This window comes from Primulina eburnea, unplaced genomic scaffold (assembly GCF_022965805.1).
Source record: "Primulina eburnea isolate SZY01 unplaced genomic scaffold, ASM2296580v1 ctg652, whole genome shotgun sequence".
NCBI lineage: Eukaryota > Viridiplantae > Streptophyta > Magnoliopsida > Lamiales > Gesneriaceae > Primulina > Primulina eburnea.
In genome coordinates this window covers 921-73009 of record NW_027331430.1, presented here as the reverse complement: position 1 = coordinate 73009, position 72089 = coordinate 921, and the positions used below count along the sequence as shown (strand labels likewise).

Sequence of the window (72089 nt, the reverse complement as noted above, 5' to 3'; positions counted from 1 at the left end):
TCCAGGCTCATCTCACCTTGTCAGGCCAGGTCACCTCGGCTCATCCCATCAGATCAGACCAAGCCTATCCCACCAGGTCAGGTCAAGCCAACAAGGCCCATCTCACCAGGCCAAGCCAGGCAACGTCACCCAAGCTCATCCCATCAGCCTAAGCCAAATCCATCCTACAGGCCACTCGAGATCATCTCACCATGCCAAACACCCGGTCTCATCCCATTTGGCCAGGTCAGGCCCATTCCACAAAGCCAGGCTACTCGGACTCATCCTATCAGGCTAGGCTAGACTGATCTCACAAAGTCAAAAATCTTCACATGGAAAGTACACTTATCTGCTCGTTAGATTGCTCAACTAGCTTACCCAATCTACCCGAGAATCATCATGGGCATCTTATGTGGGAAATCCGATCTATAGACATAGATATGATTTCATTGAAATATATGCCCGCAGACATGAGGTCCCGACACCTTATTCTAAGCCTGGGAGACATGAGGCATGGACACTTTATCTAAACCCCGGAGAAATGAGGACACATTACCTTATTCTAATCCCAAGAGATATTGATGCAAACGTGGACGTCCCAAGGAAAGCATGGGATCCTTTGCAGTTGCCGGAGGGACCAATCACGAGGGGTTGACTAAAGAGATTCAAGGAGGCGCTACAAGGAGTCATGAGCAAGCCTGAAGAGGTCGTGATGCATGGGAGTACGTTTGGAGGCCAACGGAAAGTCATTCAAATATTGATGTTGCTGACCGAGTCTGGACGGACCAGTACACGGACCTGCACACGGGGTCCGTGTCCTTTACAAGCTGGGATGAGTTTTTACAGTGGCTCCACGGACCTGGAGACGGACCCAGGCACGGGGTCCGTGCCCTTTGAAGTTGGCGAATACAGTGCCTACACGGACCCGTACACGGACGTGAGCACGGGGTCCGTGTCCCTTGATCCCGACTGAAGAGTTTTACAGTATGTACACGGACCCGGACACGGAGGTCTGCACGGGGTCCGTGTCAAGTGTTTTCTGCGCGATTTTGTTTCCTTCTTTAGAGTTTTACTTTGCTAGGAAACTAGATTTTTGTTATCTTTTGATATAAGAAATATCTTGGACGAATTTTGAAGACAATTACACATAATATTTTGAGTTTTTATCAACTTTGAGAATTTTCTCTCAACTTTTCAAAGCCAAGCTTTGTTAAATCAAAATCAAACTTATCAAAGTTTTTAACTTTGTGGCGTTTGTCGATCGTTCTTGTGCGGATTGTCGTAGGCATCGTTCTTCGAAGGTTCGTTCTAATTTTCGATTGTTATTCTCGTGTTTATTTGTTGCTAAACTCTTGCTAGTTTAGAGGTGAATATCACACCATACTTGAATCAAAAGATCGGGAAAAACACATGAATCTTAATATCGTAATTGAATAGAGGGTGCGATTTATTTTTAATCGTGTTTGCTATTTATTCGTGTCAAGGTTCATATCAGATATGAGTCCCCGACACCTTATCTAAGCCGAGAGCAATGAGGTCCTAACACCTTAGTCTAAGTCCGGAAGCATGAGGCCCTGACTTTTTATCTAAGCTCGGGAGACATGTGGCCCAAGAATCTTTCTAAGTTCGAGAGGCATGAGATCCCAACACTTTATCTAAGCCTGAGAGATATGACGCCCTGGCACGTTATCTAAGACCAAAAGACATGAAGCTCCGACACTTTATTCTAAGCCCGAGAGACATGAGTCACGACACCTTATCTAAAGCCCGGGAGATATAAGGCTCCGGCACAATATTCTAAGCACGGGAGCCATGAGGCCTGAGTACGTTATCGAAATCCGAGAGTAATGAGCCTTCGACACCTTATTCTAAGCCCATGAGGCATGATGCTCCAACACTTTATCTAAGACCGAGATACATGAGGCCCCGACACTTTATCTCAGCCTGGGTGACATGATACCCCAGGATTCTAAGCCTTGGAGGCATGAGACCCGACATTTTATCTAAGCCCAGGGGACATGAGGCCCCGACGCCTTAGCTTAAGCCTTAGAGACATGAGGCTCCGACATTTTATCTAAGCTTGAGATACATGAGGCCTCAACACATTATCTAAGCTCAGAAGAAATAATGCCCCGAAACATTATTTCAAGTCCGCGATACATGAGGACCCGACACTTTTTCTAAGCCCGAGAGACATGAGGCCTCGTCACCTTATTAATAAATCCCGAGAGGCATCAAGGCCATGCTACGTTTCAACTCTTAGAAAATTTTACAAATTGTTGGGGTAACTAATCTTCGATCAGTGATCAAGACCGCCCTGCTAGACCTATTAACTAGCGAAATTCAAGAAAGAAATGATTGAGCCAGAAAATGAATATTTTCATAAATAGCTGAACAAGTACAGTGGAGGGGCTAAGACCAAGAGCCGCATCATAATCAAAGAAAGAGTCAATGGTCTTGTCTAGATTGGAGAAGTCTTCCATGTATGCAGAGAGAACACCATCCTCTTCAAATTGCTCTTTTTTATTTGTAAGAACCGATCGTAAAACAAGAATTAACTATCTTCTCGACGGAGTCCAATCACGACTAATCGGACAGTGAGTAAGATTCTAACCCCACTATTTAAAGAGATTGTAGTGATGCCATGAAAATTTCTGGGTCATCCTTGGACTCGATCTAGAAGAAAGGAGCAAAGCATGATCAGATTCCAAGCTGCTCCCTAAAAAACTGAGTAGAGCACATCTTGAAGTTATCCAAGGTTCATATCACTTGACCAGGGTCATCTTGCCTCACTAGGGTTAATCTTCTTCAACCAAGATTCAGATCACCCGACCAAGGTCCATATCGTCCGACCAGGGTTCATCTCGGTCGACCAAGGTTCATCTACCTCGGTCAGTGTTCAGGTCATCGATCAGGGTTCATCTCATCTGAACAGGGTCCAGGTCACCCGACCAAGGTCATCTCACCTAACTAGGGTTCATTTTGGCCAACCAAGGTTCGGGTCACCCCATCAGGGTCATCTCGCCCAGTCAGAGTTCATCTTCCTCGACCAAGTTCATGTCACCCGATCAGGGTTCAGGTCACTAGACCAGGGTCATCTCGCTTGACCAGGGTAGGTCATCATGCTCGACCAAGGTTCATCTTCCTTGGCCAGGATTTAGGTCACCCGACCAGAGTCCATCTCTCTCAACCAAGTTTCATCTCGCCCAAGATTCAGATCACCCGACCAGGGTACAGGTCACCCAACCAGGGTTGATCACCCGGCTAGGGTTCACCTTCCCTGACTAGGGTTCATGTCAACTAGGGTTTATCTCTCTTAATCATCAGCAAATATCGTTCCAGATCGGGGTCATTACCGCTAGGCCGATGGCAAGGAGATGGGCCCGCCAGATGGGTCACCATGCCTCAAAATCATTAGCTTGACAATCAGTGTCCATGACAAGACCAAACAGTATGGATCGTCATGTTTACTGACAAAGCACGAGGCATGGGCAGTTGTCAGATGAGAAGGCATGGGCATCCGTCAAGGGACAAGGAGTGGGTAGATATCTGATTAGGAACAATGTCCATGCATCATAATCGAGGTCATCTTCTCTCCTATTAATACTCAGATTTTTTCGTTCATTTTTGACACGCTATACTGCATTATATTGCATTCAATAAATTCTCTCTACTTATTGAACCCTGTATCGACTTGAGCGTCAGAGTGACCACGTCGAAAACCTTTCTAGCACCTCACTTACATTTTCTTGTAGAGTGTGTGCAGATTGTCTGACCCAACTCACCTCATCAGGCCAGATCCATCCCATCAGGCCAGACCAAGCCACCTGTGCTCATCCCATCAGGCCAGGTCATTCAAACTCATTTCACCCAGCCACCGCAGCTCATCCCATCAGGCAAGGCCAAGCCATCTGGGCTCTTCTCATTGGGCCAGACCCATCCCATCAGGCCACCTGAACTCATTCGAGTCAGGACTTGCAAGTTAGAAGTTTTAGGAAAAACGGGAGTCCCCGTCGTATCTCACTAGGCCATGCACCTGGGCTCATTCCATCAGGCCAAGCTAGACCAATCCCACTAGGCAAGGCCACTCAGACTCATCCTATCAGGCCAAACTCATCTCATCAAGTCAAAAATATTCACAGGAAAAGTACACATCTCTGCTTGGTAGATTGTCTACCCAGCACACCCAATTTACTCGGACATCATCAGTGTAGAAGATTTTGATCTCTCGAAGCAAAAGCAAGAATGCGAAAGTCGTTACTCGCCCCATTCGATCATAGTATTTTAGATAACTTCTAATTTAGTAATGGTTGTGTATTGAGGTTATGTTTTCAAGTATTTAAATTTGGTTAAGTTTTTGGTGTCAAAAGAGATTTGTTAAGTTTTATGATCTTTACATTGTGGTTTAAATTAAAATTAATTTTACACTCAAGGTTTTCGTTTTTAAAATATTTTACAAAGAAGTTGATACAATTATATGAAAATGATTAATATTCAAGATGTCCACATGCATCTTTGTCAAACTCTCTATAATCACTACAAAAAAAATGGCAAAAGACAACGGTGAAAAACCATTGTCGTAGATCAAAAAAACTGCTGTTAAAGCTCATGTGGTTAAAGGGTGCACTCAAAGACAACGTTGAAAAACCGTTGCCATAGGTCTTGTAAACCCGTTGTTAAAGGCCTTGTGGTTAAAAGGTGTGCTCAAAGACAACGGTGAAAAATCGTCGTCGTAGACGTCTAAAGACGACGATATGACAACGGTTAAAACGGCATTGAAAAATCGTTGTAAAACTAAATTTTGCAATGGTTTTTCTAAAAAAAACCGTTGCTGTTAGCCACGGTTTGCAATATGAATTCCGTCGCTAATTAGCGCTGGTTTCTGGTTTTCCTCGCTAATTAGCGACGGTTTTTAATATGATTTCTTTCGCTAATTAGCGACGGTTTTTCATATGATTTCCGTCGCTATAGTTTTTCCTAAAAAAAAATTAATGTTATAATTTAATAAACCTAACAAAAAACCTTACAATCTTACTAAATTATTAATATTTATAATCTTTAACACTTAAAATTGAAGTGAAATGAAAATCATAGAAGAGAGAAGAATTTGGTAACTGAAATGAAAATCGTGGAAGAGAGAAGACTTTGGTGTGAGAAGAAAAAGACTAAGGATGCGGATATTCATAGACAATTTGCTACGATTTTTTTATAAACTGTCGCTATTAGCGACTGTTTTTTTATTAAACCGTCGCTAGTAGCGACGACTATAATAAAACAGTCGCTATTAGCGACGGTTAGTCTAAACCATCGCTATTTAAAACGTAACAAATTTAACAATGCAACGGTTTTATGCACCGTCGCTAATTTAAATTTGCGAAGGTTTTTGTTACGACGGTTTTATAAAACCGTCGCGAAATTTAGTGACGGTTTAAGAAAAAACGTCGCTAAATATTAACGGATTTTTTAAAAAAAAATTAGAAACTACGACAACGTTTTTTTCAAACACCGTCGTTGTTAACCAAATAAAACACTAAAGAACGACAACGTTTTAACAAACCATTGTCGTCGTTAAAAAACAATCCGAAAGACAACGGTTTACACAAACCGTTGCTTTTGACCCATGACAGAATCTTATATAGAGAACGGTTTTTGAAAAAACATTGTTGTTGCCCAAAAATACCATCCGAAAGACAACGGTTTTTAAAAAATCGTTGTTGTAGCCTAAAAAAACGCTCATAGACAACGGTTGTTAAAACCGTTGTTGTAGCCAAAAACAAAACTCTTAGACAATAGTTTTTAAAAACCGTTGTAGCCCAAAAAAAACGCTCATAGACAACAATGTTTAAAAACCGTTGTCGTAGACACATCAAAGACGACGGTTTTTAAAACACCGTTGTCTATAAGTGGGTTTTTTAGGCTACGACAACGGTTTTTGTTAAAACCGATGTTAAAAGAAAAAAGATAACGGTTTTGAGTGTTGTTGATTTGTATTTTTCTTGTAATGAATAAATGTCATTTAGTATCAGCAACTCGATGAAATACGAGCAACTCGATGAAATACGATAAATGTTGCATACTTAAGGCATGATTGACATGAATGAATAAAATAAGACATGAATGGAATCAATATAAGAATGTAACGAAGATGAGAATGAAATGATAATTATATTTCATTCCAATAACTGGTATTGAATGAAACGTAAAATGAATAAAATGAAATTATTTGTAATAATCAAATATTTTTAATTAAAAATTCAAAATAATTGTTGGGTTTAGAAACTCTAGAAATCTTGATTTTAATGACAACAAAACTTTTTATTGTGTTTCGACCATATTTACTCAAGTATGAAGTTGTTAACTCAAAAAAAAAAATCCGAAACTTTAATTTAGCCAAACTGAAAATCTAGCGAGCTGTAGTCTTTTAATGATATCTCACAGCTCGATGATGCAAATGACCAGTCAGCAAAACTAATGAACAAATCCCAGATTTGGGACAAATAGTATTTCAAAATAGTTGGGCTAAATCAAGTGATATTTAAGCAAACTAATGTCAGCAACGTTCATCAATTTGGTTGACCAGCGAGGATGTGTTGGGAATGAGCAATTGCGATATTTTGGTCAGTATGATCTGTTCGATTATCCGAATGAAACAATTCAGTATACATTATGAAGCTAAGACGATGGTATACAAATCATATCCACAATTAAAATCTAAATCGAATTTTAAGATGACGATAAATAATAATGAAATTACTAGTTCTGTAAAGGCTGAAATCAGCAAGATTGATTTCAACATACCTCATTAATTTGGTTCAATCTAGCTGACGACACCAACTGAATGACCAGTCTATCCAACAAACCCAACTGACAGCAAACCTCAAAATCAGTTAGGTTCGGGAAAACTGACCATCAAGGAGGAAATGACAATTTCAATATAAAAAACAATACAAAAACTTTTCCAACGGTCATATTATTGTGTATGAAGTATATATCATTCTTAGAGCTTATAAATACAGCATCTTAAAGATCACATGCAAGATTTTGAAAAGGGATTCAAAGCATACACAAATACATGAAAAAATTAGCTAGAATACTAGTTATAAATCCAAGTGTGATGATACATTTTGATATATACAAATACTGTAAAAATCCTCAAACACGATCACACACACATATACATGAGAGTTGAGTTTCAAAGTTTAGACGAGTGAGTCTTCACATAAAGACATTAAATATTGTGTTTGTAATCTTGGCATAAGATACGTTAAACATTATGCAGATTGTGATGTTGCGACCTACGATCGAGAGTGTGCTAGGAGTTTCAATTAAGAAATAGATAAGTTATAAGTCGAAATGGGTTTGTACAAGGATTTGTATAAATCAAAGTTTTCTAATGTATCATTCTCAAGAAGAAGAGATGGCGTATGAGTTGCTCATCTCCGAATATCTATAAACAAATTCGTATCTATTTATTTATCGTATTTACTTATTATTACTATTGTTTTTAAGACGCATTGTTGAAGTATTTTATGTGTATTTCAAATACCAAAATATTGCATGTCAAATGTTTGATTAAATACTTCAACCAAATTTTTTTACGCATTCAACTTGCATATATTTTAAATGATTTAATAAAATATTTAATTGATTTCTACGAATGATTATTTTGAGTATCATCTGCTTGATTTGAAATCCAAATTCAATTTAATTCATCAGTATTCAATATGTCAAAAATTGACCTATTGTTTTTATAGCTCAATGATTATCCTTCATCGATCATAATAATAGTAATTTACTCAAGAAATATTATTATCATTGTTGTTATTATTATTAAATAATAAAAATAATAACAGTTGATATTCTATTATTATAAAAATAAAAATATGTGAAATATTAACGGTAAATTGTAGAAAAATGCATCTGTCTTTGATTTAGTTAGGATTCAGTACCCACTAGTTATTTCTTATATTTTAGTACCTGACCAAAATCAAACTTTCTTTTTACTACATGGGTCACCTAATTTTACATATTTACCCTTTTCTAATGAATAAAAAATTGTAAGATCCCTATTATTGTGATGTTCATCTTCAGCGTTCATCTTCAGCTCTCCTTCCCGCTTCCCACCCTCTTGTCTTCTGTGCGATCAACCACTTTATTTTCCTTTGATTTTCTACTAGCCATTATGTATGAAACTCTATCCCATTCTCCATTGGCAGATTTTACCGTATTTCCGCTCGTCTAATTAACCCACTCTGCCAACAAACCCGTTGACTAAAATCGTGAATCTGCGCAATCGAGCGAGAAATTTCCCAACAAAGCCGATTCCCAACCAGGGCAAACCAGCTTCCATTGCCCTCCTGTTGCTGCAAACATTTCCAAAACCAGAGTTTCTGGGTGGAAGCAATTTTTGGGTTGAAGCAGCGTTCATTTTCGGATTTGCGTTCATTTTTCTGTGAGGAGCAGAAAACAGGCGTTCATTTTCGGATTTGCGTGGAACTACCACCCTATAAAACTAATAAAGGGTGATTAAAGGGTACACATTTCAATTGTAGTTTATTTGTGATCATTTATGTGGGTGCAATTGTTTTTGTGCGTAAAAACTTTTATTTTTCTTCAATCGCATTTCAGATACACAAATGTGTTTATGACGTTGTATGTTCGTAATAGGATTGTCATTTGCGGAATGAACAATCGACCCCCTAAAAGATAGCGTAATTGAAATAGTTGAAGATGGCATGGAGCAAAGTTTAGGACTGTGATTTGCGGACAGAATCTTGAATTTAGGGCAGAGAATTCCTCAGACAAACACCATTTAGACGAATAAGGTTGAACAAAATAATATGCTTGAATAAATCCAATTTAGGTTTTTTCTATTAATTAATATTGGTGTCTTATCTTGAAATTGAATTTTATCCCAGTGTTGTGAAATTGAATTTTATTTTTTTACTGAATACGGACATTAATTTTATCCCTGTATTTCTGAAATGAGACCAAAATTTTTGGATGATTTTGCTGAAATATGATGTGAGTAGATAAATTTATGATTCAATATTGTTTAAGCACAAAGGCAATTTTGGTTTGGTTATGATTTTATTTTATATAATTCATTTATCCCCATTATTTGAGTTCTTATTTAAAGTAAGAAATGGTAGGACTGATTTTTTTTTTTTGGTCCATTTTATCTGACGCCTAAATCGGCATAATCAAATTTTAATATTTTAGATATTCCACAATCGATATATTGATGGAAGTCGGTTCTGGGAGCGCAATATTTTCGTTTCTTGGAAGTTGCCGCTATGTCAATGGTCTTTATTTGATTTCAATTCCTAATAGCGCAACTCTGATAGAGATATTCGAGAGTTTAGGACGAAAATGTGCGGCTATTAATTCAGAATTAACGATATTGCAATACATGGCACCCCATGAGCAGATTGGAGTAACCTTGAATGAAGATGATGATGTCCGAAATATGATAAACCTTCACAGTTGTTTGAAATTAAATATAATCAAATTGATAGCAGTTGATAAAGATTATCAGAGCCCGGTCAACATAAATGTTGCGAGGTAACTTGTGACGTCCCGAAATTTGAGATCCACATTAACCACGTGCGTGCAAGTTATTAAATTCCTTATGCGTTTTTCTAAATGGTTTTAATGCATGTTTATTTCATTAAATTGGGTTTTAATTCATGATTTATGAATTTGCATTATTTCAAATTATAATATGTTTAGTTGATTCATGTTTAAACGTTTTTCTTGAGCTTTATGTTCAGGCGATTATTCGAGGCGGGATCGAGGATAAGACCGGTGACGATTTTCAGTAATTTGAAGTGTGGTATTTTATTTGAAGTTAAGAATGGGGCATTTTAAATAATTTATTAAGTTTTTAATATTTTAAAAGCCTTATTTATGTATTTAGTAATTTAGGAGTTTAGAACTTTTAAAATTAGTGTGTGTTTTATTTCAATTAAGGAAATTGAGTGAGTTAGTGTTTGATTTAATTTAAATTAGTGGTTAATTCATGATTAAGCAAATTATTTTCCCTAACTTCACCACTAACTCACGTTAACCTCACACCCACACACACTTACACCTTTTTCACACACACAAAGCCGTAACGCACACACACTATCAAAATTCATTCTAGTTTTATATTTTTGAGAATAGAAAACCTAGGGCCTCCCTCCCTACAGCAGCCGCCTACCCCCTTTATAATTTCCAGCAATATTTTGTGGAGTTTATTTCAAGAAAATCGAGCCACGTTCGTCCCGGATCAAGCCTCGCTCCGTTCCCGCATCGGTATCGCCGTTTCGGTAAAGTTTATCATCAAAAGGCACGTATCTTCTGTTCTTGCTGTGTCGATCAAGTCATATTATGCGTTGCGTTGATTTTTATGCATAAAAGTTATGTATCATGTTAGTAGTTTGAGCGGATTATAGATCGGATCAATTTCGAGGGTAAAATTTTAGATCTAAAACTAGTTTTTGCTGTCTTTTCAAATACTGCGATTTTTCTGTTCATATTTTGAGAAAACTTTCAACGGCAAAAACGTAGAACTTTTCGATACCTTCGATTTGATATATGATTCGAAATTTTTGGACGAAAATTGAGTGAGTTATGGCGTTTTTCGTGGGACTGCTCAAACTGCGACTTTTATGAAAATATGTGTTCTCGAGTTTATTTGTTGCAGGCTTCGTTGGAGATCGACGGGCGATCGTTGTTGCACCTAGGTATGATTATTATGACGTTGGGTTGTTATTTGACACGTCGTTTCGTGTCGATAGGTACTCGTACACTCTAGAAGTCATAGGTAACGTTTTAATGTCAAATGCCACGTTTTGAATGGTATGTGTCGTAGGGCGAGTGTCGTCACTTTGGGAACCGATACGATAATGTTTTGATGTCATAGCGTGCTAGGATGGGTCTCGGGGTGTCGTTTCATTGTCCGTGTAATCGAGTCTATAAAGTTAAGCGAAGCACGTACAAAATTTTCGTTGGTCCGCGTTCACAGTGGGTACACGGACCCGTACCCGGACCTCTACACGGGGTCCGTGCCTGTTGTTCTTCCGGAGTGTCTTTTTACAGTGTCTACACGGACCCCTACACGGACCTCAGCACGGGGTCCGTGTCTCCCCTTTTCTGCACACACATTTTTACAGTACCTACACAGACCCGGAGCCGGACCTGGGCACGGGGTCCGTGTCCTTCATATTTTGGGAAAAATATTATAACACGTTTGAGGTTTGATGTTATGGTTTAGTGCAAGGATTATCCAGGGTCGTGTCATGGGAAATGTTAGAACGTCCTATGTATCGATTGAACTTGAGAGTAAGTATGATATTTACGTCTAAGTTATGCAAGTTACGTGTGTGAATTCATGTTGGTATGCGCAGCAACGACCCCGATCGAAGTCCAATGAATCCCTCAACGCCAAGTAAGTATGTTGACGTGCAAAGAAAATATTTTAAGTTTTGAGGTATGCTAAATGTCTTGTGACCAAATTATGTTAGGATTGGAAAGCGTTAAATTATGAACGGGGACCAATCCGCCCGTTAAATTATGAACGGGTTAGATCATGGTTGGAAAGCGTTAAATTATGAACGGGGACCAACCAGCCCGTTAAATTATGAACGGGGATTTTATGTATGTGGCAGTGGATACGTCCCTGTCAGCCCAGTACTGTGGTGTGTCTGATCAGGCGTTTATTATGTTATGGGTCACTTGCTTTGAAACATGCCTCTACGCAAAATGATGAAGTTATGTATGTTCAAGTATGCAGTATGTTTATGAAAGTTTATGTTGATGGCACGTCTAGTTATGTACGTATGTATGTTCAAGTTTATTATGCAAGCTCAAGTTTCAAGTTATGTATGTCCTATTTTAAAGTTGCATGCGATTTTATTACGTAGTACTCGTTATTCCAGTTTATACGTGTTGAGTCTTTAGACTCACTAGACTTGATCGATGCAGGTGAGTACGATGAGCAGGAAACAGGAGGTGGCGACCAAGGGGCAGACTTGGGCTGAGCGGCAGGCTAAACCCGAGGACCGCAATTTTATGTTTATGCAAATTTTTTAAAGTACTCTGATGTTTTGATCTGAATGTGAGACGTTTTGAGACAGCAAACTTTTAATTGGTGATGGATTATTTTAAAGATATTTTATGTATGTTGGATGACGACCGTACGGATATTTTAAAAAATTAAAATTTTTAATTTCCCGAAAATTTCAAGTAGTAAAAGTACGGTTCGTTACAGTTGGTATCAGAGCGGTGTTCTTGTAAAGGGTTATGCCTACTGCCAGTCGCAAGAAGCTCTCGAAGTCACACCTCAAGTCTGTAAGTTTTACAGTTTTAAAGTCTTTTAAGTAGTAAGCATGAAGTCATGATTTCGGCATGTGCATGTTTTAATTCTATCACCTGTATGTTTATATGACATACGTTTTGGAGTACGGGTTTGCATGTCGTTATGAGTTGAGAATGGATCTTTAAAATTTTTATGCATGTTACGACATGAAATGAAAAACTATTTAATTTTCTTGCACGCTGGTGTGGTGGAATTGGACATGAGTAAGAATTTCGCTTTTGGGCGTTAGAAAAAGTTGTAAATGATTTTTCTATATTAATTTTTGGATAGTAGTACTGATGTTAGACTAGTGAGTCATAAGTTAAATTTGACAATTACGAATGCTTTTGGGACTTGTAGATTTTCTAAGAAATTACAAATGGTTCGCGGTTGCTAGCTTAATTAATTTTTGAAGATTTCATGTAAGGATTAATGATTCGAAGACTACGACGATCTTTGGAAGTATAAGACGAAGAATTTATTTAAAGTGTATGTTCTATCTAGATATATTTAATGATTGAATTTCATGAATTGAGAATTTTAAGGACCTAAGTGTAAAGCAATACTCTAAGGGATTATTTTCAAATTTACCAAATTTTGGGGATTTAATTTTGAGTGCAAAGAATTTTAAGGTTAATGAGGTTAAGTCGAAAAAATTTATGGGTACGAAGATGCAAATTTCAAAGAGTTGTAGGGCCAAAAATATAAATTGTGGGAACTTTAAGGACCAAATTGCAAATTTCGAAATTTTTGAGGATTTAGTTCGAACTTTTAAGGAACACTTGAGTAAGATCAGTAGCTTTTCGAGGTTATGGAATTGATTTTGGGTTTAATAAGCCTAAAATTATTGAACTTTGTGTTACGAGAAATCTATAAGATGGAATTAGGAACGCCAACAACTTATGGGTAAATGTGGAATTTCCGAAATTTAAGACAAACTGGATAATTTTGAGGAAATAATGAATTAATGCTACAATTTTAAGGAATTTGGGGAACTAGTTTAGCAGTAAGTGAGAATTGAATGGTTTAAATGATAAGAATTTTCGATGATTTAAGCTCGAAGGGATCATTAGAACCTTGAAGTATCTGGGTTATAATATTATAAGAAATGGTAATCAAGGGGATTGTAAGATGAATCGACATTTGGCTCGAAAAGTTAAGCGCCATTGAATTAATGTTGCTGCAAATTTAAAATTCAGGGTGATAACGATTTGAGGTAAAGTTGATCGTTTAGCTAAGTTATAAGAGTAGACATTGAGTTAGCGAAATTTTTTTTTTGGGAAATTAAGTCGATGTGTCATAAGTTTTAGTCATGATTGTAACAGTTAAGCTTGTACGTTTGTTGGAATTTGATTTTTCTAGAAGGTTGGGTATGGTTGATGATTAGGTTATTTAATAGACGAAGCATGTAAGAATTGAGGTAGACATCTTGTCTTGGGAATTTTTGTAGGTTATTAAGAAACTTGAGAATAAGTGAATTGTGTGTTGGAATTATGTTATCCAAAACTATTTGGACTGCGTAAGGTTGAATTTCAAATTTATGGGATATTTGCTCATACGGAATTTTTGGGTGAAATAAAAACAAAGGGAATTATTGGTGTTCAACATAAGTTATCAATAAATGAATATTAAGATTTTTATTGAGTAAGAAATCTACAAGCTTGATATGAGGATTCTAGAATTCTATGGGTTATAAGTGGAGTTGATTCATTAGAGTTAGTCCATTATTAATAAAGGAAGCTTATTAAGTTTTATACGCTAGAATTAATTGGGTATTGAGGATACGTCTAAGTTGGACATTCGTTCCAATGAGGAAGGCTCAAGTGTCTTGGGCTTTAATTATATTATAATCGTGAAGAAAATAGTTTAAGCTTGTGATTAATGCTAGAAATTTTTTCCTATTTAAGGAGATGATCGATATTATATATTTTGGGGTTTTACGGATTTATGTTACTCGAAATTAAAGGTTGGCAACAATTTTATATTTGGGATGTACTCGTAAATAGCTAAGTTATGTAAGTTCGTATCGTAAGGTAAAGAATCGATTCAAGAGTTGTAGGCCAATATTATTATGAGGTAAGATAATGTTTAACTTTTAAGTGTATTGTCGAGGATGGAAGTTGATCAGTAACCGTTGGTGCTAAGACCTCTTAGGTTGGACTGCATAAATGCGTATGTAATAGTTCGATGATCATTAGGGGTATGGTATGAGAAAGTAAAATACGATAAGTTTGAACCTCTATTCCTAATATTGGGAATTGGGAGAAAAGTCAGAATTCGAGTTCATAGTGAAGTAAAACTAAGACACCATAAGTCGCTCTTTAAGTTGTGACTCGCAAACGAGGTTTTGATAGGTGATTTAAAGGGGGATTGAAGAGACGTAGGGACAGACTACGACTTAAGTTTATATCAGAGTAGCGCAGCGGTAGCGTGGATCGTTGGGATACTAGAATTAAGAATCTTAAAATTTTGGATTATCAAGGATAAGCGAATTTCGGGGACGAAATTCAAATTAAGGGGGATAGATTGTGACGTCCCGAAATTTGAGATCCACATTAACCACGTGCGTGCAAGTTATTAAATTCCTTATGCGTTTTTCTAAATGGTTTTAATGCATGTTTATTTCATTAAATTGGGTTTTAATTCATGATTTATGAATTTGCATTATTTCAAATTATAATATGTTTAGTTGATTCATGTTTAAACGTTTTTCTTGAGCTTTATGTTCAGGCGATTATTCGAGGCGGGATCGAGGATAAGACCGGTGACGATTTTCAGTAATTTGAAGTGTGGTATTTTATTTGAAGTTAAGAATGGGGCATTTTAAATAATTTATTAAGTTTTTAATATTTTAAAAGCCTTATTTATGTATTTAGTAATTTAGGAGTTTAGAACTTTTAAAATTAGTGTGTGTTTTATTTCAATTAAGGAAATTGAGTGAGTTAGTGTTTGATTTAATTTAAATTAGTGGTTAATTCATGATTAAGCAAATTATTTTCCCTAACTTCACCACTAACTCACGTTAACCTCACACCCACACACACTTACACCTTTTTCACACACACAAAGCCGTAACGCACACACACTATCAAAATTCATTCTAGTTTTATATTTTTGAGAATAGAAAACCTAGGGCCTCCCACCCTACAGCAGCCGCCTACCCCCTTTATAATTTCCAGCAATATTTTGTGGAGTTTATTTCAAGAAAATCGAGCCACGTTCGTCCCGGATCAAGCCTCGCTCCGTTCCCGCATCGGTATCGCCGTTTCGGTAAAGTTTATCATCAAAAGGCACGTATATTCTGTTCTTGCTGTGTCGATCAAGTCATATTATGCGTTGCGTTGATTTTTATGCGTAAAGGTTATGTATCATGTTAGTAGTTTGAGCGGATTATAGATCGGATCAATTTCGAGGGTAAAATTTTAGATCTAAAACTCGTTTTTGCTGTCTTTTCAAATACTGCGATTTTTCTGTTCATATTTTGAGAAAACTTTCAACGGCATAAACGTAGAACCTTTCGATACCTTCGATTTGATATATGATTCGAAATTTTTGGACGAAAATTGAGTGAGTTATGGCATTTTTCGTGGGACTGCTCAAACTGCGAATTTTATGAAAATATGTGTTCTCGAGTTTATTTGTTGCAGGCTTCGTTGGAGATCGACGGGCGATCGTTGTTGCACCTAGGTATGATTATTATGACGTTGGGTTGTTATTTGACACGTCGTTTCGTGTCGATAGGTACTCGTACACTCTAGAAGTCGTAGGTAACGTTTTAATGTCAAATGCCACGTTTTGAATGGTATGTGTCGTAGGGCGAGCGTCGTCGCTTTGGGAACCGATACGATAATGTTTTGATGTCATAGCGTGCTAGAATGGGTCTCGGGGTGTCGTTTCATTGTCCGTGTAATCGAGTCTATAAAGTTAAGCGAAGCACGTACAAAATTTTCGTTGGTCCGCGTTCACAGTGGGTACACGGACCCGTACCCGGACCTCTACACGGGGTCCGTGCCTGTTGTTCTTCCGGAGTGTCTTTTTACAGTGTCTACACGGACCCCTACACGGACCTCAGCACGGGGTCCGTGTCTCCCCTTTTCTGCACACACATTTTTACAGTACCTACACGGACCCGGAGCCGGACATGGGCACGGGGTCCGTGTCCTTCATATTTTGGGAAAAATATTATAACACATTTGAGGTTTGATGTTATGGTTTAGTGCAAGGATTATCCAGGGTCGTGTCATGGGAAATGTTAGAACGTCCTAAGTATCGATTGAACTTGAGAGTAAATATGATATTTACGTCTAAGTTATGCAAGTTACGTGTGTGAATTCATGTTGGTATGCGCAGCAACGACCCCGATCGAAGTCCAATGAATCCCTCAACGCCAAGTAAGTATGTTGACGTGCAAAGAAAATATTTTAAGTTTTGAGGTATGCTAAATGTCTTGTGACCAAATTATGTTAGGATTGGAAAGCGTTAAATTATGAACGGGGACCAATCCGCCCGTTAAATTATGAACGGGGATCTTATGTATGTGGCAGTGGATACGTCCCTGTCAGCCCAGTACTGTGGTGTGTCTGATCAGGCGTTTATTATGTTATGGGTCACTTGCTTTGAAACATGCCTCTACGCAAAATGATGAAGTTATGTATGTTCAAGTATGCAGTATGTTTATGAAAGTTTATGTTGATGGCACGTCTAGTTATGTACGTATGTATGTTCAAGTTTATTATGCAAGCTCAAGTTTCAAGTTATGTATGTCCTATTTTAAAGTTGCATGCGATTTTATTACGTAGTACTCGTTATTCCAGTTTATACGTGTTGAGTCTTTAGACTCACTAGACTTGATCGATGCAGGTGAGTACGATGAGCAGGAGACAGGAGGTGGCGACCAAGGGGCAGACTTGGGCTGAGCGGCAGGCTAAACCCGAGGACCGCAAGTTTATGTTTATGCAAATTTTTTAAAGTACTCTGATGTTTTGATCTGAATGTGAGACGTTTTGAGACAGCGTTCTTTTAGCAAACTTTTAATTGGTGATGGATTATTTTAAAGATATTTTATGTATGTTGGGTGACGACCGTACGGATGTTTTAAAAAATTAAAATTTTTAATTTCCCAAAAATTTCAAGTAGTAAAAGTACGGTTCGTTACATAACTTCCTTATTTTTTTGTTTTCATTTTTTTATTTTTTGTTTGCAAATTTCAGAAATTGCAAAGTTGATAAATGAGTTATTGCTTTTCTTTTTTTTTTTACTACTGTGCAATAATAGAGAATTATTTGCTATATTTTATAGTTCAATTTAAATTAGGTAAAAGAATATTGATGTGTTTACTCATGTATTTTATTGATTTGTATTAAAATGGTTAGGTTTGATTTTGGTGATGAAGTTTGTTCTGACGGAGTTGACGATCTTGACGTTGGCACTTTAACCAATTCTATTGATGCTTGGATTCATTGCATACGTGGTGTTGGGCAAAAATTTAAAGATGCAGCCGAATTCAGGATTTGTCTTAAAAATTATGTTATTGCCAGTAGAAGATCTTTTAGATACAAGAGAAATGAAAGTGGTAAGATCTCAGTTGTTTGCAGCAAAGACAATTGTCGGTGGAAAATTTATGCCTCCAATCATAAAGCGGACAATTCATTCGGCATAAGAAAGTGCAACCTAAGCCATAGTTGTGGGGATGACAATTTGCGGAGTAGAGGTCACCCTAAAGCTGATTCATCCTGGGTAGCTAATGTTGTGAAGGAGAAGTTAAGGGGAGAGCCATCATATCGCCCATGTACAATGTTGAAAGACATTGAAAGAGATTATGGAGTAGAACTTGAGTATCATACAGTTTGGGCGGGTAAAGAGATGGCAATGCATGATATTCACGGAACTGATAAGGGGTCGTATGATAAATTACGATGGTATTGTCATGCTGTTAAAGAAACAAATCCTGGGAGTTTTGTTGAATGTGAAATTGATTCGATGACAAACAAATTTAGACGTGTATTCATTTGTTTTCACGCATGTCTTGTTGGTTTTGTTACTGGTTGTCGGCCATTAATATTTTTGGATGGAACTCACATTAAGAATAAGTACAAAGGATGTTTATTAGGCGCTGTGGCGAAGGATGCGAATGATGATATTTTTACACTTGCGTATGCAGTTGTTGATGCAGAAAATGATTCTAATTGGGAATGGTTTTGCTACCAGTTAAAACATGTCTTGGCATCTCAATACGTAATGATATTCCATAGCTACATTTTTTTCTCTGACCGACATCCTGGACTTATCAAAGCTATTCAGTCTGTGTTCCCTTGTAGTCACCATTCTTATTGTTTAAGACATATGGTCGATAACTTTGTCAAGCAGGTTTGGCTTATTTTGATTTTTCAATATTTTTGCCATGTTTTTTATTATTATTTTTTAGTTGGTTATTATCTTTAATGTTTTTAAATTTAAATTTTGTAGGTATTGCGGAGGTATCCTCTCCATAACAAGAAACATTGGTCTTCTGTTTTGAAGAAAGCTACGTACACCCCATCAAGACATGAGTTCTCGCAACATATCAAAAGCATAATCGATTCGATGCCGCTCGCCCAGGATTTTCTTGTGAATGTGTCCCCAGAAAATTGGGCCAATTCTATGTTTGTGGGTGAGCGATGGGGTTTCATTAATAATAATATTGTGGAAAGCTGGAACAACTGGGTAAAAACAGCGCGATATCTACCTATTGTGGGTATGATAGATAATATTCGAATTCAAATAATGACCACGATGCACAAAAGACGAGAAAAAACATTGGAGATGACCGGAGAACTAAGTCCAAGAAAGGTGAAAGATGTGTCAATTGCATACAAACAATCTCGAACCTTAAAGGTGCACAAGTCATGTGGAGCTCTGTTTGAGGTGATAGATGGAGACAAAAGTTTTTCCGTGGATTTGAATGCATGCTGTTGTTCATGTCGATATTGGCAGATCTATAAGCTACCATGCAAGCATGCTTGCTCGTGCATAGAATCGAAGTCTCTGTCGGTTTATCAATTTTGTGATGGATATTTTAAGATCAACATGTACCGCCAAGCTTATAAAGGAATCATAAATCCAATTCCAACATATGACATGAGTGAGGGATATCTGAATGATGGACCTACAATCTATGCTCCTACAACCCGTAGCCAGCCAGGACGTAGAAGAACTAAACGGATACCTTCTCAAGTTGAACAACGTGTGACAACGTGTGGGAGATGTCATGGGCGAGGGCATAATAGACGAACTTGCAAAGAACCAGTGCCATAATTGGTTTGATTGACATAGACATTAATACTATATCGTTTACTTCAATTATCTTTATTTTATTTTAATGTTATTTATTTTTAAAATTCCAAATCGCTATCTTAATTATTTTAATTTATTGCATGCATGTAGTAGAGTAAGAAAGCTGCTGGGAAGGTTGTTCAAAAAAACTACAAGATGTGGTGGCATTTTCTGAATATATTTGTTTTTTTTCCTTGAATTAATCGACCTTTTGGAGCATTATGTTTATGATATCCATTTTTTGTTTGCTGTTTTGAGACGTTATTTGAATTTATTGCAGGCATGTAGTAGAGTAAAAAAGCTGCAGGTAAGGTTGTTCAAAAAAACTACAAGATGTGGTGGCATTTTGTGAATATATTTGTTTTTGTTACTTGAATTAATCGACCTTTTGGAGCATTACGTTTATGGTATCTATTTTTTGTTTGCTGTTTTTTCGTGATGGTAAGACGTTATTTGAATTTATTGCAGGCATGTAGTAGAGTAAGAAAGCTGCAGGTAAGGTTGTTGAAAAAAACTACAAGATGTGGTGGAATTTTGTGAATATATTTGTTTTTGTTACTTAAATTAATCGACCTTTTGGAGCATTACGTTTATGGTATCCATTTTTTTTTGTTTGATGTTTTGACGTGATGGTAAGACGTTATTTGAATTTATTGTTTTTCAGGCATGTAGTAGAGTAAGAAAGCTGCTGGGAAGGTTGTTCAAAAAAACTACAAGATGTGGTGGCATTTTCTGAATATATTTGTTTTTGATCCTTCAATTAATCGACCTTTTGGAGCATTATGTTTATGATATCCATTTTTTGTTTGCTGTTTTGAGACGTTATTTGAATTTATTGCAGGCATGTAGTAGAGTAAAAAAGCTGCAGGTAAGGTTGTTCAAAAAAACTATAAGATGTGGTGGCATTTTGTGAATATATTTGTTTTTGTTACTTGAATTAATCGACCTTTTGGAGCATTACGTTTATGGTATCTATTTTTTGTTTGCTATTTTTTCGTGATGGTAAGACGTTATTTGAATTTATTGCAGGCATGTAGTAGAGTAAGAAAGCTGCAGGTAAGGTTGTTGAAAAAAACTACAAGATGTGGTGGAATTTTGTGAATATATTTGTTTTTGTTACTTGAATTAATCGACCTTTTGGAGCATTACGTTTATGGTATCCATTTTTTTTTTGTTTGATGTTTTGACGTGATGGTAAGACGTTATTTGAATTTATTGTTTTGCAGGCATGTAGTAGAGTAAGAAAGCTGCTGGGAATGTTGGTCAAAAAAACTACAAGATGTGGTGGCATTTTCTGAATATATTTGTTTTTGATCCTTCAATTAATCGACCTTTTGGATCATTACGTTTATGGTATCCATTTTGTTTGTTGTTTTGACATGATGGTAAGACGTTATCGTGCGTTAATGGCATGACAATTTTTTTGTAAACCAACAATGAATTTGTTCAATTGCTTCAGTGAGATTGAGTTTGTATATACTGGATTTGCTTATGTGAGATTGGAAAAGTGTATGAAGTTGAACAAAATACATGAGGATTGCTTTTGTGAATAAATTGCTTTGTTCACTGTTAGTTTCATATTTGTTGTGAGTTGTGGTGGTATCTTATCATTACAAATATTTCCTTGCAAATTTTTTCCAGGACTTTTAAGCTTTAGTACAAATATTTTCTTTCAAATTTTTTCCAGGACTTTTAAGGTTCAGTGCTCTTTTACCCAAATTTGTTGTTAGTTAATATATTATAAATGAAAATATCATTTTTATGCATTCTCCAAATTTTCAGTTACTATAGTTGTTTCAATGGAACGTTTGGAAGAAAAACAAATTAACAACTGCACATACAACATTTAGAAGAAAACAGTACTTAGTTAAGTAAACAAAATTTTTTACAGTGTTCTAAAAAACATTTTTACAACATAATGGAAACAATACTTGTTGAAACAAATTTACAGCATTCTAAAAAAAATATTCACAACTGAACTATTTGAATTACATAGTTTTACTTTTAAAATACCTAATTTTACTTTTTAAATACTTGCTTTGGTAAATTTTATTTACTTTAGTTTTTGTTTTCCAAATTGTTTTAAATAAATTTGGCAACTAAGCATTGCACTTTTTGACGCACACTTAGTTTTACTTTCAAAATACCAAAATGTAGCTTTTAAATACTTGATTTTGTAAGTAAAATACTATGAATGGGTATGCAAATACTGAATATTGTAGTAGACAATGTAAGTTCACCAAGTCCTCGCATTTGTATCCAAGATGCATTTGGATGACTGGTAAATTTTATTTACTTTAGTTTTTGTTTTTCCAAATTGTTTTAAATAAATTTGGCAAATAAGCATTGTACTTTTTGACGCACACTTAGTTTTACTTTCAAAATACCAAAATGTAACTTTTAAATACTTGATTTTGTAAGTAAAATACTATGAATGGGTATGCAAATACTGAATATTGTAGTAGACAATGTAAGTTCACCAAGTCCTCGCATTTGTATCCAAGATGCATTTGGATGACATGTAAATTTTATTTACTTTAGTTTTTGTTTTCCAAATTGTTTTAAATAAATTTGGCAACTAAGCATTGCACTTTTTGACGCACACTTAGTTTTACTTTCAAAATACCAAAATTTAAGTTTTAAATACTTGATTTTGTAAGTAAAATACTATGAATGGGTATGCAAATACTGAATATTGTAGTAGACAATGTAAGTTCACCAAGTCCTCGCATTTGTATCCAAGATGCATTTGGATGACATGTTGATTTTATTTACTTTAGTTTTTGTTTTCCAAATTGTTTTAAATAAATTTGGCAACTAAGCATTGCACTTTTTGACGCACACTTAGTTTTACTTTCAAAATACCAAAATGTAACTTTTAAATACTTGATTTTGTAAGTAAAATACTATGAATGGGTATGCAAATACTGAATATTGTAGTAGACAATGTAAGTTCACCAAGTCCTCGCATTTGTATCCAAGATGCATTTGGATGACATGTAAATTTTATTTACTTTAGTTTTTGTTTTCCAAATTGTTTTAAATAAATTTGGCAACTAAGCATTGCACTTTTTGACGCACACTTAGTTTTACTTTCAAAATACCAAAATTTAAGTTTTAAATACTTGATTTTGTAAGTAAAATACTATGAATGGGTATGCAAATACTGAATATTGTAGTAGACAATGTAAGTTCACCAAGTCCTCGCATTTGTATCCAAGATGCATTTGGATGACATGTTGATTTTATTTACTTTAGTTTTTGTTTTCCAAATTGTTTTAAATAAATTTGGCAACTAAGCATTGCACTTTTTGACGCACACTTAGTTTTACTTTCAAAATACCAAAATGTAACTTTTAAATACTTGATTTTGTAAGTAAAATACTATGAATGGGTATGCAAATACTGAATATTGTAGTAGACAATGTAAGTTCACCAAGTCTTCGCATTTGTATCCAAGATGCATTTGGATGACATGTTCATCTCACATGTTATAATTTTTTGTGAAAAAATAAATTCAAAGGAAACTTAAGTCGGAGTGTTTGTGGACGAAGTGCTTATTATGATCTACAAACAACTTAAAAAGTTTGATACTAATACCCTTTGATTTTTTTTTTTTTACAACATAAGATAACACGTGATACGAATATGTCACCCAAATGAAAATCCGAAGGAAAGACGAACATTTGGTGAACTTATGTTGCCTACTATAATATCCAGTATTTTATTAAACATTTTAAGTATTTAGTTTGGGAAATCACGTATTTTAAATATGATATCAAGTATTTGACAAGTAAAACTAAGTACTTAAAATAGTTTGGCAACTTAGAAGGGATTGTAAAATTCTTTCCTTCGAAGAAATTAAAACACGTGCGACGAATATAACATACAAATACATCTTTGAAGGAAAGACCAACATTTGGTGAACTTACGTTGCCTACTAGAATATCCAGTATTTTATTAAATATTTTACGTATTTTGTGTGGGTAATCACGTATTTTAAATATTATATTAAGTATTTCGTATGGGCAATCCGAATGCATCTTGGATGGAAATGCGATGACTTGGTGAACTTACATTGTCTATTAGAATATCCAGTATTTTAATACCCATTACGAGTATTTTATTTACAAAATCAAGTGTTTAAAATTTAAAATTAGGTATTTAGGAAATAAAACTAAGTACTTGAAAATGTTCAATGCTTAGTTGTGAATTTTTTAAAAACAAATTTAGAAAACAATTTAAATGAAATGTAGATGTCATCCAAACAAATTTTTTAAAAACAAATTAAGAAAACAATTTCGAATATCCAGTATATAAATATTCATTCTCTGTATTTTGTCTAGCAAATCAAGTACTTTAAAAGTAAACGTTGGTATTTAGCTAAGAACACCAAGTACTTCAAAAATTTCAGTTGCGAAATTGTTTTTTTAAAAAACAAAAAAAAATGAATGAAATGTAGATCTCATCCAAATGTGTCTTGGATGCAAATGTGAGGATATTTAGAAGTGAAAGCCATATTCGTATATCCAGTATTTAAAAATTCATTGTCTGTATTTCGTCTAGAAAATCAAGTACTTTAAAAGTAAAAGTTGGTATTTAGCTAAGAAAACCAAGTACTTCAAAAATTTCAGTTGCGAAATTGTTTTTTTAAAAAGCAAAAAAAAATTAATGAAATGTAGATCTCATCCAAATGTATCTTGGTGCAAATGTGAGGATATTTAGAAGTGAAAGCCATATTCGAATATCCAGTATTTAAAAATTCATTTTCTGTATTTCGTCTAGAAAATAAAGTACTTTAAAAGTAAAAGTTGGTATTTAGCTAAGAAAACCAAGTACTTCAAAAATTTCAGTTGCGAAATTGTTTTTTTAAAAAGCAAAAAAAAATGAATGAAATGTAGATCTCATCCAAATGTATCTTGGTGCAAATGTGAGGATATTTAGAAGTGAAAGCCATATTCGTATATCCAGTATTTAAAAATTCATTGTCTGTATTTCGTCTAGAAAATCAAGTACTTTAAAAGTAAAAGTTGGTATTTAGCTAAGAAAACCAAGTACTTCAAAAATTTCAGTTGCGAAATTGTTTTTTTAAAAAGCAAAAAAAAATTAATGAAATGTAGATCTCATCCAAATGTATCTTGGTGCAAATGTGAGGATATTTAGAAGTGAAAGCCATATTCGAATATCCAGTATTTAAAAATTCATTTTCTGTATTTCGTCTAGAAAATAAAGTACTTTAAAAGTAAAAGTTGGTATTTAGCTAAGAAAACCAAGTACTTCAAAAATTTCAGTTGCGAAATTGTTTTTTTAAAAAGCAAAAAAAAATGAATGAAATGTAGATCTCATCCAAATGTATCTTGGTGCAAATGTGAGGATATTTAGAAGTGAAAGCCATATTCGAATATCCAGTATTTAAATATTCATTTTCTGTATTTCGTCTAGAAAATCAAGTACTTTAAAAGTAAAAGTTGGTATTTAGCTAAGAAAACCAAGTAGTTCAAAAATTTCAGTTGCGAAATTGTTTTTTTAAAAAGCAAAAAAAAAAATGAATGAAATGTAGATCTCATCCAAATGCATCTTGGTGCAAATGTGAGGATATTTAGAAGTGAAAGCCATATTCGAATATCCAGTATTTAAATATTCATTTTTAGTATTTCGTCTAGCAAATCAAGTACTTTAAAAGTAAACGTTGGTATTTAGCAAGTAAAACTAAGTGTTTCAAAAATATTAGTTGCGAAATTGTTTTTTTAAATAACAAAAAAAAATTTAAATGAAATGTACATGTCCTCCGAATACATCTTGGATGGAAATGCGATGACTTGGTGAACTTACATTGCCTACTAAAATACCCACTATTTTAATTTTTTTGACTATCACGTTTACCAAATCAGGTATTCTAAAATGGAAATTAAGTATTTCGAAAGTAAATATAAGTCTTCAAAATGTTGTGTGCGTAGTTGCAAATTTTTTTTTCTCCAAAACGTTTTATTGAAACACCTACAGTAACCGAATAAAATGAGAATGCATTTAAATGATAGTTCCATTTATAATATATTAAGTAACATCAAATTTGGGTATCATATACGGAAAAAGAGTACTGAAGCTTAAAAATCTTGGAAAAAATTTGCAAGGAAATATTTGTAATCATAACAAACCACAACAACAAGCAACAAATATGAAACTATCAGTGACATATATAACTTGTAATCTTCTTCATTTCAAACCTTAAATACTACCTAATACTTCTGAGCACATTCAGTGTTGGTTTACAAAATATTGGCATGCCATCAAACCCCTATAAGTCTTACCATCATGTCAAAACAGCAAACAAAAAATGGCTACCATAAATGTAATGCTCCAAAAGGTGCAGGAACAACAACTTAAAAAACCAACATTGTTATCCTCATCACTCATCATTCACCTCATGGACAAATCATTTTAAACCTTTGAACAAGCCTCGTTCATCAGACAAAATCGCCAAAGCAATACGAGCTCTATACCCTTCCATTGAAGTACTCCATTCTTCATTCCAAAATGTCGGGTTATCTCTAGCAAAACATTCACCCCATAGACAAACATAAACACCACAATTCAAATCATTTCCTTGTTGCCTACATTTTATCGCAATCACGTCACCTTTGCCAACATCACAATTTTTCACATTCCAAAGATATCCAGACATAAATTTGGCCTGAAAAAGCATTTCAATCAATATTAGTTTTCCAACAAATCATAAAAGACGTGTGTTGTGCACTTTCGTTTAAAACAAATTTTTTTTTGTAGCCGACTTACAATTTTCTTGGCTGCACCTTTGTAAACTGGACCACTAAGAGAATCCCTTAGTGTGAAATGCTTATCGCCTTGAGTATACCCGAGCAAGATCCAATGTGCTCTGTAACTGATCGGGAAAATTATGTGCTTACAGCGTTCTAGAACCTCTTTGTTTAGTTCAGACAACTTGCTCAATGTACTCCCATCCAACTGTGCTGTAAATTCAGAAAAATCTTTATCTTTGACCCTCTTCTGCTTCTTTTTCTCGAGCATCCGAATCACGTTAATCTATGCAAATATTAAAAAAATAATGTTAACTATCATTTTCATAAAAATATTCTTTAATTAACATCAAAAAATTTTACCTGCACATTGGGAGACATGCAGTATATGTCATGCCCATTTTTATTTTTTCTACTGTTCAAAGTATTGAAATAGGCATGAATAAGGTCAGATCGTATGTAACGCCCCAGATTTAACGACTGTCCTCACTGTATCAAGACGGGTCTTTCCAGCGTACTTATGTCCTCACTCACACGCACTCTGAGAAACTTCTCAGGAGGTCACCCATCCCAAAATTGCCCCAAGTCAAGCACGCTTAACTTTAGAATTCTTATGTGATGAGCTACCGAAAAGAAGATGCACCTTCGTGATATGAGTAGTACCAATCAAATCTTTTAAGCCCTCTTCAACTGTTCAGTCCATTACATTGCTCAGTCTCGGAATCCCTCTCATTCCCATGTGGGTCGGTTCATTCATGTTCCCTTCACCTAGAAGCCTGCCAGTAGCCGCTCATTGTCCGTGCAACTGATGGCACCGGCGTTCACCCCCGGCCCTCTTCAGCCCCGGGCATCACATGCCCACCAGCTTCCGCTTGGTTCGTCCCCGAACCACACCGTACTAAGAGAGGTCGGCTCTGATACCACTTGTAACGCCCCAGATTTGACGACTGTCCTCACTGTACCAAGACGAGTCTTTCCAGCGTGCTTATGTCCTCACTCACACGCATCCTAGGAAACTTCCCAGGAGGTCACTCGTCCCAAAAATTTACTAACTCAATGTTTATTCTTATAACTTAACTAACCGATCAAATTTACCTTAAATCGTCATCACTTTAAATTTCTTAATTTGCCACAACATTATTCACTAACGCTTAAATTTTTACGCCTAAGATTGATTCATCCTACAATGTTCTTGATTACCATTCATTATAACAGTATAACTAAAATATCTAAATATTCTATATTTCCTTCGAGCCTAAATAACCGAAAATTCCTATCATCCAATTTTTCATTAAATCTCGAAATTCCACAATTACCCATGAGTCCTCAGTATTCCCAATTTCATTTTATAGATTTCCTGTATCATAAGGCTCAGTAGCCTTAAGTTTATTAAACCCAAAATTAATTCCCATAACACGTCTTACATTTCTATAAATACTTAAAATCCCAAGTGTTCCTCAAAAGTTCGCATTTACTCCTTAAAATTTTTGAAAATTGCAATCTGACCCTTACAGTTCTCCAAATTGTACATTTATTATCCTAAAGATTGTCGTAGTCTTCAAATTGCTATTGCTTATATAAAAATCCTCAAAAATTTACTCGACTAGCAACCAAGAACCATCGATAATTTCTTTTCTCAAAAGCATTCATAATTTTCAAGATTAACTTATGACTCACAAGGGGGGCATCAGTACTACTGAATATAGTCAAATCATTTTCAATTTCTCCTAAAGCCCAACATTCGGATTCTTAGATATGTCCAATTCCAAACGTAACCAACGTGCATAATTCCATAATTTATTTTCAAACGAACACTGAAATACTGAAAATCTAATCGTAAACTATTTCATGGAAGCATGCTGTCAAAATAATTCATGCTTTAAATAAAATGCTGAAATATAAAACTTACAGACCGAAGACGTGACTTCGTGAGCTTCTCGTGGTCAGTAGTAGTGTAACCCTTTACAAGAACATAGGCTCTGATACCAACTGTGAAGGCCCGAAAATACTTGCTTGAAAATTTGCGGAAAACTTCTTGCTTTAAAATTTGCGGAAAATTTAAAGCAAGAAGTTTTCCGCAAATTTTCAAGCAAGTATTTTCGGGCCTTCACATCGTAGTTCGCTGCCAAACAAACAAAGCAGCAACTCGTGCCCATGCAATATCACGTCATCATCTTGCCAAACTATACCTCTACAAAGACAACATAACAAACATAACAACTCAAACAAACAAAAACTGACAAATTATGATTTCGCCATAATTTAAAAAAAAAATATCTTTTTACCCCAAAATATCCCCGCATAAGTACTTTTCAATTATGTCTCTCTCTTCCTTTGATATCTGATCATGACCATCATAGTCATGTCTTCCTCGGAACTCTTGCAAATATTCCTCTACGGCACTTTCAGCTATACCTTTAACATCAATATCATCCTATATAAAAACAATAAATATGCAAACACAAAATTCATTAACAAAATTTAATGCTTAACAAATCATACAAAATATAAATTATTTTTAGCTATTGCCAAAAAAATTAAATTTAAATTACCAGCTCCAAGACGAGTGATGATTCTTGTTTTTTCTTACGCTTTGGGGTCGTACTAGGCGGTGTCAAATAGTCAGGATGTTTTCTCTTTTTCAACCGATCTGTTCTTTTTTGAACCGTCTTCACAATAGAAGATTTTGGATTAAAAATAATCATTTCTTTCCCTTCTCCAATGTCATTACCTACGTGCACGTTGTCTCCAGAATTTGTGTTCTTTTCCAATTCGTCCACAAACACTCTCACATAACTCTCCACTTTAACGTTGTCTTCTGTGTCTGTTTTCACTTTGTTCTCAACCACTTCATTCAAACTTTCGACTACAGCATCAACATGTGCATCCACATCTTGCTCGATATGACCTTCATCATACATATGTGTCGCATCCTTGAAGACAAATTGGGTTGTATCATCTTCAACCACTTCATTTTTTTCCTTCAACAATTTAATCTCATTTTCAAGTCTTTTTATATGCTCCAACAATTCTGAATCATTGTATCGAGACTGAACCTGAAAATATAAGTGCTCTTTAAATATGAAAATTCATTAAATAGCATACTATTAAAATATTGACTATCATCAAATACTAATGTTTACCTCAAAAATCCTCTATGTATCATCAACGAGTTTTTTTTCCTCCTCGAATGGTTTGATCGGCACTATCTAACAACAATAAAGAAAAACTTTTAGTTATATTAATACATGTACGCAAAACTATAGGATGATGTAGATTAAATTGCACAAACCTTGTTCGATCTCACAGCCATTAAAGCAGCCTCTGCCTTTATAGGATTCACGGGAATCTTGCTCTCTACCCACTTGAATAAGCGAGGAAAGCAATGTAAAACACGCGGTTCACCAAGCATAGGAACTCTTTCATACACCCAAGCCTACACAAATAAAATGAATAGCATTTACTACAACCAACAAAAACATATATAAGCTTCAAAAATAAAAAAAAAATACCATCAATCCAACTATGCAACCTCCCATTTACTTTTTATCCTTTTTTTTCACTTTAGAGAATCCAAGATGGTCTTCAATTTCATCACGCAAAAACCTAAAGGCTGCGTCTCCCCAACCATATCCAAAAAAAGTTTCCAAATTGTCCAAATATGGGAAAATAAACTTTGGTGTTCCAAAATTACTAATAGGAAATATAACACAATTAAAAAGCAGCAAAATAAAAAATCTGAAAAAATCATCAATCTCTAGATCATTCCCGACCAACTCAAACAACTTATCTGTTATGACATTTCTCTGCACACAGTGCACCCCCTTGAAATGACGCTCAAGGAAGTTTGAACCCAACTTTAAATCCAGGTTAACGGGTTGACCAACGCTCGCCAACCCTATAACGATAGAGAATTCCCTCGAAGTAAATGGCACTTTGATATTGCTTCCAAAACAAAAGCTGCATGTCTCTACTTCAAAGCGTTTAAGCATTGAGTAGACTCTTGATGTGCTTATAGAAAGCTTTTCGATCTTCAACCAAGGTGCCACAGGTGAAGCTTCTATCCTCTTCAATTGTAACTCACTCAATCTAGGAACCAATTGCTCCATCACGGCTAAAAACTTTGTTGGCGAACACCTTGAGTAACCCTCTTTAACAGAAGGACCAATATTTGCATCATTATCAGCCGTCTTTGATTTACTCCTCTTTTTAGTCGTCGTCATTCTAATCCACATTAAAAAAAATTTACACATGAATAACAACTCAATAAATGTCACAGTAAATTGCCACGAATAATTCAAGAAATTAGACAAACAAGTTGCTACAAACATGAACAACCAATCTCAAATAAATATCTCACGAAAGTACATAATTATCTTAAATGTCGAAACATTGATAATGATCTTACATGCGGAAACTAATATCAAATAACAATCAATTCATGTTTAACCAAATCAAACACATGTTTGTTTATTAAAGCCATACTAGTGCTCAAAAAAATATTTTGAATGTCAAGATTCAAATTTTTTTAAAACTTCCGTCTCGATTGGCCATGAGAAAACACGATTCACAACAATAGCTGAGACCATTTTAAAAAGTTCTTTCCATTCAGCCTATATGCGTAATAGATTTGCTGTAATTCCGGCCTTTTTCAGCCATCAACAATTACAAGAATAAGAAATCGAAGGACTTGTAATATCAGACTAAAACAACAGCAATGAATTCGCGTATCAGATCCAAAAGGATCGAGCCTTATATTTCTGATACCAGTCAAACGAAAGGAAGAAAATAATTGCTGGAAATAAATATTGTACTTTTCATTACATCGCCCACAACATTTACAATCATTAGTATCCAATTTACAAGCACGCTAAGATAATAGAAAATGCAAACAGAATAGTAATCCCTTTAACTAAGGGATCTCCTAATTATCCTAATTTAAAAAAAAAAATTGATTATGTCCATTGTCTCTAATTATATCTTCATATCTTCAACATAACGTGTTCTATTATTTTTCTACTGCATTCTATCAAAATAAACTATAACAAACTCATTTTCACCAGCCGAAATAATCTCACATAATTAGCATTCCAACCATATTCTCTACACTAACACATTCAACCAAATTCGTGAAAATGGAGTTCCACTGACCAATTCTCTGCCTTAAATTCAACCTTCTTTCCACTGTCTTTTACGGGACCGATGGTTCTTTCAGCAAATTTCAATCCTATTACGAACATACGTCATAAAGCGATTTGTGTATCCAAAATTAGATTGAAGAAAAGATTTTGATTTTACGCAAAAAATTAAAACAATACAACTACAAATTTTATCACAAATAAACAACAATTGAAATGTGTACCCTTCAATTATCCTTTATTAGTTTTATAGGGTTGTAGTTCCCTGAAAATCTGAAATTGAAGCGCTGCTCACCTAAGCTGCTTTGACCCAGAAATTGCTTCCACCCACAAAATCTGTTTTTTGCAACGTTTACGGAAATAGGACAACAATGGATGCTACAACGTCTCGTCTTTGCTCGTACGGACTCGGATTTGCTGGGAATTTTCTAAGCTTCGTTACGCAGAGGTAGGGATTTGAGCGACGGTCTGTGGCAAGATTCACTTACATTCAACAGTGGAAACGATGGTAAATTATGCAAACAAAGGAGAATGAAGGAAAATGGCCAGTACGAAAATGGCGACTAAGAAAATGAAGGAAAACCCAACGAATTCTCGCACAGATGAGAAATGTGGAAGCGGGAAGGAGAGTACCCGATTAGAAAGACAGCAGGACCAACACCATTTGGGATTCTAATTATTTTTTATTAATTAATAAAGGGTAAAAAGGTAAAAATACAAAAAACAGGTACTAAAAATTAATTTGTAATTTACTCAGGTATTAAAACACAAAAAGAGTCTGAAGGGTACTGAATCATAAAAAAAACATGGTCAGATGCATTTTTCTCCAAATTCCCCAAATATTAATCATAATATATATTATTTATGATATGTATTTTGTGATATGACCTCACATATTTTTATTATGAGACGAATCAACCATTTTATATATACAATAAAATTGATATTTTTGGCATTGAAATAACTTTTTTTTCATGAGTGACTCAAATAGAAAATCAGTATCACAAAATTGACCGGTGAGAGCGTCTCACATAAATTTGTGTATTATTTATTATTGTTCTTATTACTATTATGCAAAAATATATATTTAAATTAGTTAAACTAAATAAGGTAATTTTTTTATAAAATAAGTAATAGATGAGAGTTGAGAATGATCATTACCATAAAAAAAAAAAAAATAGATGGAATGGTCATTTCATTCAATTTTCATTTCAACGTCTGACCAAAGCATGAACACAAAGAATGAGATATGAATGTTCATTTTATTATCTTCTACCAAACACGTCATTAGTATTTAAAATCATGACTCTTAATTATGATTTCGTGTCAAAAATATCTAAAAAATTCCTAACTGAGAAAAAATATACAATAATAAATATTCATATGCATCAACATGTACTAATTAACCATACACGTTATGATATATGAAGAAACACAATATAACCAGAAAATAAATAATAATAATTAATTTCATTTGAATTTACTAAAATACACTTTGAATTCCAGAGGATTCATATTCATATGATAATATAATAATTTAAATTAAAATTAGTCCTAATATAAAACATTAAAAAAAACCGAAAATAAAATAAAACCGTAGACGGTAGAAGGTCAAACTTCTAACTATGAATTACTTTCCGCATCCGGAACCGAGTTCAGGTCAAACCCCCTCCTCTCCGCCCTCCCGCCGCCTTCAGCCACCTCGGCCAGAACCGCCGGACCGGGGGCGCTTTCTGCCGCGTTGCTGTTGTAAGAAGCGCCTCCATTCTTGAAATACTTGACAGCCACACGCATCCTCCTCAGGATCGTGAAGAACTCGTCAACTTCCTGCTCCGTCGGCTGCGGCGGCGGCACCTCCTCCTCGATCTCCTCCTTGACGGCCCTCTTCCTCTTTCTTGCAGCCCGCTCCATCCCCTTTTCTTCTCTCTGGGTCACGCTGTATCCATCTATATATGCATCGAGGTGTAGTGTAATAAAGAAGGAAGACTTTGGAGACTTTAGTCATATATTTTTCGTTCCATATTTCTTGTTTATAATTAAATGTAGAGATGATAATTCTACTACTTGTAGCTCATGAAATTTAATTTAATTTAATTTTTTTTATAAAAAATTTAATTTAATTTAAAAAAAAATTAAATTAATTTGATATTTACATCGCATCTTATAATATTTACATATGAAGAGAAAGTTAAATTCGAAAACATTAAATATTAGGAGATACAAATGAAAAAAAAAACCCAATAAAAAACTATAATAGATATTTTGTGAAATTGTCACGTACAAAAATAAATTATAATAAATATTTTTTGTGAGATGTGAGACGAGTCAAATCAATTTATATCCAAAAAAAAAAAAATTATTTTTAAATAAATATAATATTTTTTATAATTCAATCAAATATGGTGTCTGTCTTATAAAAATTACCGTCAGGAGTAAAGAGATTTAAGAGCAACGTGATTTCCCTGATGGTGAGGTTTTGGTTTTATAGTTAAAGTTGAGTCTTGAGATTTTGTTGGTCTTTGGTTGGAGTCTCGTTGATTGTTGGTAGTTTTTCTGATTTATTTTGATAGATTTAGTTGTTTATTTGTACTTGTTTTGCCCGAGATAAGTGATTCTCGGTTCTACGCTCAAGTCCGGTTTATATATATATATATATATATATATATATATATATAAAGTTAATTCGATTTTTTTATGTATAAAAGGTAAAAGATTAGCAGTATTTAATAATGTAGTCTAATAGTTAAATTATTTAGTGTGGACATTAGATTCCCTGAGTCAATAACAATGTTAAACATGAAAAATTGAATACGTAGTTTAAAAGCTCATCGAATCGAATTCAAACCATCGGTAACCGAAAATTAACAGTTGCAAATAGGTTTGATTTCGATTTCACATTTTATTAAAAAAAATCATTCATTCCAATATTGTGGTGTAACAAAAAACGAGATATTTTTTTTAGTTTAACTTAATTTGTTAGCTACTAGCTGGAAAATTTCAATGATGAAATCTATAAACCTTTAAATAAATTAGTCCACTTATTTATTATTACATTATGACTTTTTAAAAAAAAGTCAATTTCATTGCTTGGAAGAACAAAAATCATATATACTTAGAGTAGGTCTCTTGTGAGATGGTCTCATGAATATTTATCTGTGAGAAGAGTCAACCCTACCGATATTCACAATAAAAAGTAATATTCTTAGTATAAAAAGTAATACTTTTACATGGATGACCTAAATAAGATATATGAGTCTCAAAAGAAGTATTGTATTGCGTTACAAAAGCATTATATATATTTCAGTCTTGTTATTTTAATTGAGAACAATTTTGTCTAAATATTTTGTAATCATTTTTTTTTTCAACAAATATTTTTCCCTCGGTAGAAATAGTATAATACTCATATCATACCGATACGCGGATATATATTCAATATTATATATCGAAATATTAATATTGCGATATCTATTGATAATAAGATTCAGTATAATTTTTCATATAACGAAAATTTCGTTACAATATTATGTACGAGCCATCCTTATATATACCTTTTCTCTCATAAATAAAATAAACATTGTCGATCATATTTATTACTACTTGATTTTAAAAAATCATTGACTCGCGACATTCTCAATGAGAGACCGTCTTTAATTGAAAAAAATATATATCTATATTAGAATTGAATTTTTTTAATATATGAAAAATACAAAAAAAATGGTATATATTTATTATTCGGAATATGAAGATTAATATTAGGTGGAGGTGACGTCTTTGTATGTGTCAGCAACTCAGCGTCATCATTTTTCATGGACTAAAGCTTCTATTATGGTCAACTTATTTATGTATATAAATAATTTAATATAATAAAAAATAAAAAAGTAATATTTAATATATTATTTAATTTGATTGATAAATAATAGTTTTTAAATTTTAATTGATAAAATTTGAGACAAAATAATAAATTATTATTTTGTTTTTTAATAGTTAATGAAATATTATTAATACTATTTATTAAGAACAATATTGTAATTTAAATTCAATAATTTGATTAGTATTAAATAAATAATTTATAGATGAGTAAATAATAATATGAAAAATTATCAAAAAATTAATTATATTACTTGCCTTAACATATTTCATTTTCAATAAAAAAAAATAACATATTTAACATGTCAATTTTCTACGCAACTTCTCCCTTCATCGCGGAAAAAAAAATCGTTGATCTTGTATTTTGTAGTATTCTATTACTTTGTTTTTTAAAAAATTTAATCCCTTCATAGCGAGTGACACGATTAATAATAAAAATAATCTATATTCGACCTTATGATAAGAATTTTGACTTGACTAGACATGAACCGTTGATCTTATATTTGGGAAAAAAAAACACTTTGGAGTGGAGGTAGGGATGGCAACTTTTCCACAGGTTTGGGTCCCGCGGGAAAAACCCGAAACGAAGATGGGGATCTCCGATTTTTTCGGATTTGGGTTCGGGGATGGGGATTTTTTTAAATCCCCGATGTATTTCGGGGCGGGTATGAGATTACTATCCCCATCCCCGAAATCCCCGAACTCGCCTCGAAAATAATATCAATAATAAAATAATAGTATTATTAACATTAATAATATAATAATAATATTAAACGGGGATGAGGACGGGGATGAGAAGTTGATCCCCGAAGTTTCGGGTTTGGGGATTCCCCGTGTAATGCCCGGGAATTAATCACTGTTAATTAATGATTATTGAATACTATTTTAATGTGATTACGAAAGGGCTAATCGAGGCACGAAATGAGTTGCATGGGAGATGGAAATGTGCAAGGGCAGTAGCATCGGCACACATGCGCGATAAGTACTCGCGCACATGCGTGGGACATCCAGTGGCATTGGCGCACATGCGCGAGGAGGATGCACGCACATGCGCGGGAGGTCAAGAGGGCTTCGCGCATATGCGCGGAAATGAGTCGTGCATATGCGCGAGCTGTGCGATGGGGCAAGGAGAATTCCAGTAGGTCTCGCGCATATGCGCGACCTGCCGAGGAGAACATTGCGCAGACCAGTAGGTCTCGCGCATATGCGCCGCATGATGTCGAGACGTGTTTTGCAAAGATGAAGCCACTTGCCCTGGACATGCATGATATATATAAATATATGTAACAAGCTTCGTCTTCCTTCATTATTTCTGGGAAAAGAGTCGAGAAAATTTGTGCAAAATCCGTCCGTCTTATTTTAAATCCGACTTCAGTACTGAGTTCCTATCATCGCAGGCTACAACTGGACGTAAGTTTTACTACGTTTTGACATGTTTTGAAATTATGATGCTGTCAGAATTGAATTAAATTCATATATGAGGTTCTTGATATGTTAAACATCGTAGAACTGAAGTCAGACTGAAAAACGGATTGATTATGGAATTGTTATGATTTTCTGATTTTGTGGATTGGAAATTGGACAGAACTGGAGTATGAATGAATTACATATTATATCAGGATATGAGTTATGATTTGTAATTGATGTCTGGTGATGTTATATTGATTGGAATACCGGGATTGCGCGAGTATACCGTTGAATTGAATGATTGATCAGATTGGTATTGATTTGAACGGTATATTGATATGATATCATTGATATTGCCGGTGCTAGATTGAGGAATTGACAGAGTTTGGATTCCAGACCGAAACTGCAAACGAAAGGTATAAGTCAATGTGTATTGGGACATCGACTCAAGTAGGATGTACTTGAGTTTCCCTAAATCACATACTTATTAATTGTTTATCATTGTGTTTAATGTTTGATTAAATGCTTGTTCTATGGATTTATAGGAGCATGCATTAGATGAGTAATCTTGTGACAGAAGTACCTGATAGTGGCAGGTAACCACGGGTACATTGCACGATGTCACAAGATAGTGTATTGGCGATAGACCACAGTCTATGACGGATATGTCAGGACACTGGATGTTTGGTTATATCGACTTGGATAGAACTGGAGTCTTTTCTATTACTGGTGGTCGATATAGGAGTACCACATCTGGACACCGGGATCCCTAGGCTAGGGTTGAGTCTAGTCTGAATCCGTGGAGTCACGAGTATTGTCGACAGATTGATATTGATTATATTTCTGATTTTGATAGGTATTACTGTTATATGTTTCATGCTTTATATTGAATATATGACTGCATGTTCTTTGATTTATACTGAGATTTATTCTCACCAAAGTTATCCGGCTGTTGTCTTGTTTGTATGTGTACTTGACAACAGGTGGGACATGATCAGGGTCCAGGAGATGAGGAGAGATCGTGATTAGAGTGGAGGCTCCGGACTTGGATTAGATATAGGTTCAAACACTTGATATTAGATGTTTAAACCTTAGTTGAATGAATGTTTGTGGTACATGACTTGTACTTTTATGTACTGAGGTGTATATATGTTTTATTGCACTACGTTCCGCATTTAAAAAAAAATTTATACCCTGTTTTATAATTGATTAATTAGTCCCAATGACGATTATGATTATGATTAGCGTCCGGGTCCCCACAACAGGTGGTATCAGAGCGATAGATCCTTGAGATTGAGATATGAGCTAGTGAGCGGGGTAGAATGTGTTTTCTTTCCTGCTTATGATTTCTAGCATGATTTACTGTTTTATAATGCATGTTTATTTGTTTATCTGAATTGATTTGAAACATGTGTTATTGAATATGAATTGGAGCCAATTCTGGATCAGCAGTGAGATGACCGGAGGAGGACTGAAACAGGAATGTTATTTGGAATTGCTAACCCTTTTGAATTTCAGATATGCCTTCGAGGAGAGTACCGGAGCAGGGTGGTACATCGAACCCTCCCATGGATGTGACAGCGACACCCATGGAGACATTGCTGAAAAGATTCCAATCATTTCATCCACCCACTCTGAAAGGAACCGAAAATTCAGTGGATTGTGAAAGTTGGCTGGATGATATTGAGATGATGTTCGATTCTTTGGAGTATACTGACGAGCGGAGGGTGAAGTTGATCGCACACCAGTTACATGATGTTGCAAAGAACTGGTGGGCCACGACAAAGAGGGCATTGGAACATCGAGGTACGACCATTACCTGGAGTGTATTTAGAACTGAATTCTATCAGAGGTTCTTCCCAGTGTCATACAGGAAGGACAAGGGAGCTGAATTTCCGAACTTGAGACAGGGCCAGCTTAACATTGAGGAATACGTCGCCAAATTCTCTTCATTGTTGCGATTTGCTCCCTACGTGGCAGAACATGACGAGGCCGTGGCGGATCATTTTATTAACGGCCTGAATCCGGAAATATTCACGTTGGTAAACACGAGAAGACCGAACAACTTTACCGATGCTTTGAATAGGGCTAAGGGAGTCGAAGCCGGCCTGATAAGACAAAGAGGAGCTTCGTTTGTGCCTTCGGCATCGGCAGCACAGCAACCACCTCCTCGATTTGAAGGTGGCAGCAGTAGTGGCGAAAAGAAGGACTTCTTGAAGACGAGAGGGAAGCAATTCAAGAAGTCAGGGAGCAGTTCTTCCAGTTCTGGGAGTCCTCGACAGGGCCAGAGCTATACCGGACCTATTTGCAATACTTGTGGAGGGAAGCATTCCACTGAGCAGTACCGAGGAGTGTTTGGTAGCTGCCGTATCTGCAAGCAACATGGACACTTTGCCCGAGTGTGTCCCCAGAGAGGTGCCCAGGGATCCTAGGCAGCTGAGTCATCTGGATCAGCGGCTCAGGTAGGCAGACGACCATCTGTTGTTCATTCTTTTCAGCCAACACCGTCTAGCCAGTCACAGCAGAGGCCAGGAGGAAGCCAGACAGCAGGCCAGAGTGTTCGCCTTGACCGAGGAACAGGCACATGATGCACCTGATGACTTTGTGGCAGGTAACTGTATTATTTCTGGTTATCCTGCATATGTATTGATAGATACGGGTGCATCACATACATTTATTTCTGAGAGGTTTGCATTGAGTCATGCATTACCTATTGAGTCATTATCTGCGGTAGTGTCTGTTTCTTCCCCGTTAAGGGCAGGTTTGATATCCGTGAAGTCTGTGAAATCTTGTATATTGTAGTATGATGGGCATAAGATTGAGTTAGACTGTATTGTGCTGGGGATATCTGATTTTGATTGTATTATCGGTATTGATACACTGACCAAGTACAGAGCTACAGTCGATTTTTCCACAAAATTGTTCGATTCAGACCTGAGATGGCTGAGGAGTGGAAATTTTATGGTAAGGGTTCTCGTGCCAGAATTCCTTTGATATCTGCTATGAATATGACTCGATTGTTGCAGAAAGGAGCAGATGATTCCTGGTATATTCAGTTGATTTACTGAAGACGAGCCCATCATTGGCAGACTTGCCAGTGGTGTGTGAGTTTGCTGATGTCTTTCCAGATGAGATTCCTGGATTACCTCCGATTCGAGAGATAGACTTCAGCATTGAGTTGATGCCAGGAACAGTTCCGATTTCGAGAGCTACATACAGGATGGCACCGATCGAATTGAAAGAGTTGAAAGAACAGTTGGAGGATTTACTGGCCAAGGGGTATATCAGACCGAGTGTTTCTCCTTGTGGTGCTCCAGTACTGTTCGTGAGAAAGAAGGATGGGTCGATGAGACTTTGTATCGACTACCGGCAACTGAACAAGGCAACGGTAAGAATAAATATCCTTTTCCTCGTATTGATGATTTGTTTGATCAGTTGCAGGGTTCTTCGGTGTATTCCAAGATCGATCTGAGATCTGGATACCATCAACTGAGAGTCAGGGATTCTGATATATCTAAGACTGCATTCAGAATCAGGTATGGACACTATGAATTTATTGTCATGTCCTTTGGTTTGACAAATGCACCGGCGGTTTTTATGGGGTTGATGAACCGAGTCTTTCAAAAATATCTCGATGATTTTGTAATTATTTTCATTGATGATATTTTAATTTATTCAAAGAATGTGATGGAGCATGCTGAACATTTGAGAACTGTGTTGCGAATTTTGAGGGCTGAGAAACTGTATGTTAAACTGTCGAAATGCTAGTTCTGGTTGAAACATGTGGTATTTCTGGGGCATATTATATCCGGAGATGGTATTGCAGTCGATCCCAGTAAGGTTGAGGCAGTGATTTCTTGGTCGAGACCGACATCTGTACCAGAGATTCGCAGCTTTATGGGTTTGGCAGGGTATTATCGACGTTTTATTAAAGATTTCTCGACTATTGCCAAGCCTATTACTCAGTTGACACAGAAGAATGCTCCATTTGTCTGGTCTGAAGAATGTGAGACCAGTTTTCTTGAATTGAAGAAGAGATTGACCAGTGCCCCGGTGTTGACTATCCCGTCAGGTACTGGTGATTTTGTCGTTTATTGTGATGCATCTCACTGAGGATTGGGTTGTGTTTTGATGCAGCGAGGGCATGTGATCGTCTATGCCTCAAGACAGCTGAAGCCTCATGAATCTCGATATCCAATTCATGATCTTGAATTGGCAGCCATAGTCTTTGCATTGAAGATATGGCGACACTATCTGTACGGTGAGAAATTCGAGATTTATTCTGATCACAAAAGCTTGAAATATCTCTATTCACAGTCAGAATTGAATATGAGACAACGAAGATGGCTTGATTTATTGAAAGACTTTGATTGTGAGATCAAATACTATCCGGGGAAATCCAATGCAGCAGCAGATGCACTAAGTCGAAAGGTATGTTCTCTATCCTTATCGACTATGGGAGTTTCCAATTTGATAGAAGACTGCTGTTTGTCTGGACTAGTATTTGAGACAGATCAGATACCAATGAGATTATATATTATTCGAGCGGAACCAGAGCTGATTGTGAAAATTAAAGCGGCTCAGAAAGGTGATCAGAATATACAGAAGTTGATTGCTATGATTAGAGCTGGACATCGATCGGAATATCAGATTCAAAATGGTATTTTGTATGTGAATAATCGTCTTGTTGTGCTGAATGTTTCGAATTTGAGACAGGAGATACTGACAGAGGCACACAACAGTCGATTTAGCATTCATCCTTGTGGCAGGAAAATGTATAATGATTTGAAGACACAATACTGGTGGAAACAAATGAAAGCGGACATTGCTACATTTGTATCAAAGTGTCTGAATTGTCAACAGGTGAAGGCTGAAAGAAAAAAACCTGGAGGACTGCTACAAAGTTTGTCCATTCTTGAATGGAAATGAGATCACATTTCCATGGATTTTGTGACACAGTTACCGAGATCCTCCCGAGGTTGTGATGCGATTTGGGTCATGATTGATAGATTGACCAAATCGGCATGTTTCATTCCATACAAAATGACGTACAGATATGATCAGATGGCCGATATCTATGTTAAGGAAGTGGTCAGACTGCACGGAGTGCCAAAGTCGATTGTTTCATACCGTGATCCTCGGTTTACTTCGCACTTCTGGCAGAGTTTGCAGCAAGCTCTCGGTACGAAGTTACATCTGAGTACCGCATATCATCCACAGACTGACGGACAATCAGAACGTACGATCCAGACATTGAAAGATATGCTGAGAGCTGTAGTGCTGGATTTTAGCACTAACTGGCAAGATGCATTGCCTCTTTGTGAATTTTCGTACAATAACAGCTATCAAACGAGTATTGAGATGGCTCCTTTCGAAGCATTGTACGGAAAGAAGTGTCGATCCCCTCTTTATTGGGATGATATCTCTGAAGTTCCTGAGATTGGACTTTATATGATCAGAGATATGACTGAAAAAGTGAATCTTATTCGGAATAAAATGAAGGCAGCTCAGGACAGACAAGCCAAATATGCCAACCTTCGACGTAGACCGTTGGTATTTGAGGCAGGAGACCGAGTGTTCCTGAAGATTTCTCCTTTCAGGGGTGTTGTCCGATTTGGAAAGAAAGGGAAGTTGTCTCCACGATACTTCGGTCCTTATGAGATTCTTGAAAAGATAGGAGATCGTGCTTATCGACTTGCCTTGCCGTCTTCATTATCTGGAATACATGATGTTTTTCATGTATCTATGCTGCGGAAATATCTCCCTGATGATTCACATGTTATTCAACCAGACGAGACTGAACTTGATGAATCTCTGAGTTATGTTGAAAAGCCGATTCGGATTATAGATCGTAAAGAAAAGCAACTCAGAACGAAAATGATTCCTCTGGTAAAAATTCAATGGACTCGTCATGGCGTTGAAGAAGCCACTTGGGAGACTGAATCGGATATGAGACAAGAATTTCCAGCATTGTTTCACTGACGTAAATTTCTGATACAGTTTTGTATATATACTCCTTATTAATACGATTGATTGCTTGTGATTTCGAGGACGAAATCGTATCTTAGGGGGGGAGAAATGTAATGCCCGAGAATTAATCACTGTTAATTAATGATTATTGAATACTATTTTAATGTGATTACGAAAGGGCTAATCGAGACACGAAATGAGTTGCATGGGAGATGGAAATGTGCAAGGGCAGTAGCATCGGCGCACATGCGCGATAAGTACTCGCGCACATCCAGTGGCATTGGTGCACATGCGCGAGGAGGATGCACGCACATGCGCGGAAGGTCCAGAGGGCTTCGCGCATATGCGCGGAAATGAGTCGCGCATATGCGCGAGCTGTGCGATGGGGCAAGGAGAATTCCAGTAGGTCTCGCGCATATGCGCGAGGTAAGTCGTGCATATGCGCGACCTGCCGAGGAGAACATTGCGCAGACCAGTAGGTCTCGCGCATATGCGCCGCGTGATGTCGCGCATATGCGCGAGACGTGTTTTGCAAAGATGAAGCCACTTGCCCTGGACATGCATGATATATATAAATATATGTAACAAGCTTCGTCTTCCTTCATTATTTCTGGGAAAAGAGTCGAGAAAAGTCTCTGTGAGGTTATAGAAAATCCTTACGCCTTTTGTGCAAAATCCGTCCGTCTTATTTTAAATCCGACTTCAGTACTGAGTTCCTATCATCGCAGGCTACAACTGGACGTAAGTTTTACTACGTTTTGACATGTTTTGAAATTATGATGCTGTCAGAATTGAATTAAATTCATATATGAGGTTCTTGATATGTTAAACATCGTAGAACTGAAGTCAGACTGAAAAACGGATTGATTATGGAATTGTTATGATTTTCTGATTTTGTGGATTGGAAATTGGACAGAACTGGAGTATGAATGAATTACATATTATATCAGGATATGAGTTATGATTTGTAATTGATGTCTGGTGATGTTATATTGATTGGAATATCGGGATTGCGCGAGTATACCGTTGAATTGAATGATTGATCAGATTGGTATTGATTTGAACGGTATATTGATATGATATCATTGATATTGCCGGTGCTAGATTGAGGAATTGACAGAGTTTGGATTCCAGACCGAAACTGCAAACGAAAGGTATAAGTCAATGTGTATTGGGAGATCGACTCAAGTAGGATGTACTTGAGTTTCCCTAAATCAGATACTTATTAATTGTTTATCATTGTGTTTAATGATTTGAATAAATGCTTGTTCTATGGATTTATAGGAGCATGCATTAGATGATTAATCTTGTGACAGAAGTACCTGATAGTGGCAGGTAACCACGGGTACATTGCACGATGTCACAAGATAGTGTATTGACGATAGACCACAGTCTATGACGGATATGTCAGGACACTGGATGTTTGGTTATATCGACTTAGATAGAACTGGAGTCTTTTCTATTACTGGTGGTCGATATAGGAGTACCACATCTGGACACCGGGATCCCTAGGCTAGGATTGAGTCCAGTCTGAATCGTGGAGTCACGAGTATTGTCGACAGATTGATATTGATTACATTTCTGATTTTGATAGGTATTACTGTTATATGTTTCATGCTTTATATTGAATATATGACTGCATGTTCTTTGATTTATACTGGGATTTATTCTCACCGGATTTATCCGGCTGTTGTCTTGTTTGTATGTGTACTTGACAACAGGTGGGACAGGATCAGGGTCCAGGAGATGAGGAGAGATCGTGATTAGAGTGGAGGCTCCGGACTTGGATTAGATATAGGTTCAAACACTTGATATTAGATGTTTAAACCTTAGTTGAATGAATGTTTGTGGTACAGGACTTGTACTTTTATGTACTGAGGTGTATATATGTTTTATTGCACTACGTTCCACATTTAAAAAAAAAAATTAGATCCTGTTTTATAATTGATTAATTAGTCCCAATGACGATTATGATTATGATTAGCGTCCGGGTCCCCACACCCCGAACCCGAAAAAGCGGGGATCGGGGCGGGGATGGGGGTGGGGATGGAATTCGGGGTTGGGGATGGTAATGGCATACCCGCCCCCGCCCCGGCCCATTGCCATCCCCAAGTGGAGGGTTGAATTTTCCTATACACACATAAAATAAAAAATTGAATTCAGAAAAAAAGAGGAGAAATTAGAGAAAATTTCAATTTTAGCTTGTAAGTTGGCTAGTTTTGAGTTTTATTTCTGTAATTTATCAAAATTTGGTATTCGTACATCAACTTTAATTTTTGGTTTAAGTTTTTTGGTTTGAAACCATTAAATCCATCGGATATTGCTTATTTGATACTGATGCTCTCCTGCATGGTTCATGTGGCAAGAATAATTTTATATTACACACATGAGAATATATCTAAACAAAAATATGAGAAAAACACTTTTTTCCTTCTCATTTTGAAGTATTGTAAGTCGCTTTGTTTTATTTTTTTCATTTTATTTTTGATTGGATGAATTTTAATGTAAGTAAAAAAAAAAGAATGTGCCACTTAGGATTAGAACATGTATAAGGTCCGAAAATTTGATTATCGTAATCGGAAATGATTTGGTTATAATTGATAGGACTATAGACAGAAAAGATCGGACCGGAAAAGACGAGAAAATACGCGAAATAGGTGCGAGGGAGGTGCCATTCGCGCACATGCGCGACCTAGTGCGCACACATGCGCGAATTGGGCAGAAGACCCCGCGCATATGCGCGGCGTGAGGGCGCGCATATGCGCGAGGTGTCCAGTAGCCAAGGTAAATGTTCAGAGGACCTCACGCATATGCGCCGAAGAGAGGCGCGCATATGCGCGATTGTTACCAAGATACACGCATCGAGACAGTAGGTCTCGTGCATATGCGCGACGCTTGGGCGCGCATATGCGTGAGTCATGCAGAACGGAATGGAGCCACTTGCCATAACCATGCAACGTGGGTGGATATATATATATACATAAATCGTTACTTCCCTCATTTCTTCAGAAAGGATAATTGAGAAGCTTCAAATCCTTACGCCTTTTCTTAGAGTAAATTTGTGATTTGCGAACGATCCGCTCGTCTGATTTTAAATCTGAGTACAGTACGGAGTTCCTAGCGATGAAAGTTACAACTGGACGTAAGTTTCGTTACGTTTTGACATGCTTTGAAATTATGGTTTTGTCAGAATTGAATGAGATTCATATATAGTGTTCTTGCGACACCAGACATTATATAATCGAAATCGGACCGAAGAACAGATATCGTATGAAATTATTATGAATTTTCAGAGTTTATTTGATTGTACGATGTGATATCAGAATTATGATATTATCGATTATGTGGTATTGGAATTGATATCTGATCTATACTGTATCACTGGGTATATTGATATTATTCAGACTTGAATCAGATGAGTTGTTGATTCGTATATACTGATATTGTATTGTCGGTATTGCAAGACTGTACAGAATTGAGATTATACTTTGTATTGATATTGATTATGAGCCGGATTATTATATCTGTGATGTTGAAATTGACGGGGTTATCAAGATTGTTTTATTATGCCGTCGAAACATCCGTAAATTGATATTGATCAGATTCGGTATTGGTTGAGATTGTATTGTGGTACCATATGTCGATTGTCACTGATCAGATTATGTTTTGATTTGGGTATTAATCAGAACAGGTTTTGAACTGAGTTATATACTGATATTGTATCTATTCGATTGTCATTATCAGATTGGGTATGGACAGAGTTGAATTCGGGACTTCGTCTTCATCCGACCGAGAAGATAAAGGTATAAGTCAATGTGGTATTGGGACATCGACTCAAGTAGGATGTACTTGAGTTTCCCTAAATCACATACTTATGATTATGTTTTATTATTGTGTTTATTGATTTGATTAAATGCCTGTTCTATGGATTTATAGGAGCATGTATTAGACGAGTAATCTTGTGACAGAAGTACCTGATAGTGGCGGGGTAGCCACGGGCACATTGCTCGATGTCGCAAGATAGTGTATTGGCGATAGGATCACAGTCTATGACGGATAGGTCAGGACACTGGATGTCTGGTTATATCGACGTGGATAGAACTGAAGTCTTTTCTATTACTGTTGGTCGATATAAGAATACTCACATCTGGAAACCGGGATCCCTAGGCTAGGATTGAGTCTAGTCTAAAATGTGGAGTCACAAGTCTAATTGACAGTTATATTGATTTATGTTGGTTATGTCCTGAATATGGTACATGTCGATTTATGTTCCTGATGATGGTACATGTGTAGAATATGATTTATTCTTGATATGGATTATGTTCTGATTTGGATATAGATTATGAATGTCTGTTATATGCGTTTATATTGATTATATGATTGCATGTATACATGATTTATACTGAGAATGTAATTCTCACCGGAGTTATCCGGCTGTTGTCTTGTTTGTATGTGTGCATGACAACAGGTGGGATAGGATCAGGGTCAAGAAGAGAACGAGGCTGGACTAGATAGCATGGAGATCCGGGTTCCAAAGCAACTTAGGATTCAACACTGATATATAATTGAACCTAGTTGAATTCTTGTAGATAACACAAGATTTGTATGTTTATGTTTAATATGTAATTTGAAGTAAATTACATTACGTTTCCTCTTTGTATTTAAAAAAAAAAATTGACCCTGTTTATTATAATTGATTAATTTGTCTCAATGATGATTAAGAATATGATTAGCGTCCGGGTCCCCACAACAGGTGTCAAATAAACCATATTCGATGTATTTAGTTATTTCAGACAAAAAATATCTAATTCAATATATTAAAATCAAATTTTGACAAATTACATATCTAAAACTCAAAATAGTTCATCTTACTTTACTAAAATTGTAATTTTTTTAAAAAAATATATATTGTGAGGGGATTAAATAAATAATGGACCTACTCCATGTTAGCTGCTGTTTGTTTAATCGCAATAGATAGTCAATTAATATTATTATTGCTTTTATTTCTTATTAATAATAATTTATTATGGAGTGGGTTAGTGGCGCCACTGTGTTGGCCTATTCGTTGGACTTTATTACTCATTAGAGTCTGATACATACATTTTTTTTTTCCTAAAAAAATTGTCATTACTTTTATCTATGTTAATTAATTCAAGGAATATAATGAATGCTCTAAGTGACATAAAAATAAATTTTTTCTTAGTTTTTCTTATTTTTGTTTTTTGATCTATTAATTTTTAAAAGTTTGGAATATATTACTTTTGAATTTTTTTTTGTCTTTCGCTTTTAGTTTGTTGGAGTGTTTACGTGACATTGGAAAATATTAATGTGATATCGAAAATTGATGTTATATGTATCTTTACTTTAAAGTAATTACAAATATTTTCTAAAATGCCACCTCAATTAATCCCCTAGATAAATACTACTACTACTACTACTACTACTACTACTACTATTATTATTATTATTATTATTATTATTAATTTTCCTCAGAATTATTTAATTAAAGAATATCTTCTTTTGTATTTTATGTCGCATTTTGTAAACGCGATTTTAACAAGCGAATCAAAACCCCATCCAAAACCCTTGTTGCCACGTGAAATGTTGCTTCCGTTTCCTTCGCAGCTAGTCTTGCATCATTCTCCTTCGTTTACCGTAATTCGCGGTTTATCGTTTTCTCATCGATTCAGTTAGATATGTGAAGTTTTCTGTGGATTTTTTCTTTCTTTTTTGTTTAGGAAATCAACGGGAAATTAAATTCATGCTGGTTGTGGAGCAGCCGCAATGTGAAACAGAAATGTTTGGTGGTGAAGGTAGGTCCAAAGAGAGTAGCTTTCGACAAAAAAGCGTAGAGAAGCTTTGCTTTCAGGCATCAATAAGCTTGCTGATGCTGTATCGGTGACCCTTGGACCTAAAGGTTTTTGTAATCTGACCACTTCTCTTATTTTCTCTTCATTTTACTTTACTATTTCATTTTTTTTTTTTTTGCTTTTGTTAGCTAGGATTTTTGTCTCTTATTTTTGTTGCTTGAGTGTTAAAATAATTGTGTTGTGCTGCTCGTTGAGTTGTTGCCATGGTTCGCCGGAACGGTTGCGGTGCTTGGAACGACAACTACCGTTCCAGTTCCAATGTTATATTGCGGAACGGTTGTATAAAAAAATTGATAAAAAAATTTAAATATAAATTACATCATACTAAAAAATAAAATATATGAAGTTATTACAAATTAATATATCAATACAAAACTATTTTATTATAATAACACAATAATAAATACACAATAAAAATTATAACATACCAAAGTTAATACCATGAAAAGTGGCGCGGATGAGCGAAATCACTTTTATATTCTTCATCACTATCTCGTAGATTAAATTGATTTCGAACATTTGGATATTGACGTGATTGTCCATAGAGATATTGATTAGATTGATATGACGAAAGATCATTAGAATGAGATGACTGATTTTGTAATAGTTTTTCGTCACGACGATTATAGTATCCGAATCCACGATACACAGTAGAACTATCAGCTGTACTTGAAGATCTATACTCGGGACCATGACGTCCAACACCCCACCATATAGATGATGAAGATTCATTGTATCTATCACCAATATATTGAGACGACCCATAATCAAATCCACGATGTCTAATTCCATGTGTACCAGATGTTGAAAAATCAAATGATCTATCAAAACATGAAAGTTATAGCCTTATATCTTATCTTTCTAATGGAAGTAGCCTCACAACAATTGGATCAATATACAAGACATTATACTAAAAACCATAACTACTGCCACATTTTTCATACCGTTTCTGCACTTCCATTTCCTATTTGGCTGAAGATCCACTTTCTATTCTACACGTTCATTTCCATAATCATCAACAACTATGAAATATAATACCAATAACATAACCATTCTATTACCATTCCAATAAACATAACCATAAACAATAACCATTACCATAAGAAATATCATTTAAATAGAATATTTGATGTAAATAAGAAATTTAAATATTTTTAAAATTTTATTAACAATTTATTGAACACAATTTATATCGTCATTATATTTAAAATATTTCCAATCATATCAAAAATTAAATAAAATATTAAAAGTTATTTGTATTTAATTAATTAAAACATTAAAATATTTTCGATTGGATATATATAAGTTCGCAAAAATTTGAATCAATTTAGAGTGATGGACTAATAATAACCATCAAATCTTATATAAAGTGATGTTACAAATTATTTAACATCAATTAAAATAGAAAAATTTTATAATTAACTTAGTTTTTTTCACACTTTGTAATGAAAATTTCTCAATAGAAATAATTGACTTGCGGATTCTTGAATCCATGAACCTTTATTTTTTTTTAAATTCAAACCGTCCCTATAGTAGCGACGGTTTTATTAAAACCGTCGTTGACGGTTAAATAAAACCGTCGCTACATACATAAAACTGTCGCTAGTAGCGACGGTTCATACATAAAACCGTCGCTACATACATAAAACCGTTCCGCGCCACCGTTCCCGTTCCGTTCTCCCGTTATGCGGCCGATAAAACGTCGCAGAACGCTGCCACAAAACAATAAACGATTTGGCCTGGAACTTTGGAATGGTGGCCACCGTTCCCGTTCCGGCCGCATAACGGTCGTTCCGGCGAACCATGGTTGTTGCAACTTATAATTTAATTGGTGCCAGTGAATGAGTTAATCCGCAAGACGTTCAATTATTTTGCACCAAGTTACTGCTAAGAGATACTGGCTTTATGTTGATTTCACTGTGCGAAATGTGGTTCTTTCGGAATCTGAGTCACTTTAAGCGATTAACGACGGTGTTACTATTGCCAAAGCTGTCTGACCCGATTGAAAATACAGGAGAATTGCTACTCCAAGAGGTTGGATACGCTATGCGTATCTATCTAATTTTTACTTGAGTCCGCAGCATTCGATCTTTGTTAAAATTGCATTGATCAAGGTCATGGCTCTTCAGGTTGCTATAAAAACAAACGGGGTTGATCTGGGATGGTACTACAACTTCAATTATACTGGCTCGAGAAATGATTCAATCTGGACTTCTGGTGCCAACCCTGTAGCTTTGAGAAAAGGAATGGAGAAAACAGTGAAAGAATTGGTCAAAAGTTTGAAGGAAAATAGTTATCTGTAAAACGAAGGCATGATTTCTTTTGAATCTTTCTATCCAGTTTGATGAAATATGTTTTGATTTGATTCATGCAACGATTTTTTTCATGATTAATTTATTGGGAAGTTAATTGCTGAAGCGATGAATAAAATTGGTCCTGATGGATAGGTATCTGTTGAATCTTCTTCATCGTCATACACTTCAGTGATAGTTGAAGAAGGAATGAAGGTAATGGTGTATAGCCCGTAAGCTAGTCCACTGCAACCATTTTCCTGCAGCATTTCTTAGGTTTCTGCATCTTAAAAAATACGACCTCTTTAAGCCTAGAGATTCTGTTTTTTTTTTATAATTATAGTGACCGAACAAAAGGTTGGCTTTCTTCTTCATTACCAGCATGTTATCAGAAGATTTAACATTCTCTTCTATATTCATGGACAAACTTGGAATTTCGATTGACGAAGTATCAATTCTATTGGTTGTTATCATTGTTTCCATTAAACAAACATGTACCAAAATTTAAATTTTAGCTCTTCTGGGGTTCACTTTTTCTTGGTTTAAGGCTGTTCCGTATCAACCCTATTTGGCTTTCAACAATTTTTTGTGCTTATTTACTAATTTTCTTCTCCTTTGAGTTTTCATTCTTTTCTTGATTTCTCCAGGCATTCTTTTTTCTTACAGATAGACGAAGGGTACATGTCTCCTCATTTCATCACCAAGGACAAGTCTATAGTTGAGTTTGACAATGCTAAAATTCTTGTGACTGATCTAAAGATAACCGATGTGAGGGAGAATTGTTCCTTTGCTGGAAAAGGGCACACAGTTGAGTGTCCCTTTGCTGATAATTGCTGAAGACATTTCTCGACAAGTGCTGGAAATTCTAGTTGTCAATAAAATGCAAGGCATGCTTAATGCTGCTGCAATAAAGTGTCCTGGTTTTGGAGAAGCGAAAAAAGCTATTTTGCAAGATATCACGCTTATGGCAGGTAATCTTGTTTGCTGTCTCTAGTTTCACAAAAAAAAAATTGGATCAATGAAGGCAGGGAATAAAAAGTATCAACTGTGATGATTATCGCAATGCGCACATCCATTTCGATTTTCTATTTAATCTTTCAATTTTCTACCAAAATTGAGTTTTACTGTTTGTTGTCGGTTGCCCATTCTCCAATATGAAGTCTTTCTATTTAGTTGCATCAACATATTTTTTGTTTTTCAAGTGCAAACAATGTACATTTTGCTGCTGTTCATCAATTTGTCTCAGTTTATTACTGTATTGTAATCAGGAGCTGATTTATCTCTGGAGATTTGGGCCTGACTCTCGAAAGTGCAACTTCCGATCAGCTTGGCGTCGCACAAAAAGTAACCATAACGAGCAATTTCACAAGTATAATTGCTGATCCTTCTACTAAAGCTGAAATACAGGCAAGAATTTTACAGATAAAGAAGGGTCTAACTGAGACTGATAGCAAAGATCTGGCAGAAAAGCTGTCTGCAAGAATTGCAAAGCTCTGGGGTGGGGTCGCAATAATTAAGGTAGGAGCTCACATGGATATGGAACTTGAAGATCGGAAATTGAGGATGCAAAAAGTGGCACTTTTTCTGCTATGGCCGAAGGCGTGGTGCCTGGTGGTGGAGCAACCTTTGTACATCTCTCTAGAAAAATACCTATGCTAAAGAAGGTTTTTCAAGATTCAGATGAGAAAATTGGTGCAGACATTGCTGGAATGGTATGTTGCTTGTTATTCTTGGCTGTTTTTTAAGTCTTCTTGTGTATTCTTGCATCACATATTTAATTCATAACTTCATTTAGGGGTTAGACTTGCACGTTATTTTTTTGATCATATGGAACAAACATAAAGGCATAGGAAACGTTACTTAATTTTATATTTTATTTCCTGTATGACTAGAAACCTGCGGGTTTCTCACTTATGTGTTTTTTTATCTTTGCACCTTCGCTATTTAATATGAAAAATGTGTGTCGGTTTGTTTCTGGATAAATTTTAAATTGGGACTTCATTTTTCTGGTTCTTTCATCTAGAATTCTTCTTGATTGCACCTGCAAAATTCATTGCAGCAAATGCAGGGGTTGATGGAGATGTAGTTGTGGAGAAAATTCTATCTTCTGACTCGAGAGTAGGGTATAATGTGATGAATGGGAGATACAAAGATCTGATAGCTGCTGGAGTTATTGATCCTTGCCACGTTTCAAGATGTGCACTTCAGAATGTTGTCTCGTTTGCAGGTATGGTCCTTACCACTCAAGCCATTCTGGTGGAGAAAACAAGGAAAACGAAACCAATTCTCCCTCATGTACCTGGAATATCGCCTTAAAACTGAAAATAGGCAAAATCCTCAAGAGTAAATTGAAGGCAAAAGAACACATTTTTGTTGGGGTGAACGACACGGGTTTTAACTAAATGAAATGTCTCCATGGGTACTCGAGACCTGAGCAAACTGAATTTCAGCAGACTCGTGTTTTGTGTTCAAGCTGCTCTTTGCATGCGTAAGCTTGCCTTCAACAATCAAAATCGAGAGATTGTGACCCTTAAGTTCAACTCGCTAAGGAACGATAAAAAGCAAGAACATTACATCGCCAACTTCATGGTGCTATAGATAGGCTGCAAGAGCAATATAACTATCTGCACCTCGTTGTGGAAAACATGAAAGAAGAGGAAGAAACACATATAGATGTTGTTGAGTATAAAAATGATGATGGAGACATGATAGATTGAGCTAGTTTAGTACTATGATTGTAATAAAAAAATCTGTTATGAAAAGCTATGTGTAACCTTCCATTTTTAAATTAAAACTCGATTATTATCTTTTTATTAAAATAATTTTTGTTTCAAAAAATTTGAATCTATTAAGTATTTTATAAACCTACCAGTTAAACCATTTTTCACATTTCTCATGTATAGGACATGGATGTCCAAGCTTTTATCTTAGAACTTCAAGAACAATTTAGCAATCTTTGAACTTCAAGAACAATTTAGCACCAAGGATTTAACATACGGGCATCGAGGGAAATAAACGGCAAGCTAGAAAGAGATAACTACCAATTGGATGGGAACAAACGTGTACTTGGAGGATGACCTTTACCAAGCTCAAGAAAAAGATAAGAGATTGGATGAAAAAGTTAGACGCTATGCTGCTTATTACCTTGAATCTGAACGACAACATGATGTCACAAAGGAAAAATTTGAAGAATCCCAAGAACCGAGATGACAAACTTAACGAGACAATTTACCTCCTTCAAGTATAGATAGAAGATCATGAATTCAATGAGTCAGTAAACCAGTCAACAATACACGAGCTTCGAGAACAAGTAAACGACCTAAACAACCACAACACACTTTTGGAAAACTATATCAATCAACTACATAACGATATGATCGATTTGGAGGATCTCGAGGAAGAGCTCGAAGGAAACACCAAGGAGAATCACGTGGAAGAAGAATCTGTTGGTGATATAGGAGATGGATAAGTTTTAGATGATTAGGATAGACCCTAGAATAAGCATCGATTGTATAAGGGTCAACTGAAGAACCATTCACTTTTGCTATCCAAAGACTTAATTATATGCATTTTGAAAATTATTTGGTTATGCCTTATTTTCGTTCCATGTTTCTAAATCGTACATTTTCCTATAAACGACTTAGAAAACTTTATGCTTATACGAAATGACATGCAGACTACCAAGAAACAATCGTAACCCACATTATGTTAATCGCAATGAAAATGAAAACAAGAACATGCCTCCACCCCCACCACCAAGGGTTAAACTTATCCAAGAGTACATGATGTCAATTGCAACTTTTGTGGCCGCAACAGTTTAGGGGTTTATGAACCCAAACGAAAACACCAACCAGCCACTACCGGAATCTCAACCACGCAGTGTTAAAGTACCACTACGAGTACCTCTGAAAAAACTGTGTCCCAGCCTTTGATGGAAACTCTGACCCAGAAGTTGGCCATAATTGGATCAAGAACGTGAAAATCCAGAAGTTGGCCATAATAGAGTTGTAACACTATTATTATGCAGTAAATTAATATAAAGTTTAGTTCTATTTACATAAGAATTGTCTTGCCAATCGCGAGACATCATTTAAATACTATGTTACATCGAGAGAGATACTCTCATTGAGATTTCGGATATAGGAAACCTACATTGTTTTGTATGTATAACTTCAATACATTCATTTAAGAGAGATGCATCTTTCTATATATAGCATTCCTTGTACCGTTTTTGTTGCTTGCCCCAAAATTACTTTGTCGATATATATGTTTTATGAGATACAGATCATCCGAGATAGCATCCCGTGTACAGTTTGGTATCGATGATTTATAATTTATCTGATGGCAAAATCTTATATTTGAAATGAGATATCGATTTCGAGACACAATTATGAGAGTTGCACATAATAACAACTTTGAATGTTTCGTACGTTACTTATTTAATCTTCAATTCAAGTTTATTAATCGCGATGGCGAAAAACAGAAGGGATAGAGGAAAATATTATAATAAATTAATTTCAAACCAGATAAATAGATGCTAAGATAACTCTCATTCAGAGCCGTAAACAGGCTGAACAAGAAAATACTATCATCGATGAGGGAAATTCAAATTTTAATATAGTTAACACAGATAATTTGCAACTATTTAAAAAAAAAAGAAAAATATTAATTTGTAAATGAAAAAAATAAGATCTTATAGAATGTGCTGCTAAAATTAATGTTTAATGTTTGTGAATTGAGTTATTGTGTGTTCAACAATCAAAATTTGTATAGATTTTATGAACATTAATAAAGGATAGCAAACTTACGGTTCTGTTGCCTAAGTGCACAAAAATTATATAATATTAAGTACCAAAATTGATTTGTATTAGTAAAATAATATGTAATTTCAACAAACAAAAAATACCAATATAACTTTTCTTTATTGATTTCTACCAATACTTGATAAAATGATAACATACAAAATCAAACAAGTAGATCAAATTAAAATTGGTCGAATCGATACATTAATAAATTAAGTGCAAGGAGGGATATATCAAGAAAAACAAATGAACAATATCAAAAACTAAAGGATAAAAATAATCTACTAGGCGAGCTCCTTGCCATATAAATTATAATGGATACAGAAAATCATACTATAATAAGAGAACTTCTACTATGCACAATAACATTACTTCAGAATTTCAGCTTGGTTTTTCTCCCAACAAGGTTGCTTTGGCGACAGATAAAAATATTCACTGATTTATTACAGCTTCGTATATCATGAATCTTCTTTCACTTTCACATAGAACATCGAAGAGGCTGCGAACAATGAGTCAAATCTACAAAATAAACTCACATACATTCAGCAATATGAAGATTATGGTCCAACTGGAAAAAAAGGCAGATTGCGTAACAGCACTCCATGGCTCTGCCGCACAAACTTCATTAGCTGCAGAGGAAAAATGTGCATGTTGTAAAAAACTTTCCTTAGAACAATTCATGTTACTAACTACATGTATCCAGATAATCCGACATAGTTCATGCCTTCATTGGTCTTTTATATTAGTGGATAAAAAAATGTGTGAGCGGATTTCAAGTTCAAGCGCAAATGTTTAAAATGGCCGTAGGGGAATGTGGTGCATTTCGTGGAAACAAACTTTGTGACCACATGCTTTGTTTTGATGTATTCCTAAATCCTAACAAAATTGAAGATTCCTAACCTACAATATCTTCCAGGGTACAATTAAAGCATAAGCAGCGCTAAAAATGAGAACAAATATAATTAAGATTCCTAACTTAAAAACATGCCAGGTCTGCAATACATGTTTGATGGTCATGAGAGTAATATAAAACTAATTTACCGACTAAACATTGCTGGCATTATGAAAAAGGACTGTGAAAATACTTAGGAGGAGACAAAAGAAAAGGTACAATGAAGAAACTAGAAAGGTACAAAATAAAAGGTATCCGGGTTCAATCCAGTCTGGGCCAATAGAAGAAATTCAATCCAATCTATATTGATGATATTAAAACCATATCCACCAATATAGATAGGATCTGATTAAATATATGAACAGGACAATGTGTTGCTTCAAGGCAATGCAAAGAGAGTCAAGTTTTTTAGTCAGCAAGTAGATATGGTTTCAGACTTACTACCAGATAAGCTCAATAATGCACTTTCAAGTCATTTATCAAAGCTCACAAGCCACGTATTTCAAAAGATTTCGAGGATAGTTAGCTAAATTATTCTAAATTTAATTTCCCCATGTATTTCAATAAATGAGCCAGAGGAGCCAATGAATAACAGTTCAGGAAGAACATAAGCTTATCATGTACCTGAGTTAAAGTGCTACAAAGGTCTAAAAATAATTTATGTGAGAGTTCTAACAAACTCCAGTAATTTTTTAAGCTAAATAGATACATAATATACTCCACTCGGTATGTATAGAATTTTTTATACCAAAAAGGTCAACCAATCCGATATTATTATAATTTATATGGCCTAGATATTCAAAAACTACAATATCATTCTATCAAAGAAAAAAAATTGGAGGGAAGAAAGACATCATTGCAGGATGAATCGATCTCAAACTCAAACAACAGAAGTTGTAAAATTTTATTTATTTGTTTGCTATAACTACAAACTTTAAACACGTTGCAAACTAATTACAATAAAATCTGAACTTTGAACTCCAAATGACTTGTGTATAATATGAATTACCCTCTTTCAATCCACAGAATAAATATGATATTCCAACCATTTTCTATTCATGTGAAGCCAGTCCAACCTCAAATTATAGACAGAAGAAATACAAAAAAAAACACCAAGATCATGCATAGTACAGTCTTGCCGTAAAAGAAGTCAAAAAATACAAGACATTACAGTGGTTAACCCTTTCATACGATCAGTCAAAGAATTTGATAATTCAGAAAACAACACCTCAAATTATTCAGACAACCCATGACTCGGCTCCTCAATCGGTCATTCCACAGCTTCCTCCACCTTAGGACCTACATAAACAAGCAAACAAAAATACGAATAAAATCAATAAACCAAAAAATTGAAACAAAAAGTAGTCAGAACAAACCGTGGAGGGAGTGGGGGCGATGGTCCTTCCCCAGCCGACGCCGCGGGTGGCGTCGAGATACTTGTGAACCAGGTGGCGGCATTTCTGAAGGTGGTTAACACCCTCCACGCGGTAGCACCACTTGACCTTCTCCCGCAGAATCTTGGCCTTCTCGATGTCGATCCACTTCTCCCTAACCAGGTGCTCCCTCATCTCCAGCATCGCAACCGGATCCTTGTACGGGTTTTCCGGATCGAAGTCATCCGGAGCCCCATCATCGGTGAACATCACCCCCTTCTTCCTCCCCATTTTCCGAGCTAGGTTTCAGCCAAGAATGATCTAGCTTTACACTGAGATGGTGGTGAAATTGGGAATGCCTTGGTTGTTTGTGGGCTTTGTTCATAACCAATGGACCCATAAACACCAAAATGGGCCCAATATCGAAGAGAAGCCCAGATTCCCCAACCCAACCCAGATTGGAATATTTTTCGAAAAAACTGAAAGATACTGATTTTAGAAATCCTGCAGATAAGGTAAATGCGCCTGGATTGTAAAAACAGGAGATTATAAAAGATTTTGAGTAAGTCTTTTGTGAGATGGTCTCAGGAATATTTATCTTTGAAATTGGTCTATCCTACCGATATTCAAAATAAAAAGTAACACTCTTATCATAAAAAGTAATACTTTTTCATGTATGACTCAAATAAGAGATCCGTTTCACAAAATACGACCTGTGAGACCGTCTCACACAAGTTTTGCCAATATCTTTAGGTTTTCGAGATTTTACAAAAATGATTACAAAATATCTTTAAGACAATTTTTTTTATCTGATCTAACTTTCATTGGTATTTTAATCCAAATATTTCTTAAGAAGTGGATAATTTTGATTTCTAAACTTAAATACATGAAATTATTAGAGTCCAAGTAACAAATCACGTTCTTTATCACATTGAAATATACAATGACACGGTATTAATACCAAGAGTGAGTCTCATGTGAGACCGTCTCACGGATCATAATCCGTGAGACGGGTCAACCCTGCCCATATTCACAATAAAAAGTAATACTCTTAGCATAAAAAGTAATACTTTTTCATGGGTGACCCAAATAAGAGATCCGTCTCACGAATATGACCCGTGAGACCGTCTCACACAAGTTTTTGCCTAATACCAATAGAATATAATGCGCCAGACTCGTCCTAAGTTAACGGAAAACTGACAAATTTTTGACCCCCCATGGTTTCCATGGAACTCCAACCGTACGCGGAAGACCAACCAACCAAGAATATATATAGTAAATAAATATAGTAAATTGTAAGATTTTTACTAAGAAAAGAACAAACTCACACACACAGAGAGTAAAAACAGAATTCAGATAGCTGAAAGATTGCTGATAATGGCCTATAGTCTCAGGTTTGTTGTGATGGATGTTGAAATCATCGAAAAAGATTCGATTTTTCTTGACCAATTCGTGTCTTTTTTATGGTTTTTGATCATTTCGTCAAAATTTAGTATCTGGGCTGTTCTTGATTCGTAGAAATTTGCATGGGCCAAGTCTTTTGGTTTTTTGCTGATTTACTATAATTTCATTGGTTGAGCAAGTTGATTTTAGATTTTTAATTCCTCGAAACGTTGCATCGCATCATTTCGTCTCAGGGAAGTTGTTGAATTCAAACTTGGAAGAAACGCAGAAACCTGATATTTTTTTTGGATTGGTATAGCATAGACTAAATGGCTTCTTCATCCCCAACAACAGCATCTTGATAATGGGTTCTTACCTTTAGGTATAAACAAAAGCAGGAATTCGATCTCGGCCTGTTTGATTCTCGCGTTCATAATCTTTTGTGCCTTTTCAGGTTCCTTTTTCTCAGTCATTAGTCAGCGATTGCAGAAGCTTCTGTTTGATTGGATTTTCATTAGCTTTAATGATTGAGCTTCAGATTTGTATATGTAGATTAACAGCTAAAGGTATGCTTATAGTGTTATAGTTAGCATTAAGTTCTTGTTCGAGGTTGCTCTGTGAAATACAGGTTGTTCATGGTAGTTGCTTTGATTCACCGGGTTCGAATTATCCCTTTTTTAAATGACATATCATTTCTTTTACTGTATTATGCACAAGCATATCGAGTCAGACACCATGTCCGAAATGCCACGTTGCATTGTTGAGACATTAAACACAAAGGAAAATGGGCATACATATTTGATACACTTCAGTTGCACCAAGATTTTGTTACTAGGACTTAGAACAGTTCTCTTACTCTCACTTGAAAACTTTTTCATACCAACTGATAAAAACGACCTTCTTGATCTATTTTTCATGGCCATGTGTTTGTTATACCTTGTTAGAGATGCTAAAGCACGGGTTTTTTTATTTGCCACCTTCAAAATGGTGACTAAAGCAGAGCTGTCACGAATTTTCCTATGGATCCACTAGCAAAAGATTATCCTAGATTCAACAGATCAACCACATTTACAAATGGTGATATTTTTGAACCCTCTTCGAGTAACAATGGTGAGGCCAGTGACAAGAAAATTATGTATTCCCCATCTTCTCACCATATAAAACTGTTGAACCTGAGATGTTAGCTTACTCTCCATCAATATCTTTCTCCTACAGCTAAGCAGCGGGGAACTTTGATAGAATGGTTAAACGGTGTTCTTCCTGATTTGAACTTGCCAATAAATGCTTCAGATGAAGAACTACGTGCATTCTTGGTGGATGGTTCTGTTTTGTGCCGATTACTGAACAAACTAAAACCTGGTTCTATAACTGAGGTAGCTGAAACTTTACTTGAGTTGCTTTAGAGTTTTGGATGTTCTACAAATTTTGATATGACATGCTTTCTTCCTGAATTCTTGTTCAAGTTTGGTGCTCCTGTAAGTTCTTCACAATCCCGGTCAGAAAATGCCCAAAGATTTTTGTCAGCAATGGAAAAATTGGGCTTGCCAAGTTTTCAAGAAGCAGACCTGGAAAAGGTAGTATAGAATATTGCTTGCCCTCTTGTTCAATAATGAACCTTTGTTTTTGACGTTTTGTATTCTTACTTTGTAAAGGGGTCTATGAAAATTGTATTGGACTGCCTTTTAACGCTTCAAACTCATTTTCTCCCAAGTCTTGGGAGGTACGACGGAAGTTCTCAGAGGGATGAACCCTTTCGAATGCTTACTTCCCCAACTTCTGCATCAGACTCGAAATTTCAACGTGTCTTACGCAGCCCCATAAGGGCCGGTATTTCTCTGTCTGCTTCCTTTTTTTGCCAGTCTATGTATACACAGAAATACAGGTTATGCAACTTTGTCGACAATGAATTCATTTATTTTCAATCTTGATCCTGTGCAGAGCCATCAGCTGCACTTATTAATCATGTTGGACATAAGTTTCACGAAGTATTTCAGCTTAAACAAGGATCTTACACAGATATTCCGGCTGCAAAGATTTCGGAAATGATGAAATCCAATAGCTTAGATGTGAGTGTATGACCGATCTTGTTCTCGATTTCTTTCAATAGTGTTATTTGTGGATTCTGTTATCCTAATTGAAGTTTGTGTCTGTGATGTAGAATGCACCGACACAGTCGCTGTTATGTGTTGTAAATGGTATTTTAGATGAAAGTATTGAACGGAAGAATGGAGAAATACCTCATGTAAGATAACAAATCAAATAAATTTATTCGAGAAGCTCATTAGAGTCCATAGAAAAAGGGAATAAAACCTTCAACAAATTTTACTTTCTTCTAATTCTCAGCGTGTTGCCTGCCTATTGAGAAAAGTCGTCCAGGAGATAGAGCGACGGATATCCACTCAAGCAGAACATTTGCGCACGGTATTATCTGATAAGATGATTCTGTTGCTGATTAATGAAAATAACACAGAAACATAATCTATGTTTCAATGTTTGCATCATGATCTGCAGCAAAATAATCTTTTCAAGGCTCGCGAGGAGAAATACCAGTCAAGAATTAGAGTTCTTGAGGCTCTTGCTGCAGGAACTAGTGAAGAGATACAGGTGTAACGGCGCTTCCCATTTTACCAAATTCTGTGTTAAACTGTATGCTGATGTTGTTCATATATATTAGAATAATACAATTTTCCTTCATGAATTCTTCGTTGCACAAGGTTATGGATGATGCTTAAGCTTTTCTTTGTACATTTGCACGTTTGTTTAAATCTTAGCTCATTCCAAGCTTTATCAAAAGCCAACCTAATTTTAAATGCAGAGCGAGAACAATATAGAAGTGAAAAAGAAAGTAGAAGAGCAGTATGTAGAGAGACTGATGAAAGAACAAGAGAGCCACAATCAAGAGATTGCAAGTTTGAAAGAAGAGCTCGAAATAGCTAGGAGAAGACATAAAGAGGATTATGACAACGAGATCAAGACTTTAAAACAAGAACTAGAAATAGCTAAAAGAAAATATGAAGAGCAGTCCTTACAATTTAAATCCGAAGCAACAGGATCTCAACTGGAGCTTGAGAATAAACTGAAAGCAGCAGTAAGCAAGCTAACAGAGTCGAGGAATAAAGTGAAGGAGCTTGAGAATAAACTGGAAGAAGCAGTAAGCCAGCTAACAGAGTCTATGAATAAAGTGAAGGAGCTTGAAGCATATTCCGAATCAAAATCTCTATGTTGGAGTAAAAAAGAGCATGTTTACCTTACATTCACGGAAGTTCAGCTTGGTGCTTTACGGGTGCGCTAATAAATGATCATCTTATTTCTACTTATCATTTACCTTGGAGGAAAAAGTACCCAAATTATCTTATGTAGTAATTAATTCATTTGTTCAGGAACTAAGGTTTGCATCTGAGTCGATCCGGCAAGAAATTGTTGGAACACAGAAAAACTATTCTGAAAACTTCAGTACTTTAGGTTGAATCTAATTTTTGAGGCACTGTTTTGGTTGTTTAAAGATGATGAAGATGAATAAGAATTAACTTGTGAGTACAGGATCAAGAATCAAGGCTATGGATGATGCAGCAAAAAACTATTATTCTCTCCTTGCTGAAAATCGAAAGATGCATAATGAACTGCAAGAGCTTAAAGGTGACTCCTAGTTGGCACATGATCTTTGTAACATGAGTGGCCGCAAAGCGAAAACTTATATGTGTTTTGATTCAATTAGGGAATATTCGGGTATATTGCCGTGTAAGGCCCTTTCTTGCGGTTCAGAAGCAGAAACAATCAACTGTCGAATATATTGGTGAAAATGGAGAGATAGTTCTTTCAAATCCATCTAAACAAGGGAAAGAAGCACGACGTTCATTTAAGTTCAATAAAATATACGGTCCAACAGCAACACAAGGTTTTGATATTCATGTTTTTGCTAGAGTTGTGTGTTTATTTATATGAATAAATCATCATCGTGATTTGATACAACTTTTCAAATGTATGCAGCTGAAGTATTTGCAGATACGCAACCGTTAATACAGTCTGTTTTGGATGGATATAATGTGTGTATACTTGCTTATGGTCAAACTGGTTCTGGGAAAACATATACCATGGTAAGAAAGTAAAATTTATAAAACAGATAACATATTTTTAACTTACAGCATAGAAGTGAACGGTAAAGTTATGCAGACTGGCCCTGATGGAGCAACTGAAGCAGAATGGGGAGTTAATTACCGAGCTTTAAATGATCTTTTCCGCATTTCGCAGAGTAGGAAGAATAGCTATACATATGAAATTTCTGTTCAGATGGTGGAAATATATAATGAACAAGTCCGCGATTTACTCACAAATGATGGTTCACAAAAGAGATATCCTTCTCATTGTGATCATTTTAATGAATTTTCTTTTTCACTTCGTTTTTGGCTCGAGATTTTTCCTTTTCTAAACTTTTAATGTAGAGAGTGTTGGATTGAAAGGTTTTTACATTCTATACTCGTTTTCTTAACTTGCATACACTTGGGATTTTAGCTACCACTCAACCCAACGGGCTATCCGTCCCAGATGCTAGCATTCACCCTGTCAGCAAAACTTCAGATGTATTATATCTTATGAGTACTGGACTAAAAAACAGAGCCAGAGGGGCCACAGCTTTAAATGAGAGAAGCAGTCGATCACACAGGTATTGGTCCTGAAAAACACGATCTTCTCCTAATACTTATTGTGAAAATTCATGTTGCATCTATCCAGTGTCGTCTCCGTTCATGCCCGAGGAACGGATTTGAAGGGTAATTCATCTATAAGAAGCAGCCTTCATTTAGTAGATCTAGCAGGAAGTGAAAGAGTAGACCGTTCAGAGGTCACGGGAGACAGACTGAAGGAAGCTCAACATATAAACAAATCTTTATCTGCTCTTGGAGATGTCATATTTGCTTTGGCACAAAAGAATGCTCATGTCCCCTACCGTAACAGCAAGCTCACTCAAGTGCTTCAGAGCTCATTAGGTACGGATAAGGTGTTTTAAATAAATTAAGCTTTATCTTGATTAATCTTCAGGTACATGAACATCTTTCCTGCTAAGTTTACTCCCCAAACAGTACGAGGAAAAACAAGAAACATGAAAAGCTGACGTAAAAAATCTTGCTTATTTAACGCAGGTGGCCAGGCAAAGACACTAATGTTCGTTCAGCTTAATCCTGACATTGGCTCCGCCACTGAATCAATCAGTACGTTAAAATTTGCTGAGAGGGTATCCGGAGTCGAGCTTGGTGCAGCAAAAAGCAGCAAAGATGTGAGGGATGCAAGGGACTTGATGGAACAGGCAAGTATCTTGGTCTCCATGTGAGTGTAAGTTATACATCATTATATTTTTCGTACAATACACGTGATCTGATTGGATCGATCCGAGATTTCGAATGAAGGCATCCGATGAGGGAATATAACTTGCATTTGTTTTTTCCTAACTTGTAATCAAAAGCAAATATAAGATAACATATAGTGCTAACTGAATATAATCTTTTGGTGATATCATAATAGGTATCATCTTTGAAAGACACTATAGCCGAGAAAGACGGTGAGATTGAGAGGCTGCAACGGCTTAAAGATCTCAAAAACATGTCGACTGGCTAACAGTTTGGTACAAACTAACCATGAAGGTATATATTACCTAACACAAGCCACATCTTACTCAATTTATGGAGTATATCTCTTAGTACATCTCACCTTGTTCATGACACAAGTTTGCTGATTTTTTAGAAAAACATTGTACCATATAGAAATAGAAACTGTAGTGACAGATAGATAAGATACACCATGCTTAAACACATATCCTATATTGTCTTCATGTTTTTTCCCCAGAAATTCATTGAAGTGTTTTGTAATTATTCCACAGCTGTTGTAAATTCGGCCGCAAGTGAATAATATATAGCTTTTTCTATAGACGGAAAACGCCCTTATTGCGGCACGTGAACTTAACAGAACTTTTTATCTCGTTTCTCAAACTGTTGACGTTCGTGATCTTGTTTATTTGAGTTTACTTGTGGATTCAAATTATTTTTCGTTTGTTATTCTAGCTTTTGACTAAAATTCACGCCTCCTATAAACCCCATTTGAGCCCGAAAAGCTATATGATGCATGGTCATGAGGCATCTGTAAGTGACACATAAAAACGCAAAAAAGCTGTAGAGACGCATAACTTTTCCTTTCTGCCTTTCGATTAAAATTACACTGAAGTTTACAAACTCGGAATACAAAAAGACCTCACCCTACAAATCAAAAGTCAGAAAGATTGTTCCTCTCCCTGTTTCTTATTATAGATGGACTCGACCTCATTACATATACACAGAAAAGACTCAACTGATTGACTAGGAAACGCCATAGCCATTAGTTTGGCCCATGGCATATACAATTATAAACATACAGTTCCTCCCAAAACTCCCTCGGTTAGTTTGTTATTTGTTTTACTCAGTAGTCAGTACCACTAAAATATAGGCTCGTCGTGATCAGATAGATGACTAGGCTACTGCAGAAATGCTACAATTTTCACGACAATTGAACCCTTCTATCCTCACTGGAGCTGGCTTGCTGTCGCAACTCCCCTGAGCACAACCTCCACTCGCAAATGCAGGGGATAAAGGGCTGGGGTCGTCATTGCCAAACTGCTCGTCTAGGATAACAGGATTTGAGGCCCTGCTTGGTGGTGAACCGGTAAAAAACGGTGGAGATGAAGCCACCTGAAAATTAGATCTCTCAGAACCAGAACTCCGAAATAATTCTAACATGTTTTAGAGAAGAGTGAGTAAACAACTAGTTCTTAATCTCAGGTAGCAATTAAGTAAAAGTTGTTAAAGGGATTGTAATGCGCACATTAAGGCTCTTACAATAAGCAAAGGTCTATATCTACAAGGAAACAAATAGCACAAAAGGCAAGTGCATAACTATTGTCAAGGACAGCCATTCTGACTTTCGGAGACAATAGTATTCTGGATAGGTTCTGCTCCATTTCGATATTTTCTTTGCATTTCACACATATACTGCTTCAAGCAAATAGGTGGCTTATGGCGGCTTTCTTGTTATAAGCCAGGTTTACTCTTAAGGTCAGATTGAAATCCTGAAATCCTCAGTTGATTGCACAATCTACTGATACCGGCATCTACTGGTGGGCTCCGGCTTAACTCCCCTTGTAGTTTTATGCTCTAAGCAAAACAGATATGAAATCCAAACGGGTATTACATTTAAGAGCCAAAAGCTTACAAATGGTTAAAAATGCCGTATGGATCAGAATCAGACAGCCGCCAAACACGGATAAACAAGTTTACCATCTTCTTCATAATAGAATCCAATCAATTTTTGGATAGCTACCTAGAACCAAATCCACATATTCCATATCCCAAACCTTGGAAATCAATTTTAGAGCCCACAATCCACAGGACGCATTAATACATACATATAACCAACCAATCAAACAAACTCAAGTGCTTATCAAATATCATGAAAAGTAAAAAAGTTACCTTCGATTGAATAATATCCAGAAGCACCGTCCCCGCTCTAGCATCATACACATCTGTCGGAGGATTCCTGTCATAAAAAAAAATTCCAACAAAAGCACTGATAAAAAACCCCAAAAGAAAGGAAACGAAAACATGTACTATACTTGATTTGTAGCATCCGAGAGTGAGTTTAACGGGGTCGTGAAAGTGACGCGGTAGGCCGCCGATTCTACGGGGCTTCGGGCAAATGACACCGTCGGTGACACAGCCCCCAACCAAAGCCTTCTGCTGGTACACCAATCTGTTCATTTTCCCGCTTTTTCCACCAGAAATTGTACGAATTACTCCAAAAGCCTGCAAAATGAAGAACAAATCAGAGAAAAAAAATCCATACACTACAATCAATGCATTACAAAAATCAAAACACAACGAATAACAATCACGAGCATGTAGAAGAAAAACAAGGAACAATTAGAGAAAATTACGGTGAACAGATTGAGAGTAGGATCGATGGATCTCTTCTTTCTTCCGGACTGGGAAAGAAGAGAAATGTCACAGGAGATTTTGGGGAACGGAAGAGGGATAAGATTGGGGGCTTGGAGGTATTCATAGAGGAGGATGGTGTGCCGCACGTGTGCTCATTTGCCCCATCTTTTAGGCACGTGTACACACGTGATACTGCAAATAAAATTAATTTTTTTTCAAAGTTCGATGATATATAATTTTATATACATTGAAGGTAGGTCTTTGTGATACGATATCACGAATCTTTATCTGTGAGATGAGTTAACCCTATTGATATTCGCAATAAAAAGTAATCATCTTAACATAAAAAGTAATATTTTTTCATGGATGATCCAAATAAAAGATATGTCTCATAAAATACGACATGTCAGACCGTTTCACACAAATTTTTATTTTACATCGAAAAGATAAATAATATTTTTAGAAATGAAGTATGATAATTTTGAAATTGTACTAAAATAAGTTTTAGGATATTAAATAAAAATTGAGTATTTTTATAATTTGATAAAAGTGTTTTGATTATATTTAAAAATGTGACATCGAACTAATAAAAGCAGTTAATCGAGTATCCTCACATTTACAATACCAAAATTTATTTTACTCAGATAATTATTCTAATTAACAGTTCAAAATTTTTACGAAACACAATCTCTAGATTTTGTAATTTAATATAATATCTCAAATCCTTACCTATAAATTATCTCACGTCAAATTATTTAGAGTATATATCTTGTAACACGGTTTCATAAATCTATATTCGTGAAACGGGTTGACTCGATGCCTAATATAGAATTATCCGACTTCTTTATCAAGCGTTTTGAGTCACGATTCGACTGTTAGTTCTAACTCTCTCGGTATGACTTCAAAGAAAAAATATAAACTGAGGAATATGATGAAATTGTAGAGAAATCCATGGATAACATCAAATTTAATTACGTTGTTATGAACATGAACTGCATTTTTTACAAGAAAGTTAGAGGAATATGTCAAAATCTGAAGAAACTAGAATGATGGAAATTGGAAAAAAATACAGATAAACTATTGAGAGAAATTGAAGAAGCTTTGTTGCTGCTTCGTTGAATGTTTTGTGGAGTCTTTTTATAATTCTTCCTCTCAGCATTTGTTCCACTCTACCGAACAATTGGCCATCTTCCACGATCTATCATCGTAGATCATGGGTCAACTCCTTTCATCGTGGTCTTCAACTAACTCTTTATTGAGCTTGTCTACTGGGCCTTTTCATATTCTGCGGGCTTCCATTGTCATTAGACTTCAAATATTTGGGCTAAACAATTGCCCATAGCCAATTTGGCCCATTTGGGGGGCAATTTTGCTAAATCGACCCTTTAAGCCAATTTGGCTATGTTTAAATTTATTTGTTATGTTTACTTCTTCAACGATTCAAATATGAGTCTAGAGTAAAATTCGATGGTTGAGAGGAATGGTTCTATAGACTCGAGGATGAGTTGACGGCTGAGACACATGTTCTTCCCCCAACAAATTAAATGTGAGTGTGCATTTCCTGAACCCCCTTATTTCTCTAGTGTTTCTCAACCTAAGATTCATCAGTGCAACCCCTTTACAGTGAAAAAACCTTGTTTCTTACCATCTCATTTTCAAATTCTCTTTTCCTCACCAAACACCCCTATTTCTATCGTCATCTTTAAACTCTTCATTATATGTTTGGTTTCTTTATTCTATCTACTTTCAAACTTCTCTCTTGTTATTCCATGAAACCTCATGTTTACACGTTTCTTCTTCTTTTTTTCAGCCGAAGTTCACATATTTCTCCATCACCCTCTTGTATAGTCTCGTTTCTCGGTGGTGGTTGTGCCTACAAATCCAGCAAGAATCACACGTCTCCTATCGTGAAGCGACCTTGCCTTCCCTAGATATCTAGATTCGATCTCCCACATATGCTCCAGTAAATTGGTAACCTCTACTTACATTTGCATTTAAGGTGTTCAATGAATTGTCTGAGTGCAAATGAAGCATGTATATCTCAGATTTTCTTAATGGCTTATTGTGAACTATCTCTCCCAGTATTCTTTCAATATCAGCTCCCTTTGTAACACCCATTGTTTTCACCTCAACAAATCGGCTTCCTCGATGTGCATATTCAGAGCTTGACATATAGCTTGTGCAACTTATGTAATCTTTCATAAGTTTACAAGAAATACACCAGCACCAAGGGGTTGCGATGCTCCATCAAACTCACTAAGGATGAGATCTCCTTTTCTGGAATTTTGGCAAGCTATACATTTAAAACAGACAAGATTCATTCCATCTCGCGAAGAAGTGACAAGTGCCACATCAATGACAACATATAACACACACAAAGCATAGTTTTTCTGATCAACACTCCATTATTTCTCATGTGGTTCTCATTTATTTTTCAGGAAACATAGTTGGAGAAATCAAGGATTTGATAACCTCAAAGACCAATGAAAGAAAGTACCTTAAAAACCAATGGAGATGAAAAATCCTTATGGTAGTCCTGCTGGTCAATCAAAGAAAATTACCAAATTTGGATGAATATCTTTGCATGCGGTTGAGCATATTCGTAAAGAGTGTCATACACATTGAGAGGAAATAAAATACGCAGGCCGAGGACAGTAGGTGTACGTTTTTACACTTCTTTGTCATGATTTGACAAGTGTTATTCTGATGTGTAGAGTTAGAAAAACAACATGAAAGCTAAATTTTGTTCTTGAAAACATGTTGTACACATTATATATGATGCTTGGGATTTATTTATAGATATTAATATTTTTTGGCATATCACATTTACAAAGGAAATTCTGCAAAAAATTTCTAAAAATTAAACAAACAGAAAAAGCTTGTTTTCTTCAACATTGATGCAAACCTTGCTAGTCAACATTTGTTTGTTACCAACCAACAGTTAAAAACAATTTCAAACAACACTCCTCAAGATTTCAAGATATGAAATAAACAAACTTCATTTTGTCATCAATTTGGCCAACTAACACAACAAATATTCCTCTCAAAATGCATCAACTACAGCGGATTCCATGAGCAATCATTTTTATTTATTCATAAGTGCTACATGATTATTTACAAGCAAGTTAAGTAATGAATGAATTAAAAGCTTATTCATCACATATTTACAAAAACTTCTTATAAGTCAATCTGATAAAATTAACCAAAGTAGCCATCCAGCCTACTTTGTACAATAATTTTCATCTATTCCAACTTTATGAACCATCTGTCTCCGGTTGTCGATCTTTCATCTGAGCCGGAGCTAAGATGTAACGCCCAGATTCGACGACGATCCTCACTGTACCAAGACGGGTCTTTCCAGCGTGCTTATATCCTCACTCAAACGCACCCTGGGAAACTTCTTAGGGGGTCACCCATCCCAAAATTACCCCAAGTCAAGCACGCTTACTTTGGAGTTCTTATGTTATGAGCTACTGAAAAGAAGATGCATCTTCTTGATATGAGTAATACATATCAAATCTTTTAAGCCCTCTTTAACTGTACAGTCCATTACATTGAACAGTCTCGGAATCCTTCTCATTCCGGTGTGGGATCGGTTCATTCATGTTCCCTCCACCTAGAAGCCTGCCAGGAGCCGCTCATTGTCCATGCAACCTCATGGCACCGGCGATCCACCCCCGCCCTCTTCGGCCCCGGGCCTCACATAAGATTAAATCCTCCATTTGTAACTCTTTTTCCTCGCTACCTCCACATTCTTCCTCAAATATTACCTCAGCTCCATCGATATTCCACAACTCCTGAGATTGCATCTCGCTCACCAGCTGCTACAGTGTGCCTTTCCACTCAGAAGTTGCATCGACCTTTATCTCTTCTTTAGTGAACTTAGTCATCGACCTCCTCAATAATAGGTCGGACCATGGCTCTAGGAGAGACCATGGTAGTAGGTTTGAGGACCTTATCAACTGCTTCTTTAAATTTCTGAGTATCCATGTATACTGCTCCTGGTTGTCCATGCACCTTGTAGTTGTAAAACTTAATTGGACCAAAAGCTCCATCATAATATCTAGCTTCCATGACATTGAAATTAGAATTATACGGCTGTGAATCAGCATGTACCACTTCAACCTCGTCACCCGTACACATTAACAATAACTGGTGCATGGATGATAGCACACAATTATTGGTATGAATCCAATATTTCTTTAACAAAGCATGGAAGCTAGCATTGGAATTGACCACGAAGAAGGCTGACAGAGAGGACCGAGACCTTACAGTGATATTTGCTGGTAAAAATCCCAAGGTTTTGGTGGATTCTCCAATAAAAGCTGCCGCAGATACTTCTATAGGAATCAAGTCTTCCACATTTTTCACAACTTCTGCATAATTCTATAAGGTAGAATGTCGATAGCTGATCCATTATCTATCAGTACTCTAAACATCGGCTTTCCATATGTGCCATGATATAAAGTGGTTTGATATATCTAGTCATCTCATTGGTAGGTTTCTTCATAACCACACTTTTCTCTTCATGAACAAGAACTCCAGCACAATCTTAGTTGAAACCACTATGCTCAGTGATGTGAACTCCATTCTTCCAACCGCTGATATCATTATGACAAAAAATGTTCCCATCACTGAGGCAATCTGTCAACAATATGAACCGAGCTCATCAACAGCTCCTCAAGAGCTCCATGTGAAATACATTTGTTCAAGAGTCTGAATTAGTTATGCCTCCTCT

General features: G+C 35.8%; 5 protein-coding genes and 2 pseudogenes across 6 annotated transcripts; 3 read left to right on the top strand and 4 right to left on the bottom strand.

Annotated features, from left to right (window-relative positions):
- The first annotated feature begins 9194 nt into the window (after positions 1–9194).
- LOC140821638 (uncharacterized) lies at positions 9195–20429 on the top strand. The gene is made up of 3 exons (XM_073182175.1): positions 9195–9543; positions 17695–18688; positions 18788–20429. Exons 1-3 carry the CDS (start codon positions 9224–9226, stop codon positions 19613–19615), a joined length of 2142 nt encoding a protein of 713 aa, XP_073038276.1. The 5' UTR covers positions 9195–9223; the 3' UTR covers positions 19616–20429.
- Positions 20430–25851: 5422 nt separating this feature from the next.
- LOC140821639 (uncharacterized) lies at positions 25852–26858 on the bottom strand. Of its 2 annotated transcripts, XM_073182177.1 has the most exons (4): positions 26770–26858; positions 26426–26692; positions 26270–26324; positions 25852–26181 (listed from the first exon to the last, which is right to left on the bottom strand). In XM_073182177.1, exons 1-4 carry the CDS (start codon positions 26785–26787, stop codon positions 26072–26074), a joined length of 450 nt encoding a protein of 149 aa, XP_073038278.1. In that variant the 5' UTR covers positions 26788–26858; the 3' UTR covers positions 25852–26071. The 2 variants fall into 2 exon arrangements, with proteins under 2 accessions (XP_073038278.1, XP_073038277.1); XM_073182176.1 differs by having other exon boundaries at positions 25852–26324.
- A 1633-nt stretch (positions 26859–28491) lies between these two features.
- LOC140821630 (uncharacterized) lies at positions 28492–30620 on the bottom strand. Its single transcript, XM_073182167.1, has 6 exons — positions 29919–30620; positions 29699–29842; positions 29550–29615; positions 28959–29462; positions 28692–28840; positions 28492–28597 (listed from the first exon to the last, which is right to left on the bottom strand). Exons 4-6 carry the CDS (start codon positions 29325–29327, stop codon positions 28492–28494), a joined length of 624 nt encoding a protein of 207 aa, XP_073038268.1. The 5' UTR covers positions 29328–29462; positions 29550–29615; positions 29699–29842; positions 29919–30620.
- A 2379-nt stretch (positions 30621–32999) lies between these two features.
- LOC140821641 (uncharacterized) lies at positions 33000–33587 on the bottom strand. Its single transcript, XM_073182178.1, has one exon. The coding sequence runs from the start codon at positions 33453–33455 to the stop codon at positions 33168–33170; it is 288 nt and encodes a 95-aa protein (XP_073038279.1). The 5' UTR covers positions 33456–33587; the 3' UTR covers positions 33000–33167.
- A 4919-nt stretch (positions 33588–38506) lies between these two features.
- LOC140821629 (chaperonin 60 subunit alpha 2, chloroplastic-like) lies at positions 38507–53709 on the top strand (annotated as a pseudogene).
- A 2373-nt stretch (positions 53710–56082) lies between these two features.
- On the bottom strand, positions 56083–58396 carry LOC140821646 (NADH dehydrogenase [ubiquinone] 1 beta subcomplex subunit 10-A-like; annotated as a pseudogene).
- Positions 58397–59355: 959 nt separating this feature from the next.
- On the top strand, positions 59356–65278 carry LOC140821647 (kinesin-like protein KIN-14K). Its single transcript, XM_073182185.1, has 19 exons — positions 59356–59814; positions 59869–60509; positions 60615–60772; positions 60863–60973; positions 61052–61226; positions 61338–61465; positions 61558–61641; positions 61743–61820; positions 61911–62003; positions 62215–62682; positions 62780–62861; positions 62940–63035; positions 63115–63294; positions 63387–63493; positions 63570–63748; positions 63895–64059; positions 64128–64381; positions 64535–64698; positions 64914–65278. Exons 2-19 carry the CDS (start codon positions 60419–60421, stop codon positions 65004–65006), a joined length of 2706 nt encoding a protein of 901 aa, XP_073038286.1. The 5' UTR covers positions 59356–59814; positions 59869–60418; the 3' UTR covers positions 65007–65278.
- Positions 65279–72089: the final 6811 nt, after the last annotated feature.

What these genes read in the sequence shown, in the direction of transcription:
- LOC140821630 (XM_073182167.1), bottom strand. Translation starts at nt 29,327, where the DNA reads ATGTATGATGAAGGTCATATCGAGCAAGATGTGGATGCACATGTTGAT. An exon ending in CATCACTCGTCTTGGAGCTG is followed by an intron (nt 28,841 to 28,958) that starts GTAATTTAAATT and finishes GTTTTTATATAG; the next exon opens with GATGATATTGATGTTAAAGG. An exon ending in TTATGCGGGGATATTTTGGG is followed by an intron (nt 28,598 to 28,691) that starts GTAAAAAGATAT and finishes TTGTCTTTGTAG; the next exon opens with AGGTATAGTTTGGCAAGATG.
- LOC140821638 (XM_073182175.1), top strand. Translation starts at nt 9,224, where the DNA reads ATGGAAGTCGGTTCTGGGAGCGCAATATTTTCGTTTCTTGGAAGTTGC. An exon ending in GTCAACATAAATGTTGCGAG is followed by an intron (nt 9,544 to 17,694) that starts GTAACTTGTGAC and finishes TAAAATGGTTAG; the next exon opens with GTTTGATTTTGGTGATGAAG. An exon ending in TCGATAACTTTGTCAAGCAG is followed by an intron (nt 18,689 to 18,787) that starts GTTTGGCTTATT and finishes TAAATTTTGTAG; the next exon opens with GTATTGCGGAGGTATCCTCT.
- LOC140821639 (XM_073182176.1), bottom strand. An exon ending in AAGGTGCAGCCAAGAAAATT is followed by an intron (nt 26,325 to 26,425) that starts GTAAGTCGGCTA and finishes ATGCTTTTTCAG; the next exon opens with GCCAAATTTATGTCTGGATA.
- LOC140821641 (XM_073182178.1), bottom strand. Translation starts at nt 33,455, where the DNA reads ATGGAGCGGGCTGCAAGAAAGAGGAAGAGGGCCGTCAAGGAGGAGATC.
- LOC140821647 (XM_073182185.1), top strand. Translation starts at nt 60,419, where the DNA reads ATGGATCCACTAGCAAAAGATTATCCTAGATTCAACAGATCAACCACA. An exon ending in ACGCAGCCCCATAAGGGCCG is followed by an intron (nt 61,227 to 61,337) that starts GTATTTCTCTGT and finishes GATCCTGTGCAG; the next exon opens with AGCCATCAGCTGCACTTATT. An exon ending in AAGCAGAACATTTGCGCACG is followed by an intron (nt 61,821 to 61,910) that starts GTATTATCTGAT and finishes CATGATCTGCAG; the next exon opens with CAAAATAATCTTTTCAAGGC.